General features: G+C 31.7%; 5 protein-coding genes across 5 annotated transcripts; 3 read left to right on the top strand and 2 right to left on the bottom strand.

The window, feature by feature from the left end:
- The first annotated feature begins 13,217 nt into the window (after positions 1-13,217).
- On the top strand, positions 13,218-14,223 carry LOC141679203 (uncharacterized). The gene is made up of 3 exons (XM_074485711.1): positions 13,218-13,233; positions 13,295-13,491; positions 13,603-14,223. The coding sequence occupies exons 1-3, from the start codon at positions 13,218-13,220 to the stop codon at positions 14,221-14,223; spliced, it is 834 nt and encodes a 277-aa protein (XP_074341812.1).
- Positions 14,224-29,943: 15,720 nt separating this feature from the next.
- On the bottom strand, positions 29,944-31,565 carry LOC141679089 (uncharacterized). Its single transcript, XM_074485576.1, has 3 exons — positions 31,275-31,565; positions 30,636-30,765; positions 29,944-30,541 (listed from the first exon to the last, which is right to left on the bottom strand). Exons 1-3 carry the CDS (start codon positions 31,405-31,407, stop codon positions 30,007-30,009), a joined length of 798 nt encoding a protein of 265 aa, XP_074341677.1. The 5' UTR covers positions 31,408-31,565; the 3' UTR covers positions 29,944-30,006.
- Positions 31,566-34,299: 2,734 nt separating this feature from the next.
- Positions 34,300-36,231, top strand: LOC141679202 (uncharacterized). Its single transcript, XM_074485710.1, has one exon. The coding sequence runs from the start codon at positions 34,300-34,302 to the stop codon at positions 36,229-36,231; it is 1,932 nt and encodes a 643-aa protein (XP_074341811.1).
- A 1,870-nt stretch (positions 36,232-38,101) lies between these two features.
- Positions 38,102-44,553, top strand: LOC141678611 (uncharacterized). Its single transcript, XM_074484955.1, has 7 exons — positions 38,102-38,403; positions 39,374-39,463; positions 41,174-41,526; positions 41,604-41,730; positions 41,826-42,164; positions 42,251-42,352; positions 43,926-44,553. Exons 5-7 carry the CDS (start codon positions 41,928-41,930, stop codon positions 44,400-44,402), a joined length of 816 nt encoding a protein of 271 aa, XP_074341056.1. The 5' UTR covers positions 38,102-38,403; positions 39,374-39,463; positions 41,174-41,526; positions 41,604-41,730; positions 41,826-41,927; the 3' UTR covers positions 44,403-44,553.
- Positions 44,554-54,126: 9,573 nt separating this feature from the next.
- On the bottom strand, positions 54,127-55,721 carry LOC141676557 (transcription factor MYB1-like). The gene is made up of 3 exons (XM_074482228.1): positions 55,512-55,721; positions 55,266-55,395; positions 54,127-54,979 (listed from the first exon to the last, which is right to left on the bottom strand). Exons 1-3 carry the CDS (start codon positions 55,642-55,644, stop codon positions 54,307-54,309), a joined length of 936 nt encoding a protein of 311 aa, XP_074338329.1. The 5' UTR covers positions 55,645-55,721; the 3' UTR covers positions 54,127-54,306.
- Positions 55,722-61,143: the final 5,422 nt, after the last annotated feature.

Genomic DNA, 61,143 nt, shown 5'->3' with positions numbered 1-61,143 from the left:
AATGTATATTCAACACATAACATTATAAGAAGTCATAAGATTAGACTTACATTTTCGTACAAAGTTGTTGTGATGGGTGAATTCAAGGATTGAAAGACATACCTCCAACTTTACCTTTTGAGGAATCCATAGTTATTTATTTACCCGTAGCCATAAGTGAATGCCAGTGCGTACCCATCAAATTATAGGTAAACACCAATGAATCTACAATCAAGAAGTGAATGTCAAAGAACTTGCATCCAGCAGGTGTATGCCAAATCGTCTCATGGTCTGCGTGTGAATGCCAAGAAACACACAACCAACAGGTGAATGCCTAGAAACCCACATCTAGATGATAAATGATAAGAAATTCATAGCCAACCATTGAATGCAAAGTATGAGAATTTGTTCAGCGGAGGAGGATAATGTTGATGCCCCTTGTCCGTAACTCCAATATTATAGGCATATGCTCTATAGATTTCCCAAGAGTAATTAGTCGGGCTATCCCAAAAGAGGGGTTTACGGATAATAGCTAAACCCTCATTTGGATCTGGCGGTCGTTCATCAAGGTAGCTGAAGCCCAATTCCCAAAGTTCTGGATGTCTCTTCATCCAGGATGTAGCTGAAAGAGTCAAATAGTTAAAGGCTGATATGAAGTATAAAAGTGATAGGGTTACCTCTATACTCGTTGACTATCTTCTTGATCATGTATTCAATTCCAATTCCTAGGTTCACATTGGAACCTAAACTTACATAATCCTTGTAAATTCTTATTCCCTGTGCAAGGTCCTTGCACTCCAATTCCAACCATATTTATACAAGATTTCACAGGATCTACACTAGCTCAGTTTCCCTGAGATTGACGTGCACCTGTGGAAAGGAATCCAACCCTATCCAGAGATTCATATTTCTATATGAATCTATCCAATGAAGTTCATATACCTACATGAACCTAAACCAGGAGTTATGTATCCATACAAACTCATCCATTAAATATATATTCTCTTGCATAAGTTAAATCTTACCACCCAAAGGGAATCAAATAGGTTAAATAATTGGGATCCGTCCCAAATTCATGTATAATCCAAACATTTCCGATATTCTTTTTAAGTGTAATCCACACTTGTTCGGGTTGTTCCCAATCTAGATTATCCATATACCTAGATTCCCTAGGGTCTTGAAATAAGCATATACCCTTAGGTTTTCCACCTAATCTTTTGGGCCCTTCTGGTTCGAAGGATTGAAGTAAATCAACTTCATCCCGGGTTTGATACATTTTCGGCTTTCCTAAGACTTATGTAAACCCTAGCCAAGTTAAAATTCCATATAGCCCCAGAATCCCGAGGGATTTCCAAATATATTCCACTATAATCCATATATTATCCATTCTAATTCATATATAAACCATATATGTTCTGATCAATGGCGTAAAAGCCAATCCATGAATGCCAAATCTAATCTGTGGCGTGTAAGTCAATTCCAAGAAATCCATGAAAGCCAATTTCATCCACAAAAGCATATCCAGAGAAATCCATGAAAGCTAAATCCAATCTATACATAATCCCTGTCCAAGATTCCTTGAATTCTTTAAAAATAAATTTCCATTGGGGGTTCTCACCCCATGCGATCAGTTCCCATTAGGGCTTTTATGAAAATTCCATTACCCCAATCCATTAACTGTTTGAAAATACCAATTTGCTTAAAAATCAATCACTTTCAAGACACCATCCTAGGTAGCATACAACATACCATCCACTACCCCCCGGTTCCTTATAGCTATTTAAATGCAAGAGGAACCTTATATATTCCACAAACGGGCTCGACTAGTTTTCGCTTCGAACCCCTAAGCTTACGTGAGCATGCTCATTGTAAGAAACAAGAGGTATCGTAGGAGAAGCGTCTACTATCTATACACCTTCCCATAAAACAAGACAAGATTTCCTTGATGATTTCATAAATATTATTGTATCTCTTCTGGGAGTCAAATGTTCGAACCTAGGAGGCCTATTACTGAGGGGAAAACTAGATATGTTGAACTCCTTGTCCTCATGTATGCAGGCCTCCATGATTTTACCAATAAAATATACCTTCATTAAATTTTTCCAATAAGAGATTTTGGGCCTCCACCGGGGTTTCAAAAAATTGGATTACCCCTAAGTAGAGAGGATATAGACTACCCCCGATTCTTCAAGATAGTTTCTCTGTGGTCGAAAGTTAAACCTTGTAAGGCTTCTCATTCTCGTAGAGGAGAAGCATATATAGGTATCCATGAGGCTGGCCATCACAGGATTCGGGTTAGCCTCAACTAGCTCATAGAACAGGCTAAATAGCTTTTACCAATACCCTGAAATAGACCTTCTACCGGGGTATCTTATATTTCTTCCATCCTCTACCGGGATATTTCAGATTTCTTCCATCCCCTACAGGGGTATTTCAGATTTTTTTTCATCCCCTACGGGGGTATTTCATATTTTTTTTCCATCCCCTACAGGGGTATTTCACATTTTTTCCATCCCCTACGGGGGTATTTCAGATTTACTTCTATCCCCCACCGGGGTATTTCAAATTTCTTCTATCCCCTACGAGAGTATTCCATTGTCCAGCTCATATTTATGGGCTCCTACAACTCTAGGTTCTGACCTATGATGTTGAAGTGGAATGTAGCAGAAGAACCCCCCGTGTTAGAGACCTAGCATTTGGCCAACAACTTCATTTTCATGGCCATAATAATGATCAGCATTGTTCCTGATAGAAGCTCTAATAAATTGAGCTAGTTTTCTTCCATGGGCTTCTGCTATAAGCCAACCTTAGAGGCTATCATGCACTTTCGGGCCAGGTGGAGATGTTCATATACCCTTTATACGAACCAATTCTGGGGGTTTCTCATGCCTTCAACCCCTTTCGACATGGGCAACCTCCACAACCATCTCATAAATCCTAAGATGACATTTTTATTATCTTTAGTACATGGGCTCTCATGGTTGTTGGGCTTTACCAGAAAATATAATAGCCTCGATATAGGCCTTATATGCTTTCATTTCCATATTATTCCAGCTTCAGTACTCCCTTGGGTCGGGGGTTTTGATTATATTTAAAACCATAGTTCATCCCCTTAAGAAAAAGTGATTTAGGAGTGTAGGACCCTTATTTCATCTCCCATAATAGGGTCTCTCATATTTAGTTGGAGCCTCTCCCTAGAATTCTTTGGAACCTCTACCCGGGGGTTTTCCTAGTCACACTCCTCCACCATGGAAAGCTTCTAGATTCTGAAACTTATCCTCCAGGAGCATGCCATCATGGAACCTCTATTTGGGTTCCTCAAAAAATTAAACCACTTTTCCATGGAAGCCTAGTTTTCGGGCTTATTATTATTAGAGAATTGGCCACCAATCAGGGAGTTCACAACCTCTTTTGCATTAGATTTTTTCTGCTTGTCATAAATAATATGTTCGCATCTCTTTTGTTGTTCAGGCTTACCTAATTACTCCGCTTATAGGCTGAAGTACGGGGTAAATTTGGGGTTTTCCAGTTTTTACCATACCCTTGGCTTGTTGAACCCCTGGTATAGTTGAATGCCAAGTCTAGTTGAACGCCTAGCCCAGGTAAACACATACTCCAATAGAAATCCCGAGCATATTTAAGAGGACTTTTGTAGGCCTTAACCTCTGCTTTTTAAACCCTTATTCGGTTGAACCCCTTATTCGGGTGAAGATGGAATTTGATGGGCCTTAAACCCTAAGAGATAGAACCTCCAAATTGAGATTCTCCATTTTTTACTATAAGATCCTCTTCACTAAATGCACAAATGTAATATTTTGGGGCATGTCAGATTTGGGACTTCCCTTGAATTTGCCCATGCCATGCTAAACCGAGAAATGTGTTTCCTCAATATCTCATGACTGCCCTTTTATTTAGATGTCTACATTGAATTCAGTAGTGATTGGAGCGTTGTAAGAACTTGAAACCACGTCAAAAATAGCCTTTCCATCTGCTCCCGTAGAGAAATAGATTCTAGGGGAAACTTTTCAATCCATTGATAGGCCTTCTCATCGAGGACCCAATAGCTTACACCTCGCATTGCCTTCCACCAGATGCACCCCCATCTACATGTTAAAGTGATAAAAATATTCTTCTGGATTAGAGACACCATAATATTTGGGGTAACGCTTATTTTGTAGAAGTTAGGCAATGTAGATTCATTTAAACCCTGGAAAAAGGGAATATGGGATTCCTCTATTACCCTGGAAAATGGGGATATGATAGTCCTTTCTGGCCGTAATATCACCCCTGATTCTATTATATTCCAAGGTTTCTCTAATTTTTTGATTATAAGGTGGTCCGACTTCTATGAAAAAGGCACATACCCCTCGTCGACATTTACCGAAGTCATTTTCCAACAAATATTTATTTTGGAGTTTCAGCGCATCTGTGAGAACCCGTATCGAGGTTTTCCATGTCCATGGTATACATATATTCCCCATTGTGATCCATCATGATGATTCCATGGCCTTCTACTTGGACAAAATATCCTAGCATATTCCCGTCTTCTGAGATAGGATTCTTATCTTTATCAATTCTAGGGTTGTAAACATCAATTATGGGGTAAACTAGATCATTGTCTTCCCCGATATTTTATTTACCAACATTTAGCTCGGGAACTGCCACAGACCAGGGTTTTTCGTATAGAGGGGAAACCTCTAATCGGGTTTTCACCATTTGTCTCATAGGCCTATTTGATTGTAGCCTCTCCATATGGTCTTTACATCTTTTCATTCTAGCCGAATTTCTTCCTCAAGCAGTAGAAACCATCCATATTTTGAAGTTTTTTCTCTCATTCTTCATTTCTCAGGTCAATCATCAGAAAAGCACATTTTCCGGAGGACTCTCTCCAGCCCTTCCTTCCTCATGTCTAGGGCTATGAGCAATTTCCGAGTTTCCCCGCAGCCACCGGTTGAGCCTTATTTCCAATCCTCTTCGAATGGAATCAACACCTGAAAACCATATTTAGGCCATAATATCCAGGACCTTTTTCATCAAAGCTAAAACACTTGTATACCGGAGCCATAGAATATGCAGTTGAGGCTATTTGCCTTTCACCTATTCCCCGATAAACCATGCTTTTAACCACCATTTTTTCATATATTTTTTTTTCGAATTTATTTTAATGGGAGATCGACTCTCCTGCATATCCACGTGATATCTTCCATATTATCTCCATTAATGGCCTCCTTGGGCTCGATTTCAAGGCCGCCTTTGTTGTTCTCTGGTGTACGTTCATCGCCAGAGCTTTTCCGCATCTTTCCCCTCAAAAGATCGCCAATCCCCTCCTTCTAACGCCAAAAATGTTGTGAGAGAAATTTGGTACAACATCCGGGGAGGTTATTGCTGGAATAACGGAAGAATCACAGAGATTTGGGCCAAAAATTGAGCGTATGGTGAAAAGCTAAATACGCCTAATCTACCGGAAGCGGGGGGTGTTTGTGGCTGCGGTTGGACTGAATTTGCAAGGATTCTGAGCGTGGTGGCGGAGTAATTCCTACTCAGTCGTGGGGGGTGCCCGGAATTGGTTTCGCGAGAGCTCCACCGTGTGTTTTGGTAGAGAAAACGGGTGTCCAACCTTTGCAAATGGCCTACATATTCTATATTTATAGGAATCAAGTCCATATGTAGTTCTATAGCCGTAGGACTCCTCCATGATGGGCTATCCACGTTTTTACTAAGCCCATAATAGCGTCCAAGCCTTATCCAACTAGGTTTAGACTTAATCCAAAGAGTCCTACTTCTAATATACCACCAATCCTTATTTATCTTTGATATTATTAATGTAATTATCCATGAGATATATGTATATTCCATACGTATATCATGTATATCCACGTTTTCCAAGTTGTAGTAACATGTTAGGATTCCAACTCTCTATTCCTTGCTGACCAGGAGTTGTGTCCTAGTAGAACACTGCCTCTGCAGGCTTCTCGCCATAATCAGGATAAGCCCGTGTAGGCCTCTCGCCATATTGGAAATAGCCCGACCTATTATAATTCCTGACTACCCCTGGGTCTTGGGATATTCTAAAAAGCATAAAGTATTGGCTAATCTGTAAGAGGCCGCTCTTATTACCCTGTTATGATAACCCTCATAACAGACTCTAACCATTGTCTCAATACCCCTATCATATCAGCCCACTTAGACCCATAATCCTTACATTGTCATCCAGAAAGCCTAATCCATTATGCCAATTCATATAATTCCTCTATGGGAGATAAATTCGGCTCAAGGCTGATTTTAGGCACAACAGTAAGTAACCCTCTTCAAAATTTATCTTGTAATTTCTTAAAATTGTGAAAGATAATATTTGAATATTTAGTCAAATTAATTAATTCAACAGAGAAAAATCAAAAGGTAAACAACTATTCTAAAACGGAGAAAGTATTCTAATATCTACTCCGTGCAATGTTTAACAGGCTAGCTTTGGTTTTACGTACCATTTGTCCAAAACCCTTTTACACACTAATTACTCTAATCCATATATATATTAATTATTAATTAAAATAATTAGTGATTAAAGACATGCATACGTAGTTGCCCAGTATTGGACCACGTTTCCCTGATTCGTTGTTATAGCTACTTAATCTTTCTTTGTTCGGTTAAATAATTTTAATTAATTTCTGTATAAATCCGAATGTGCTGCTTACTATTGTCATCAAACTCCTCCAAACTCATACTGTACATTTCATTGTCACTCACTCTCTTCCAAACTCCTCCAACATGCTTGTATTCACGGGTTGATCCAAAATTTAAATTCTGAAAAGATATTGACTATATTTTGTGAGTCACTTCTATATTTTTGAACTATTAAAAATATTTTAGTTCATTTGAATCACGTTCTACTTAGAAAAACCTAAATATGTTTATTTTATAGATTAATGAAACAATTCAAATCTCGCCTAAAATTTTAAGATGTTAGAATAAACCTCCATATCAACACTCTCAAGATTTTATCAATTTATATTAAGTTTTAACAGAGCTTTGAAAACTTCAAAATGTGAGACGAAAGCCTCATAGATCTTACAATATTTAACACAATTAATCATCCCAAATCTTTTAGATTATAAAATGATTTTAATTGTTTTTAAAAAAGGAAAAACTGTCATCCTCTTGAAATTTTGTTTCCTCTTCTAGAACTTCTGACTTCTCCGTTGCGGTGGTGGGAGAATATGTATGTTTTAATCTATTTTATGAGTGTCATACATGTGTAAGTTAGGAGTAATAATTCTAACTTAAATAGGTGATGCCTGAGTTGTAACGGACATATTGGGCTGTCTACTGTCTGGCCACTACTAACTAAATAAGTGGCTTATTGACTTATTAGTATAAGTCGAATTTACAACTTATAAACTGATAAGTTGAATGTTAATAATGACATACTTTTTCTCAACTTATTTTAATTTTTCATTTTTTTATTAATTTTTGTTTTGAAATTTTTGTTTTTAAATGTTAAATTAATTTAAGAGTCATGAATTAAGATAATGATATTTAAAAATTATTTATTTTAGTTCATTTAAGTTTAAAAAAATTCTAACTTGTAAGTATAATTAACCAAACACTTAACTAACTTATAAGTATTATTTACTTATCACTTTTAAGCCACTTATTAATTTTAATTTATAAATTACTTATTTTAAAATTTCTCAAACGGACACATTATTGCACGAGCATCTCCGAATTTCTAAGTTTCATTTATTTTTGACTAATATGGCTTATAACGGGTATCTATTCTCTATAATTCTCGGTTGAGTTAGAGTCGAACCCAGGACGTGGAACGACAGAGTATAGCTGTAGAATAATAACATATTTAGTTGTATTGGAAATTTTCGGGATATATAAATTATCACTAAATTCTTGAGATCAGGCGACAAAAATGCCATATATGAAGAACATTAACGTTGAGTAGAAGAGAGAAATAGAGAACTAATGTTCAAAAAGAGGCTCGTGAATGGATTAACATTTCTGAAAATCTCAATATATACAAGCCTAACATTTTTGAAATGCACATGATTAAAATCCATGTGCAATTGAAAAGGCGTTTAAGTATATAAAAGAAATGATTTTAACTACGTAGATTCTTAAAATTTAGAATAAATAATTTGACATCTATTTTAAGGTTCTAATTTAGTAAAATTTTATAATTTATTTTTTCAATTTTTTAAAATAAAAATTAAATATTCAATTTTTAATTAGAAATAAATTTTTTTTGAAATAATTAACATAATTATAATAGATAAGAATCTTAAACAGGTATTAAGAATTCATTCATCTAGACTGAGGGAGCAGGAAGTATGCACCAATCAGATTAGCTAAGTAATTGAATGACACAAACCTTCTTAGATTAAAAAATATATGTAGGAGTAATGTTTAAGAAATTAAATTGACCAATTGTCAATATTTAACCAGTATTAAGATTTTCTATTCACTGTGACACCTACTACTGATGGACAACCTTCTTCTGTATGCGATCTTGCTTTTAGCTCCCAAATAGTCAATCTTCTGCAGGACTGTGCACTTGTTGTCTTTTTAAATAATATATATAATAATACCATAATGAGAGGCTGCTAGGGTTGCACGCAGCAGAATCATATTTTGTAGGTACTATCTTATTTTAATAACCAAGTTTCATAAATATATCAGGCTGTCTGCAACTTAACCGGTTATAAACTTATAATATTGGTTTGACATTTTACTCTTACGAATATGCAGTGTTATAGATTTCGGAAATCGGAATTATTCGGTTGAGATACTGATTTACGATTTATCGGTCGATTTTTAAAAAATTGGATGATTTATCAGCGATTTATCGGGAATCGGTCAAACCGGATCAATATTTTTAACCGATTTTTGAGCGATTTATCGGCGATTTTTGAAAAATCGGCCGATTACAAAAGAAAAATCTCCCACCAATGTATTTTAATATCAAACTTTATAAATTTATGATGAACTACCGCAATTACTAAAGGAGTCATGGTGTATCTATATTAAAAATCCTTTATGCCCATTTAAAGGGTCGTTTGATAAATTTTATTTGAATAATTAAAATTTCTAAATGATATGAATAACTAAGAAATTTGAATTCTGAATGAATAATTTTACTTGACAAATAAATTTCTGCATTTTTCCTCTAATTATATCACTACAAGAAAATAAGTCTAAATACAACTGAATAAATACAATTGGGGTTAAATTCGCCCGCGTTCGGTTGAATTTAAGGACGAAGCTAAATTTAACTTAATTCGGTCATATATAAATATGGTCATATTTAGTAATTATATGCGATCACCATCGGTTGAATTTAGTCGTGCCCTTAAATTTAACCGAATGTTCTTAAATTTAGCCTTGTCACGTCAAAAATTTATTTGACACTCCAAAATACAACAAGTTTTCGTTGAAATTTGAATTTGGAAATGGCTGGAAATTCCCACACTTTTTAAAAAAATTGCTCCAAAAGTTGGGTTAGATATCCTGCTCTTTTTAAAATTAAATTTCAATGGAAATCGGTTGCATTTGTTGATACGACCTCATTCGGTGGTATTTAGTATTTTGAGAATTTTATTTTTTATAAATTATTTAAATGTTAGTGAATATTTAGAAAAATATTTATATATAAGAGAATATTTAGTAAAAAAATTCAAAAAATTAAATTGTACGGGTGAGATTTTCAAATTTTAGTGAAAAATTAAATTCAACCACTTTCGGTGGTATTTAGGGCGGCCGTATTTATTCAGTTGTATTTAGCAGGTCGAATTTAGGCTAAACGGACTTATTTTATAAATTCTATTTGCTCAAAAAAAGACCATCAAAATTTTGGTCGAACTTAGCTAAACACAACTACACGCTATCGAATTTAGTTAAAAATAACCGAACATTTACGATCATTTTTTAGTCTTATTTCTTGTAGTGATATAGCATTAATACATATATTCGTTATTATTGGATGAAAGGTTTTTATTTGACATTAGAGGTTTTAAATCACCATAACCTACATTTATCATAATTTAACAAAAAAAAGTAAATATTGTAATATGTAAAGGAGTACATTGCAAATTAAAAAGTTTATAACTATCGCAATGATTATTGTAATTATTACGAATAATTAAATTTATCATGTTTCAGTTACGAAAAATTACTATAATTATCATATGTCCTTTCATTTACAAAAGTATAGTTATATAGTTTAAAATGCTATAAAGCAAGTAAATAATTTTAGATATAGCGCATATGAACACAAGAGGGTGATAATATGATAATTCATATGCTCTTAATAGTTCAGCTGATATTTTCTTTCTTAATGATTAAAAGATATTTTGATCAATTAAGTTGATATTTTTTTACAGCCAAACAATCTTAATGTCTTAGAGATTCAAATTAGCCTTATTAAGAATATATTAAGATATAAATAAATGAGCCATAATTTACGTGGCTACATACTTAGGAATGGTGAAGTACATGAAAAAGAGAAAAATATTATTTTATTATAATGAAACTTGTTCTCGATTACTATAAAAAGCGAGTCGGTTTATATATCCACTAATTAAATAATAATAAATTATTGGAATAATAAAATTATCCAGTATTAATATTTTATATGTTACCAAACCTGTAAAATCCGTAATTTTATTTTTAATTTATTTATTAGAAATTAGATATTAATTCGTCTAGATAAATATTTTAAAATTAGAATATTTTGAAAACATTTTTGTGCAAGGTAGTTGATTTGTGAAAAGATTTGTTATATGTGAAAATAAGTGTAAGAATAATTTAGAAAATCGAAATATTTTTAGTTTAGGTAATTGTGTGTATCAAATATTTTATTAATTTACTTGGAGAGGTTGTAAATCTTTAGGAGGAAATATTATTATTTCCTAGTTGAGATTAGGATTTGGTGTGCTATATAAGGACCCCATTAGACTATAATAAGAACCCGTACATGGTCATTAATTCTTCAGACTCATTAAAGATTATAATTAAAGATTATATGTGATCTATATATTTCTGTTTGTTTATATATTTCTGTTACTATCTCTATGTGTGCCATGACCATTGTTTATTATATTTTAACATGCATGCTTTGCTTTTGTATGAATATATTCATCTTTATCCCGCGTAACGAAGTCAATTAAAGATTATAATTAAAGATTATATGTGATCCTCCTTTAATGAATCATGTGTGATTTATCTATATATGTCAACATGCCTACATTACTATTTTGAATATTTATAGTATTTAATTGGCCTCCTGTAATCTCATGCTCATCCTATTTGTTCGTGTATGCTGATATTGTCACTGTCTTAAATTACCACTGTTTTTAAATTGTTTTGCTTTTTTTTAACAAGGGGTAGGTAACTTGATAAATATTTATTTTCTTGCATGTTAAATTGCTAAATAAGAATACTAGGCTAAATAAGAATACTAGGTTGTGTGCTTCTTGGTTGTATAGTTATATTATTAATTTAGTATAAAATATGTTCTAATTACATGCATAATTATTTATGTAAATTAAAAGAATGATAAATGTGATTATTTATTTTATGTGATTAAAAGTAGATTTGTGATATTTAGACTTGATAATTATTTAAAAAGAAATTTTCAAGAATTAATATGCATTATGTTTTGATCATTAGTTAAATGTAAAATATTTTTTGTTTAAGTTAAAAGGATGAATGCATGCTAATAATTGAATACAACATGCTGCATGAGATTGATGTGAGGCTCGGTTGTGTTTTTAACCTAATATGCATGCCTCGTATTTATTTTAGTTAATTAGTTAACTAATATTGTATGTTAAAGTTTATCAGGTGGTATGTTTATACTTAATGTTAGGTTAGCCACATTGATAACAAGCTGAGCTTTTAAAGGCCCATTTGCTTTTACTTGGTTGTTTAAACTCTAAGTCCTGGGCCGATTATTTTAGTTAGATAACTGGGAGTATACTTTTAAGATTATAAATTTCGGGTCACTTGAATATAAATTGTGAAGTTAGTTTCTGTTTGGTAGTTTTGTTGTGTTAAGTGTGTAAGTTGATTAAGTATGTAAATTTTGGTCGTCTATTAATTAATTTCTAAGATTAAAGTTTGGTCTAGTCTTTATACATGTGGTCTGCTTGTGTTGTATGTTTATAGTGCATGAGTAAAATTTGTTTAGAAATTTAATAATTAATTATTTTCTGCTTGGTAAATTTTAGGATTTGTTCGTGTTATAATTTCGGATTTTAAGTGTCGACTGTGAGGTAAGTACTTTTTAACTTACTTTTATTTTCCTAAAAGTTTTGATACTCTGATTTTCGAATTTCGTATAAGATATAAGAATTCTGTTTCGAACTGTATAAGAAATAAGATACGAGAATCTTTTGAAACCCAGTCTCTACGTTTTCGAACCCGTTCGTAATTTACGCTATAGTTCCGGAACTAGCCTTAGATACCCTTATTATTATTAGGCGCACAAGTGTGCAACTTAGATACCTATTAAGTGCGCGTAATTATTGAACTTTAGATGCCGACCACTGGCAAAGTGTGGTATAAATAAAAAGAATAAGAATTAGATGCCGGCTACTGGCAAAGTGTGGCCGTAGACCAAGACTGTGGTACTTATAAGAATTATCGTTTCGTTCTGTTTTACTCTGTCCTTATCTGTTCTAAAATATGCTATGTTCTATTTTAAATTCTGAATTTTAAAAATATAAAACTTTGGGTGAGATTTATATTAGAATAAGGAATGAGAACTATGTGGAGATCTGTGCTGCTTTGTTTCGTACTATTTGAATTAGAATAGAGGATGTCTTTTTAAAAAATTAATTTGATTATCTGTTTAGACAATTAATATCGGATTTGTGGAGCTGCGTCTCTATTTTTATGATTTTGATTATTGAGTTTGACCGCTGCTTTGACTTTCATTATATATTTTGAATTATCGAGTAAGAATCTATTTTATTTTTAGTTTTCGATTTAGAACTAATAGTCCGGAAGTGCGGGCTGTTACAGTTGGTACCAAGAGCAGGCTGTTCTTCGGAGTGTATTAGGTATGGTACTAGTACATTCCCTAGGATGCGATCCTGTAGACTATCGTATAGGTCTTAAGAAATTATATTTGATTTAAATATTTATTTGTGTGATTATTTGATATGTTTGACTTTTGTGCTTTCTGATTATTGACTATAAGTTTAGAAATTGTTTTGTGGGTTTTAGAAAAGATGGACGGGGAGAATGGTAACAATCAGAAAATAAAGAAAATCAGAACAACAATGGCAACAGGGCAACAATGATGAAGGAGGAAACGTCTTTGACCAGCTGGCTGAAACTCTAGCTGTACTTGTAAATCAGCAACCAAAGCCTAACATCGTCTCTCAGTTCAAGCGTTTCAACCCGCCAACTTTTGATGGAGCTACAGACCCGGCTATTGTTGAGATGTGGATCCAAGAGATGGAAAAGGCCTTCGGACTTCTTGGGAGCAGTGAGCAACAGAATGTGACCTTAGCTGTGTACCAATTTCAAGAAAGCGCTTACGACTGGTGGGTCATGGAGAAGAGGAAGAATGAGACGACAAATATTGAAGAAAATCCTGAACCGTATACATAGGCAAAGTTCAAGAAGGCTTTGGAGGACAAGTACTTTCCTAGAACAGTTCATCTGCAGAAAGAGAGGAACTTCATTCGGCTTCAGCAAGGAGACAGAACCGTCATTGAATACGAAGCAGAATTTACAATACTTGCGAAGTACGCGTCGACCTTAGTGGCAGATGAGAGCAGTCGAGCACGAAGATTGGAAGAGGGACTTCGAAGCAACATCAGGAACTCTGTGGCGTCTTTTGAACTTCAGACATACGAGGCTGACCTCAACAAGGAATTAGTGATCGAGAGAGGCTTAGCAGAATCTGAAAAGGCGTCTGGCAGCTGGAATAAGAGGCGGTTCACTCAAACTGGTGGGCAATCTTTTCAAGGGGGACCACTCAAGAAACCACACGTGTACGATAACATCGGAGGTCAAGGTGATCGAGAAAGGTGTTCGAGGTGCGGCAAGAATCATCCTGACAAAGTCTGTCGTTGGAATACAGATGCTTGTTTTTATTGCGGAGAAGTAGGACACAAGATTTCGAATTGCCCGCACAATCCGCCACTGCCACCAAGGAAGGAAGCAGATAACAAGATGGACAAAGGACGTGTGTTTCAGCTGACAGGAAATGACAACTATCGCAATTAAGGTATGATTTCTTTTCTTTAGTGACTTATTTAATTTATTTATGTTATGTGAATTTGGGGACCAAATTCTTTTAAGGAGGGAAGAATATAAAATCCGTAATTTTTTTTTTAATTTATTTATTAGAAATTAGATATTAATTCGTCTAGATAAATAATTTAAAATTAGTATATTTTAAAAACATTTTTGTGCAAGGTAGTTGATTTGTGAAAAGATTTGTTATTTGTGAAAATAAGTGTAAGAATAATTTAGAAAATCGAAATCTTATAAAAGAGAATAGAGCAATCCAATTGTATTCAAACCCGAATCAAAATTAATAAGAAATTCAGTTAGCCCGAGAAGAAGAAACATCCATGTAATCCAATAACCAATGTAACTTTAAAACTAAAATAAATCAGCAACCATCAAAACTATATCCAATTCTAAAATTAAGCCCAATAACAAATTCAAACAAACTCCAAATAATCGAATTCAAGTCAACAAACTATAGTCAATCCTCAACCAAATAAAAAACTGTTTACAAATCTAATCAAATCCCGTGAATGGACAATGTTCCTAGAGTACCAAATAAACTTAACCAATGTGCCTAGAGCACCAAATAAACTAAATCAATCCCGCGAAAGACCAATGTGTCCAGGGCACTAAATAAACTAAAGAAATCCTTCGAATGGCCAAATAAACTAAACCAATCTCGCGAAGGGACAATAAGCCTAGAGCACTAAATAAACTAAAATAAAAAGAGAAGAAGGTATACAAATGTGCCTGAGGCTAGTCTTATCATAGATCACGAGAAAGATAGAAGGAAGATGAGAGAGAAACAAAGGAAAAAAATAATATCAACAAACCAGTATCATCATAGAGAGACAGAGCATGTGTATAAGAGTTCAAACCAAAATCAGTAGAAAAAATTTTCAACAAAAATTAATTTTGTTTACCACAAAAATCTATCCAATTCCAAGAAAAAAAGAACGGGAAAAAACAGCAATTGTGATTCCAACTCAAAATTACCCAAAAAATATAAATAACTGATTTGGGGAAGAAAAAAAATACTGATTTGAAGAAGAAGACAAGAAGAAATAATAATTTAAATAAATATTTTAAATCCAACATTTGTAAGTCATCACGATCGACTCTCCATCAACTTATCACAGATCGAACAAACATTGATAGATGTTGTGATTGCACAATTAGAGGCATTTTTTAAACTTATTCACTAATTTGACATCGTTGGAAAGGGATTCTTAATTTTCGCAAAGTACTGCTGGACTATTAGTTGTGTCTCATTATATTGTTTGTGCTAGATTGTTGAAATGTGCAACTAATGGTTGCATATCTTTCCTCTTGCAACTGTATATGTTATTTTCCTTAATCCTTACTCATCAATTTTGTTTTTTTCCAGGAATTTCCAGATGTTCCTCTCTTCCTAAGTTTGCACAATCTCTCTAATATAAGTTGTATCAAGAGATCCATGTTTTCTAATATAAGTTGTATCAAGAGAAGCTGTCTAATCTGGAGAGCATTATATCCTAAACTCGAAAGAATGTTATGGATTTTAAAATATTAGCTAGCGCGAAGAGATTTTTAATTTCAAAGGTGCGATACATAGTATCAAAAGCAAATTTTAGAATTCTATTATGGCCCGTTTGGATAGAGGTAATTCATTTGAAATGACGGATTGGATCAAATATCATGTTTGGATTGACCAGGAATTTGGATTTGGATTTGTCTCAAATCCTGACTATTTAAAACAAAGTTTACATCTGAGAATTTGAAATACCAATTTTTTTTTATATCATTTGAAATTACAATTATCTCAAATGCCATAGCTGTTTCTCGATCTACTCCATCATTCTCACCACTCTTAAATTTACGATCACTCAATCACGACGGGTTAAACACCGCCATGAACTCCGGCAATATACTCCGACGAGTGTAACAATATACTCAATACGATAAATTCTGTATGTATATAATCTATATATATATATATAAGAATGTAAGTATTTTGGGCGCATGTTTATAAAATATATATATATAGGAGCGTGATTGTTTTTTGTGAGAGAGAGATAGGCTTGGGTAGAGAGATTGAGAGAGAGAGAGAAAGGAGGAAGGGAGGCGGATTTTTCATGAAGATGGTTGTGAGTCGTGACTGTGAGTCTGGAGGCTGCGACAGAGGGTGTCGCTCACAGTGTGTTACTTTCATATTAATTTTGTTTTATTTTATTTTGTTTGATTTTTGAATAATTTCCAAATTAAGTATTTGAAATTCTATTACTTACCAAACAATATCATGAAATTCAAAATCCTGAATTTCAAATTTAGGAATTGAATTCCTGAATTTAAAATAAATAATGATATCCAAACGCTACATTATTGTACTTGACTATAATTTCTTCCTTTTATAACCTACGTCGTATATTCTAAAATCAATTCATATTAATTCAATAATCAAACAGAAGTAACTAACCATATTGAGGTCAATCAGCTTCTCATATTATATATAAATATTGATTTAGAATTTCATGTTACCTAATATCATATTTTGAAGAACAAGCCTTTCAATGGTCATGCATTTGTAAATAAAGCATAAAATCAGACTATATACTTTCAGCGGTTTAACTTTTGATGGCCTAATATTTGTTGCAAGATGTTTACACGTGTAGTCTTTAATAAATATTTTGACGCAAGAATAATATACAAGTGGATGTTTATGACTCTATGCTACCTAAATTATTACTCTCTCCGTCCAGAATTGTTTTTTCCATTTTAACTTTATGTACTGTTCATGATAATCGATTGACTACTAATTTATGTCTAATTTATAAGATCACACATATTCATGAGTGATTTTGTTAGATTCGTATTTATGGATACTTTAATACAATGAATTTTTTATATTTAATATTAATACGATAATAAAATATTAACAATCAAAAGTATGCATTAGCAAACGTGTCCAACACAAAGAGGAAACGTTTTTAGGGACGGAGTGAGTATTATCTTAATTATTGTTTTGCGATAGGATTCGGTAATACATACTAATCAGTGTTCCAGAAATCGCTAGGCGTGCCAGGGCGGTAAGGATACCTTCGAGAGATTAATCGGCACGTCGGAGATTAATCGGACTGATTAATCGGAACATTAATCGGAAGAATATAAATATTATTTTTAATTTTTATAATTATATAATGATCAATATGTCAAATATTTATTTAAAAAAAAAATTAAAATGATATTAAACAATATCTACACATTTGACATGCGTTATGTACTAATTATTGAGTTTACAATATTAACTATATTTTAATTCACACTTTTAAATTAATTATAATATGTTAATTTTATATTTTAAGTAAGAAAGTAAATATATTTGATTACTTGTTACTTATTACCAATACTTTATATTAGAAATTGACATTATATTGTGTGAAATTATGAAATTAATGAATTAAATTATTAAAAGGTAAAAAAATATTTTTTTTAATTATTTTCCGCCTAGGACTGATTTTTGACCGCATAGTCCGCCTAATCTGGATTTTGACCCGATTTTTTGAAAAAGCGCCTAAATCACCGCCTAAATCCGAGTCGGAGCGTTTTACTACCGCCTAGCGCCTAGACGGTCGCTTAAACCGATTTTTAGAACACTGATACTAATATACTACTAATTATACTAGAAGTAGGAGTGTGCTATTGATAAAGGCAAGTAGTTATTTTAATTAGTACCCAAATTAGAAACGGCAAGATAATTCTCCAAATCAAACTGGATTCTCCAACCAACCTCACCTAGACATGCACAAAAGGTCCATCGGATCGGGTTTTGATTGGGCCTTAAAAAGCCCTGGCTTTAACCGGGTCGAGCTTTTCGGGCTTTGACTTTGACCGGATCAGGTCGGACCGGGCTTTCCGAAAATGTCAGAGCCCGTTTGGACCCTCGAGGCCAGCCTAACCGGGCTTTTTTTCGGGCCGGATCGGATCGGGCCGGGCTTTTTTCTAATTTAAATCGGATCGAGTATTATTAGAAATTCCGAAGAATACATATGTTAGCAACTAGATTATCGTAAAAATATATTAGTTTACATGGAATATTTTATGAAAACATTATTTCGTTGAAAACTTTTAAGTTGGCAAAAAATAAATATGTTTATAGAATAATACGTTTTATCATTGTTATGATAACAATGATATCCAAATATATATAGTGTATTTATTATATCTTACTTCATTATTTATGCAACGAAATATATAAATAATATTATTATTCACAAATATGTATATATATACGTGTGTTTAAAGTATTATTTATATTTATAGTAAATGTGAATTTATAAATATATAAGAAAATGTATTAAAATAATCAGAATATAACCGGGTTTTTTCGGTCTTTTAACCCGTACGGGCCGAAGCTTTTAACATCAGGTGAGAGTCCCCCCTGATGTTTTCTTTTTAGTGGTCATGTCAAAGAAGTGTAGGTATTAGTTGCTCGAGTACTTAATTACAAACTATGTTGTTGTTAAATTATTTTTATATTTTTTACGTGTTTGATAGAAGTCATAAGTCAAGTTTTAAATTTTTTGCAGATTTAATGTTGACATCATATCATATTAGGAGGTTGTATAATGGTATATTTTTACTAAGAATTTAATATTTTTTTTTATAAATTAGGCTTTGAAGTAACATCTCAATATGAGTAGGCGTTATAGTTTTCAAATAATTTTTTCATTTTAGGGCAATGGATTACATTGACTGGAGCAATCCAGCCACAAGTTTGTTTAGGCTATTGAGTAGCGTTAGCTAATTGGTTTGGTCATTGTTATCTCTGCTAATAATCATTTTTGGCTTTTGTATCCGGATAAAAAACATCTACATCAACTTCTCGAGTAATATCGCTGTGCCACCTGATTCTTTATTTGCTTTTGCCTCATACTTGAAACGCACTTTAAGGCTATTATAAAATATAATTTTATAATTTTTTTTTCTGTATATAAGTTTAAACATTATATTTTTATTTAAAAGAAAAAAATATTTAAAATTATTTAGGGAATCATATTTTACGGAAGCCTTAATGTGTCTGCCGATCCCCCATCCCCAATGTAAACAACCCACCAGGACGGAGGAAGTATTGATTTTTGTAATTTTATTAATGACCACATGGATGAGGTGGAAGGAAAGGAGAAATCGTTTAATTATGACAAGAGTTTTGAAGTCAGTAATATTGTACAACTATTAACTATTAAGGATAAACTAGTTATTTGAATTAAAGTGATACCTTGTGAGATGTCACTGGTGACTGCTCCTGATGTTCATAAATATAATGTTTTATTTGCTTAATTTATTAATTTCTACATAATCTAACATGTTGATCTTGCACATATTAACATTATAAATGTTTCACTAAATTGATAATTCTTCTAGAGAGGCAGAAGCAGCGAAAGCAGTCTAATCGTGAATCTGCAAGCAGGTCGAGGATGAGAAAACATGTACCATATATGTGCATACATTTTATTATTATCGAAAATTTAGATAGCTTAATTAGTTGAGGGAATTTGAAAAGATATTATTTCATTTTTATAAAATTTTCTTATTCATACCTAGGCGGAACAACTTGCAATTAAGTCCGAAATTACTACTAACAGTAGCATTTGGGCAATGAAACAGTGGTGAATTTTGTACATAAAAATCAAGAATCTATTTTTTACTTAATTTTTAGTTTTCTTTTGACAAAACTAAAAGTGCAGTTATTTGAACATTGAGAAGACATTTTTATATGGTAGGGGTTACCGATATAAGTGGTTTTTGAGTATCTTCAATAGTCTCTTAACTTGGTTTTTAACTTGCAACTTGAGGAGGAAAATGATTTCTTTTGTTTTAAGGACCTCTTAATGGCTCTTAATCGCCACTTGATCTCTAAATTTGGTCCATTCGTTCGTAGATCGAGCGGTTGAAATCAAATCATTCTCTTCATCTTCCACATCAATTCCTTCCATAATTTCTAGCTCTTGTTCTACCTCTTACAAATATGTTATTTCTTCCATATTTTCTTCCCTTAAAAAGTTATGAAAAATGAAATAAACATTAATGATACGAATTTGAATTTTTTTGAAAAGAAGCTTGCATATTTAAGTGTACTCCAACGTTTCTTTAACAACCCAAATACCCTTTCAATCGAATTTCGAGCGGATGAGTGCCTCAAAGTTAAAAAATTTCATATAATTTGTTGGAGTGTTCCCTCGCCACAAATTCAAATGGTATCTAGTTTTCTTATAAGGAGTTAAAAAAACCTTCACAATTAGTATATCCCAAATCCACGATAAAGTACTTATTTGCACACATTATGTAATTATTAGCTTTATACTTTTAAGTTTCCAAAACTAACTACTAAAATTCTAATATGATAACTTTTACTTCTAGGCACTCTTAAACCATTAGGTCTTCGAAGAGCATCACGAAGAACCCGAGGATCTGATGCAGATCCTTCCCAACCAAGCAACACATATGTGAAACGAAGATTTGGACCATATGTGGCCAGAACATTATTGCTAGTATCCCCCTTCCTATCTCGATATCTTGCTCGATCGTTAATAGGGACTGTCATTTTGATGTGTGTCCCATCAAGAGCTCCTACAACACCCTACACATATTCTATATGTCAATGACGGTACCCATAAGAATTCAACACACAAGTGTATCATAAATATACCACAAACCACTTCCATTTATTGTCATGTGCATAATTAGTAGTATGATCCACTCTCTTGATATAATAATCTCCAAGTTTTAAAACAGATTCGAGTACTACATTAAATTGACGGCTCACGGTTTCTCCGGAACGTGCAATGAGAGCTTGTACTGTTCTAATTTTCAAAGCATGTGCAAGAACATGAAGAAATTGGCCACAACTTCTTTCACTGTGACATTCCTAGTAGTAACTAGTCCCCCTTTAGATTGTAAAAGATGACACAATTTGTCAGAACAACCTATGTCAAGACGTAGTTGCTCTCGGCACTTCGTTTCATTTTTTAAAGTGTTCATCCATGTACCTCTAAATTAAGAGTGTTCACACTCATTCCACGTCACCTCCTTCACCCTATACATTTGACCATATGATGTTGTCGCTACTACTACAATAAAACTTGCAACTATTGTAACCAACTTCATATCTTCATTAATATCCCTCAAACATTTTCGTAAATCTCGAGAACTCACTTCATCGGACATTGTACTATACTGATTATTTTACACGTATTGTTAATAACGACTAAATTACTATAAAACAAGTATGCACACACATATATAACAAATACGAAAAACAACAACAAAAACTCAAGACAAATGAAATATCTTTAATTCGAACATGTATTGTTCTCTATTATAATGTTCAAATCTCCAAATTAAATTAAAGACAATGATGTTCATATCTTTAATTCAAAAAATTCAGACCAATAATTAGAATATTCAAATATCAAATATCAAATATCAAATATGAACAATAAAAATCAAGATAGAGGTGCTAATGTCCGCGTAGAGAGTACATAGAGCTAATATAACATAGAGTTGATTGACATATATACACACATATACAAGGAGAAAAACAGGGAGAGAGAGTGAACGGGGAAGGGAGAGGGGGGAAGGGAGGGAGAGAGGGAGAGAGGGAGAGAGGGAGAGAGAGAGAGAATCGCACCTTTGCTCTGAGCAAAATCAATAAAATCGGAGAGAGAGGGATGGATACTGGATGTTTATGCGTGTGTATAGACGAGAGAAGGGAGGTAAGTGATTTGGTCACGACCTAAGATAATGTTTTGTCATTTGAAATTACGTAATTGAAATTACGTGGTTTGGGTTGTAATTTGAAATTCTAATATTTGGGCCTTTTTTTGTTTACTTGGATTTGGTCAAATCCAAATCCAAATTCTAAAAAGTTCCCAAACAAGATATTTGGCCAAATTCGGAATTTAAAATGAATTCCAAGTTACCAGACAGGCCATAAGAGCATCTCCAACAAGCTCTTAAGTGTAAAAATAAAGATTATTGTCAAAATTGGAGCTACAAGAGACTTTTAGAGCAAGTCCAACAACTCCCTTATATGAGCTCTTAAGTTCAATTATAAGGATTTTGTCAAAAAATGTCACTCCAACAGTGTCTTAGTGCTTCAAGTCACTAAGACATGAGATTAATTATTTATCTTTAAGGAACTTCTAGTGCTCCCTTATAACACTTTTATTAATAAAAAATTCACTTTTCTCTCTACTTTTTACCTTTCTCTCTTTTTCTTTCATTTTTTGTCCATATCTTTTCAAATTTATTAATATAATAATAATAAGGAAGGAGTATTGGGATCATTGTTGGAGTTAAAATATAAAATCATATCCTAAAATTACTAAGAGCCAATATTTTATATTATTTATAAAGAAGTTACTAGTATACTGTTGGACTTGCTGTTAGAGGCTCTTTAAAACCTTAAGAGTCTCCTCTTTCTCCTCTATTTTAAGAGCCAACCACTTGCTCTTAACCTATATTTTATTATAAAATAATTCAACCACCCACTTTTTCTCCCCACTTTGTATTGTACTCCTATTAAATAAAGATATTTTAATATTAAAATATTATTTAAAGAGTGAATATAAAGAGTGTTGTTGAAGGTGAATACACATTAAGTTATTTAGAGTCACTATTATATAATATATTTGAAGAGTGGCCTAAGAGACTATTGAAGATACTCTAAGAGTTTTTTCTCTTTTCTCACTTTTAAGAGCTTATTTTCCTCTTTTAAATAATTTTAAATTATATATATATGAAAATAATTTTTTTCTCTCTACTATCTTTTGTCCTATATGAAATCAAATTCAATTTAGTAATAAAAAATTAATTAAGAGTTCATATAAAGATTATTGTTGGAATATAACAGATATTAACTCACTAAGAGTCAATATCATATATCATATTTAGAATAGAGATAAGGAGTTCTTATGGAGATGCTCCAACCCTCCTTTCTAACCTCGGGATACATAACTTTATCAGGAAAAAATATCACCCTTGAATTAAAACATTAATTATAAAGGAAGTTTTTTACATATGATACTTATTTATGCTCCCTAGTTTTTTTTTATATGAATACTTATTTATGCTCCCTTGCTCCTCTGGCTGAACTATTGTTGTGAAAGGTTAAAATGAGCTCTAATATGGAGGTGGTTGCACTTTTAATTTCACCACCAGTAAATTAATTTTATTCATTTAAAATGTTAGCGACAGGAGTAATCAAGTTTCAATTATTCCGAACTTCACCACTGAAAATTCATTTACTCTGTATAAGTACATTTGTCTTGGAGAAAGTGCAGCAGATTGTGGGGATAATTAAAACTTGAGCCCTTAACCCCGGTTACTCTACACTTATGCAGCAACTCTTTTCTAATCTCACATGTACCTGTTTATACCAGTTACCAGGTAAATAATAACATGTAATATAAAGAAACTATGCAATCTTTAGAATTTTTCGTGTTATTTTGAGAGGCTAGTATAATGTAGAGTAGTCTTTAGATTTATAAAAATTTCAAGATTTATTTACAATAAAATTTAAAATTGTGTAATATAAAATTATTCAATAAAATGTATAGTTATACTTAAAAAAATTATTTGTAAATTATAGTAAATTTTATTCTAACCTTTTATGTTATATTTGTATTATTAATGGTAATCATGTTTAAATTATTTTTTTTTATAACTCAATTCACGCATAAAAAGTGTTAATCATATTAACATTTTTGAATACATATTTTGAATAGGAAATGGGACAGGGAGTAATATATTATAAAACAAAACTCTTTTTTCCAATTCAGCCCAAATAACAATTTTCTTTCGAAAGAACATATATTATATTATATTAATATAATAATTATTTAAAAAAAATTATACTAACAATTCACACTAATTCTTTAATTATTAATAATAAATTTGATTAAAAAAATAAATTAAAACTCGAATCATACGAAACGGGTAAAAACTCCTGGTTACTATATATGAACTTGTAAGGGAATAAATGAACTTAATTTCTACTAAATCTTGTACGATTTCTCAGAAGTTGGGGGGCAAATGATAGGGGATAAAATAAACCCTGATTTTATAATTAATAATGCATTAATTATACTCGGTTTGGGCTGCAAATAAAGCTTATTTAAAGGGGTCCAAAACCTTGAATATTAATTAATTTCGTAATTAATTAATATGGGTAAAAATAACTGACAAATAAAATCCAAATAAGGGTACAATTGCTTGGAGATTGGCCTCCAAGAAACCTCATGGACAAGGAATCAATTTCCTGTATTCTAGAACTCCAAAGTTCACTCTAAGTCTGAAACTTGTCCACCAAGTCTGCTATCCCTAATCTAATTTAAGGCATCTCATGCCTATATAAGGGTCTCACCCTACAAATCAAGAACTATGTTTTTGACTTGATTCTTACCACACAGCAAGGTAGGTAGGCATCTTGTGAAGGCAGATTGAGTCACGAAACACGAGAGCAGTCAAATAAGAGTCTTGAAGCTCACGAAACCTGACATTAAATACACCCTAATTTTTTACCCATAACAATTATATTATTGTTGTATAATATAACGTGTAGCATTGTGTAACTATAATTAAAGAATTATAATAATATCTGTCAGGTTAAAGAAAAAGGGTGAAAAATGAATTATATCCTTATTATATACTATGCGGATCTTATCCAAATTTTTTGTAGTTATGGTTTATGTACTACCAATTTAATATGAACCGTTAAATCTTTAAACAAATTAATTGTAGTTATTGAATCTAAAATAAAGAAATATTTTATAACCAATAATAAGTAAGAATTTTAATTTAAATTGAATTTCCTACTCTTTCAATGATTTAAACCAAAAAAGTAGGTATCACAAGCGGAATAGAATTACAATAAAAAATTCATCATAAATTTTTGTTCTTCAAATTTTAGATAACATTTTTTGGACAAAATTTTTTAACCGTCACTGAATTAAACAGTACTTCATGAGCTTCCCGTGAGCTGTAAATTCGTCAAAATCTGATTTATAGAACTCAAGATAAAGCCGAAATAAAATCAAATGAAACTAGGTAAATTTCCAATTAATGAACATTGTTAAATAAAAAATAAAATGTGCATTACACGCTGAAACATTAAAAATTTGGTACTCGGTTAGTCGGTACCGTATTTGGGATTTATAGCGCTTGGGTTATATAATACACGAAATTATTTTTGTATCTGTGTTATTCTTGATACTTTTTTGCAAAACTTAAATAGAGACAATTTGTTTGCCAGTGTAATGACATTGAAATAAGATAAAATAATATATGTTTTTCGTCATCATTAAATGGTCAATGTAAAAATAAATTTAAAATAAACTAAATATTATTAGTTGAATTTAGTTGGTGTAATGGATTTAAACCTAAAATAAAATAATAATTATTATTGATTCGGCTAAAGTATAATATATTGAAGTGGTAATTCATCAATCGGAATCAGGCTAAAATCAAATAATTTATACTCTTCATACAGGTTAAAAAACTATAAAACTAATTCACGATAAAACATAATTAAAAATAAAATAAAATTTCACTAGTTAAAATAAAATAAAATATTCATCCGAGTTAAACAAAAATATATTTTTATCCGGCTTTAAAAAAATTAAAATCAATCAAATATTATTAATTGAATTTGATCAGTATAATATATCTCGTGATAAAAAAATTAAAATAAAAGTAAATGCGATTCCTCTATTATTGACCGAGATAAAGCTTATTGTTTAAATTAAAAAATTATATTTTAGTAGACATGCGTACAAATAACAATGATAATATACATCTCAATTAGTAATATTATTCTTTTTTAAATTTAAATTTTTTAAATAAAAAATATCAAATTATAGGTTTGTTATATAATATGCATAAGGAGGATTTTATTTAAATTTTCTTTACTTATAGTTCGTATACTACCAATTTAATAAACACTGTTAATTTTTTTGTAAATATATGTGTTATGTATAATTTTTATCAACTCATGGCATATAAAAAATTATCGACATACATCACACGGTTAAGCTAGCTAGTACTGTTAAGCTAGTAGTGATACATTTGAATCTAATCAAGAATTTTTGGATGTCGGCATACCTTTCTGGTCAGAAATTAATGGAGGGGGCAAACCATTAATATCACAACTTTAATTTCTGGGACCTTGTATATGTCAAGTTGGCTGAATTTATTTATCTAGCCAGCAGCGAAGAGCCGCAGTAATCCACACGCATTATTTATATAACTTTGGACCAGCCGGTGCGGCATGTGGTCCGCAAGGCATTCTTTAAAGATAACTAGTATATAAGGGGTAATAACCAAATTTGGAAAAAATGACAAAAATAGCTAATTTTTGAAAAAATTAACCAAAATAGTCATTCTGAAAAAAGTTGTCAATTTTAGCCGATTGAATACTCCACTATCAGTTGGGTATCCCATATCTCACTCATAGTTGGGTATCTCATATAAAGTGAATACTCCACAGGGGTATTCCATAAGCTAAATTTCACCAATTTTTCAGAAATTGGTCATTTTTGTTAATTTTGTGTAAAAATATGCTAAATTTGTCCTTCACCCCGAAATTTGGAGATGAAATTTAAAGATAACTATTATATAACGCGAAGCATGATTGTTTTTATCATTACATATTATAAATTCTAATTTTAATACCTTATACATGTTAAAGAAAGGATTTGAACCTTATATCTTTAAAATAATGCTAATTTTTAAGAATAAATCGAACAGTTCTCATCGATTTGATCTGGGATTGAGTGATCAATGATCAATAACCAAATTTTTAATATTTTATATTTAATATAATAGTATAGATGGGGTGAGTTCAATCTTTTGTTAAGATATAAATGGTGAAGGACAGGAACATACGTTAGACCCTTCCTTCTGAATCTAGAGCGTTTGAACTCTAGTTTATTTTGTTTATTTTCATTCATTCCAACAAATTAAATATCGAGTACATGTTGTGGAAATAGTTATAATTAATATCGAATTTAAACAGGCCATATAGATGCATAATTTATATTCCCTTTGTTTCTATTATATGTCCATTTTGTTTCGAAATTTGGAGATGAAATTTAAAGATAACTACTATATACGCGAAGCATGATTGTTTTTATTATTATATATTGTAAATTATAATTTTAATACCTTATACCTGTTAAAGAAAGGATTTGAACCTTATATCTTTTAAATAATGCTAATTTTTAAGAATAAATCTAACGGTTCTTGTCGATTTGATCTGATAGTTCTGGATTGAGTGATTAATAACCAATAACCAAATTTTTAATATTTTATATTTAATATAATAGTATAGATGGTGTGAGTGCAATTTTTGTTAAGATATAAATGGTGAAGGACAGGGACATAGGTTAAACCCTTCCTTCTGAAAATAGAGCCTTTGAACTCTAGTTTATGTTGTTTATTTTCATTCATTCCAACAAATTAAATATCGAGTACATGTTCTGGAAATAGTTATAATTAATATCGAATTTAAACAGGTCATATAGATGCATAATTTATATTCCCTCCGCTTCTATATGTCCATTTTGACTTTTGACCATTCGATCAAACTTTGAACAAAATTTACAACTATTATATAATTGATGAAAATAAAAAAAAAATATATCATTGAAAAGTATATTTAGTCTATTTTAAAATGTAACTTTTAAATTCGAAAAATAATTAATCAAGATTTTTTAATATTAAGTACAAAATTGTTTAATTTAAGATCAACTCCAAAAGTAAATTAACATTCTCCTCATAAAAAATATTATTATATTCACTCCTAGTCATTTAAGATCTGAAATTATTATTTTTTTTCCAACAAGGCTCCTTAGTATTACTCTTTATCTATCAATTTATCTATATTATATTACATGTCAATCTAAAAATGTAGGCATTTGAATATAAATTTAATATAAAGCTGAAAAAGGAGACCGGAGAGTCTCCTCACTAGTGAAGAGGGATTTAACCACTCCTAGCATTTTAAAGAGGGATAATGAGTCTATTAAAGATGATTCTTATTTCAATTTCCTCAAATTTAAACTAAAGGAGGTCATTGAAAAGGCTCTTAGATTGCTCTAACTCTTACAAAATGAACATATAAATAGGGACGAAAAGAGTAGTATACATTCATATATAGAATGAAGTTTTATGAAGACTGCTAATAAATTAGAGACGAAGACACCATCCCAGGTTTTTGGATTCAAATAAATGAACAATGTAGATTAACCTTAAACACATGCTTATAACTGTAATAACTCATTTTTCACCATTATAATCACTAAAACAAAACAAAAAAACACAATCATATATCAGTTTTCATTTGTTCTGCCAAAAAAAATTGTTGTGCACTAGAAACACAATGTCCTGTACAACTTTGTACATGCATAAAAAAATTGTTGTGCACTATAAAAGAATCTTTGTTACGCTAGTGTCATAATTTTTTATTTTCATTTTAATGATTTTTAGGTTAGCACAAATAAAGTCATCATTTTTGATTAAAAAAAGTCATTATTGTTATTTATATTTTAGTAATCTAGTGCAAGATCACTAAAAATCATTTAAAAAAATTATGCATAAGATTAAAAAGAATTGAAATTACTTTTACGTTGCAATGTATAATTTTTTAAAAAGATTAAAAACTAAAAGAACAATAACAATATAAGCATCATAAAAATATAAAATGGAATCTCTACAATATTATTAACTTACGTTTTACGTTTTATGTAGTTTAACTCAATCTTAAATATAAAATAGAAATTATAAATATGATATAAGTTGTAAAAAAATGAATGATGACAATTTCATGTGTCATGCACTATTTATTTCTTTGTTTTAGTTAGGCACTTTTCAATATAATTATGATATAATTAAATATTTTTTTATATTTAACAAGTAGTATTTTTTTTTACTGTATTCAAATAAAAAAAATCATATTTTTTTATTCCATTCTAGCTGTGTACTAGTATAAAAGAATATCCCACACAATCAGTTAATATCATGATGCAGGTAGTACTCTATAGCCTCATTACGAGTAAGAATATCCAACACAATCAGTTAATATCATGCTCTTACTACTAGTGCTCTATGACCTTTAAGAATAATTTGGATGACCAGCTTAATGTTCTGCATTATAAGAATTCAAAGTGTCTTGCATTTTAATAATTCAAAGAAAAAAATTAATATATTTACATGTGTAAATGCATAATTTGTCCTCGGTATGTTTTTTTAAATGAGTACAGAATTGAGATAGTGTGCATGACCTTTTTTAATTTCCAAATGGTACTTAATATACTTACAGTAGATTGTTTTTGTTAGTTTATTTGAAAGTTTGGTGTAAAATAGATTTACATAACAAGATTCAAGGACTCCAAGTAAAGTTGGTCTCCACTGAACCTAACTCTTCATATTTAAACCATTAAATTGTTAATAAACAAATATATATATCTGCAATAATAAAATATTGTACAGCTGCTAATCATGCCTCAAAAATATGAAGTTTGGAACTGCAAAATTTTGAATTTTTTTTATAATTTAGAAGATTTTATATATCTATTATGTCAACACCGATCAGAAAATAACATTAGTTTATGGAAATTATACTTTGTAGAGTTTTTGTACCAGGATTAGTGAGAAGCATGCATTTATATAGCGGGATGAAGGAACAGTAATAGTATTCAGCGACTGATAATGAAAGCATTTTTGTACACTTTCGAAACACTAGACTAACCAATCTCCGATACAGTCTGCAAAGTTAAGGTTATCAGTGTCAAAATACAAATTTTGCTCATCTACCCTCCAAAACTCTTCCATCTCATAATCCCTATACTCAGTGCCTAATAAACCCGAGAAATCAAAATCAAGAAGCTCCTTTAAGTAAATGTCACTCGAGTCAACATCAGGCACAAGGTCTGGAACTGGTTGATTAATATTTTCATCCTTCAGAGTTGATGTTTTTTCGACTAGTGGCTCCATGCTAGTATCTGAACTACTTTCGTTTGGATCAACTGGTAACTGATTACTGCAGTTTAAAGCCTTAACATTTGATACATTGGACTCCACATTTTGCTGAGTTGATTCAGCTTTCTCAAGATTTTTCTTGATCTTTATATTGTTGCATTGTTTAGCTGGGGCTTTCGAAGAAGAAGCAGGAGATTTGTGATTACCACAAGCCTTTTTCTTTAAAGTTGTGTTCCAGTAATTCTTAATTTCATTATCTGTTCGTCCAGGGAGCCTACCAGCTATTAGAGACCATCTGTCAGAAACAGTTCAACGCTAAATTCTTTGTTCAGTCCCCTAAAAATTACTATAAAGGAACAAGAGTATAATGTTAACATATATTGACCTACCTGTTACCGAGGAGCTTGTGAAGGCGAATGATGAGGTCTTCTTCATCATTGGAGATGTTACCTCTCTTAATATCGGGTCTCAAATAATTCAACCATCTCAATCTGCAACTCTTCCCGCATCTCTTTAATCCTGCATCCATTTTAGGTTTTTGTAATTCTGCATAAAATATATATGTAGAGAGAGACAGTAGCGGAACTAGAATTTCAAATTGACTCATTATTTATGATAATTAAAGTCTAAATTACTTTAAATATGCTATTTTGGGTTTTTTATTCTGCATAAAATATACTTCCTCTGTCCCAAAAAATATTTCATATTTTGACTTTGTACACTATTCATGATACGTGATTTACTACTAATTTACATCTAACCTATAAGTTCACGAGTGATTTTGTTGGATTCGTATTTATGAGTACTTTAATACAATGAAATTTTTATATTTAATACTAATACGAAATTAAAGATATTGAAAATTAAAAATATATATTGGCAAACATGTACAGTATAAATAAAAAACGTATTTAGGGAAGGAGGAGTATATATGAACAGAGACATATTAGGGGAACTACAGCAACCATTTCTTGGCTGCCCTTCATTAGACGAAACTTTATTGTTATGGAAGTGGCCAGCTATAATACCTGCAGTTTTGGGAAGATTGCGCCATCGGCCTTCACCGTGAAGAAGAATGTAATCGGTAAGAATTTTATCTTCAGCCGCCGTCCATGCTCCGGTTTTCATCCCAACTTTTGAGCAGCAAGGTTTCCTTCCCATTTTGCTAGCTCCTTCAAACTAGTAAGAATAAGAAGTACAACAACTATATATTCATAGATTTATAAATAGATATCCTTCTGAATGTGTGTACATGATAAGTACACGTATTATATATGTCCAACATACACACACCCATAATTGTATAAGTCGTGAATCATGTGTGTGTGATTGCTTAGAATATTGTGTGGTGAGTATATAATATGTTCAATCGAACCGCCGCACGTTTTAATTCCAATATAAAATGCTTCCATTACAGGAATTCAAATGCACGGACAAATTAACAGCCGTCCACAACTTTTGTAGACGTTGACAAATTGTTGGTACAGGTGGTGCAGTGATTAAGTTTTTGCTCTTCAAAAAATTAACGGTTCAACTTTCGTGAGCGCTCGTAATTTAGCAAAAAACCTCTTTAACGCTACCATAAATGATAGAATAATCAATAATATGTTGACAAGTTAACATCTGAGAACAATTTTTGAGCCTTTAACATTTCTCTATTTTATATTATATAACTATATAAGTATAGTTTGCATGCATAAAGCATGGGACGACATCTCATTAAGTAAAATATTATTTTATTCATCGGTTATCTAGCCGCAGCTATAACTAATTGAAATATTAAGTATCGATACCTACTAAGATCTCTTCCAGGATTTTGTTAGTATAGAATTATTACGTGTTCTTATTAACGATCTGGACTACAAATTAGTTGACATTAATTTTGGATCTAATTAAATGCCTGAGTTCAGTTCTTTAAAACTTGTAAGTTTTTTATTTGAGATACTTTAGACATTCTTTTGAACCATCTTACTCCACCCTTTTGAAAGTCAGATCAGCATAAAATTTTTATGCCTAAACAATAATCACTGATATATATGGCCAACTTTAAGTAGAGTAAAAACTACTACCTCCATCCAAATTTATTTGTCATGTTTAATTTTTTGTGATTAAATTGACCCAACTTTGACCGTAAATTAAATATCAATCTTTCATTATTTTAAAAAACGTAAAAATGCATATTAAAATAGATTCCATGTACTTTATAATGATATAACTTTTATGAATTTTCTTGATGGTATACTATATGAAATTTTTGGTCAAAATTGGGTCATTTTGATCATAAAAAATCAAAGGGACGGAGGAAGTATATATTTATTTTAAAATAAAACATGGATAATTCTTGAATTTAGTGCTGCTCAAAGTGTTAAAGAGGCTCTCGCTTGTTGTCTTGAGTTTAGGATATTCGATTCTTGCTTCATCTCAAATTTTTGTATATATGGCATGCAATGATCCACAAACATTTTTTAGATGCAACGCAGTGGAACCATCAGAAGTTATTCAGTACTCAGTCACCCGTTAACAAATAAAATCTTGGTTATTCTAAGTTATGACACTGGCGTTATAAATCATGTGGCCATAATAATTTTTATGAGGACTGGGAAATCACAGGTTGTCTCCTATCTTCATACATATACATGTGTTTGTAAACAGTAAATACACCTCCCACATCCCGGTTCTGAGATAATTTAATGAACACATAATTTTGGACAGCAAGACTCTTATGTTACACTTTCTTTACATTTTGTTATAATCTATGATAGCTCATTTATGTGTTGAAATTATTAATGGGACTCCATCTTTTTCTAATATAATTAACTTTATTTTCATGTCCCTGATATATTATGTGAATATTGAGGTGTCAGGAAGGCTAACATAATCTCTCATCAGCACATCATATTAAGAAAATAGTAAATCTAAAATCTTAAATTACTATATGAAGACCTTTTTCAGCACTTTAAATTTTATATTCTAACACTAATCACTACTAGAAAATGGGGTTAAATTCAACCGAACATAAACTCAACCGTATATGGTTGAATTTGAATTCAACGTTGTTAGACGTTTGACCTGCGCTCAAATTCAACCGTCACTAAATTCAACCGACTAAATTCAACCGGTTTTAAATTCAACCAGAACCCGTTGAATTTAGTGTTCCCAACTTTTCACCGGGCGGGAAATCCCCCCCCCCCAAAGTTAAATTCAACCAAATAAATTCAACTGCTTTATAGTCAACCAAAATCGGTTGAATTTAGAACAACCAATTTTTGGGTGAGCGGGAAAGTTCCCACCAAAAATAAATTCAACCGGATAAAATCAACGGAAATCTTATTCAACGATTTCCGGTTGAATTTAGTATGAACAATTTTTTTGTTCGCGGGAAAGTTCCCACCAAAATGAATAAATTCAGCGGATTTTAAGTTCAACCGTATCTGGTTGGATATACCTGATGTTCGTTTTCAACCGTATCTGGTTCAATATACCCGATGTTCGTTTTCAACCGTTTCCTGTTGTATTTGGGTAACACATTTAGAAACCCTGGTGTCAGTATCCTTTCTTTCCAGTGGCCCCCTTTTTCTTCTTTCACCATTTTTCCTATCTCCTTTAATTTCTTAATCTTCAATTTTAAAAGCATTCATGCCCAAGTAAGTATTCTTTCACATTTTTCATACATATACTTGTAATTCTTGTATTCATATATGTCAATTGTGTTAATATAGTTAATTTTTTTATATGTCAATTGTGTTAATATTGTCAATTGTGGCTAAATTAGTGTGATTATTACTTGTTTTTAGTATGTTAAAATAATCAGAAGACATTGAGTTATATAATGATTGTATTAATCATACTAATGAAATATTAATTTAATTAAGTTATTTATTGATGTTAGTTCTTATCTATAATAACTAATTAATCAAAATATGATAATTGTAGATGACATCCGATCGAAGTTGGATGCATCGTAGGTTTGATGCAAGGAATAATATAACCGAGGAGTACAAACATGGTGTACAAAATTTCATCAATTTTTCTATGAAAGGGGAAGTTGATTCAATGGGGAGGATAAGATGCCCATATAATGAGTGTGGAAATACATGGCGTAAATTACCCGATAATGTAACTTATGATTTGTATCGACATGGCATTATGGAGTCATATACTAAATGGGTTTTTCATGGCGAAAAGCGTAGGTCCGGGGTTGAAGCCGAGACTAGTTTGGGTAATAATGATCCTAGAGATGATGATATGTATGATGTACGTGAAATGCTTCAAGACTTTGCGGATGCACATGGAAATTTCGGGAATGGTGAGGAGGAACCGAATGCAACAGCAAAATTTTTTTATGAGATGTTAGACGGTGCTTCTAAACCTCTTTATCCAAATTGTCCAAGTTCTACCACTTTGTCATTCGTAAATAGGTTGTTATATTTCAAGAATAAGCATGGTTGTAGTAACAAGGGCTTTGATGAGTTACTTGAACTTATTGGGTCAGTATTTCCGGAGAAACACAATCTACCTGAGACATATTATGATGTGAAAAAGATGATAAGTGGTTTGAATATGGGATATGAAAAGATTGATGCTTGCGAGAATGATTGCATGTTATTTTACAAGAAAAATAGTAAAAAGACATGTTGTGACATATGTCACAAAGGTCGATATAAGGACCGAAAGGATAACCAAAAGAAGCTGATTCCAAGAATAATTTTGCGATACTTTCCACTTATACCGAAACTACAACGTTTGTACATGTCTAAGAAAACTGCTAATTGTATGACGTGGCACCATGATAGGGTCATAGTTGATGGTCAGTTATCTCACCCGGCAGTTGGAGATGAATGGAAAACATTTGATGCTAGATTTTCGAGATTTACAAAAGAGGCACGAAATATCAGACTTGGCCTTTCTAGTGATGGATTTGACCCATTTCGTGATCCACTTGCCAGGGATTATACCGTATGGCCCGTTGTGGTGGTTGTTTACAACCTTCCACCATCTATGTGCATGAAAGCTCCATATATGTTCATGCCTCTCATTGTTCCCGGTCCTAATGATCCTACAAAAGACCTACATATTTACCTCCAACCGTTAATTGATGAATTGAAGCTATTATGGCATAGAGGAGTGGAAACATATGATAGGTCATCACGTACAAATTTTCAGATGAGGGCTGTACTAATGTGGACTATTAGCGACTTTCCAGCACTTGTGATGTTAAGTGGATGGTCGACTAAGGGTAAGTTATCTTGTCATGTATGTAGTGGTGATATCAAAGGCTTTCAACTGAGGAATGGTGGTAAGCCTTCTTTCTTTGGCACTGCTCGATATTTTTTGGAATCGGGTAATCAATTGAGGAGTAGCACAAAGTTTGGAAAGAAAGAGGTATGTTCTGTCACAGCTCGATATTCAGGTGGAAGGGCAAAGATTGTATGTGATCTTATACAATTTCCTCCTCCAGGAAAGTTAACAAAAAGAAGACCTCGGGACTATGGTGTTACTCATAATTGGACTCAATATTCTCCATTTTTTGAGCTCCCGTATTGGGAGACACTTGATCTTCGTCACAATATTGATGTCATGTATACTGAAAAGAATGTTTTTGAAAACATTTTCTACACGATATTAGCTGACAGGAACAAGACCAAAGATAACTTAAAATCAAGGTATGATTGTGAGGAACTAGGTATTCGACGTGAGTTGTCGGTTCAAGATGGAGACATAATGCCACATGCTCCATATGCGCTCTTGAGGGAACAAATTGATAATTTGTTTGAGTGGATTTCAACACTTAAACTTCCGGATGGTTACATTTCAAATATATCTAGGTGTGTGAATTTCGAAAAACATACTATTCGTGGTATGAAATCGCATGATTGTCATATTTTCATGCAAAAATTATTGCCTATTGTTTGCCGTGACTTATTACCGAGGCAAGTGGCTGATGCCATTATTGAATTGTCTAACTTCTTCCAAGATTTGTGCTGATCTACCTTGAAATACTCCGATTTGTTAAAAATGGAGAAAGATATTATGAGGATAATGTCTAAGTTTGAAACCATCTTTACTCCCGGTTTATTTGACCCGATGGAGCACTTGTCACTACATTTGGCCACCGAGTGTAAGTTGGGTGGCCCTGTTACATATCGATGGATGTACCCTTTTGAAATATTTTTACATGGATTGAAGATGAAAGTTAGAAACAAAGCACATCCGGAGGGGTCAATGGTTGAACGCTATATCGAGGAGGAATGTGTGCACTTTTGTTCTCTATATTTTAAATCCAAAGTTGAAACAATACACAATCGATTGCGTCGTTACGAGGCACCTAAAACGTGTAATGATCCTAACTTGTTAGAAGTTTACACGTATCCGGCGAAACCCATTATAAGAAAAGGGCATAGAATCTTGACGGCCGATGAAGATAGACTCATCAAATATTACGTTATTATCAACACACCGGAGGTTGCAAAGTACTTGGGGTAAGGTCTTTAACAAATCTATGGTATTTTTTACTTTGATTTATTTTATTATAATGATTGTTATTTGTTTTTAGTGAATTTAACAAGTTGGTACATAGAAAATACCCAGAGTTTGATGATGCAGCAAAAGAAAATTTTCAAAAAGATCGATTCATAAATTGGTTTGAAAGAAGGGTATGTGTCTAAACACATACATATAAATGTTTCTTATTGTCCTCAAATATTATAATTGTAATGCACTTATAAATATATATAAATTTTTAGGTAGCGGATGATCCACAACCTAAAAATGTTTTTAAGGATTTAATAAAAGGTCCGATGCGAGATGTGGATATTTATAATGGTTGCCACTGTAATGGTTACAAATTTGGTTGTGCAAATTTTAGTGAACGCACTTCACCAAATTCGGGTGTGCTTGTCATTGGTAAGAAATATACGGTACTTAATTATTTCGTATCTATTGTTCTCTCTTTCGTTATATTAATGCATTGCTTGTACCTAAGAAATTTACTCATTTATATGTAGGATCTTCATATAAGGGGAGTTTTGAAAATAATTATGGTCGACTCGAAAAAATACTTGAGTTTCATTACCGTAATGGGCATAAAGTTATATTATTTAAATGTCACTGGTTTGATCATACAAAGCATGTCAAGGTGGATAGAAATAGGATGACAACGGTGGATGTTCGATCAACATTAAATGTGGAAGATGTGTTCATGTTAGCTAGTCAAGCTCATCAAATGTATTATGCGAGGCATATTTCAAATCCAAGATCACCATGGTACACCATTTTAACAACAAAGAGTCGTTTTGTTAATGAAGAAGTGAAATCTAAAAGGAACTTTACATCAAGTGAAGATGCCTTGCAAAATGAGGTTTCAAATACTTCATCATCTCGTGTCGAGCCCGTGATGATTCATGATCCTTCAAATTTTTTTATTGATTTGAGATTTGTTGAAAATGACAATTATACGGATGAGTACAACCAAGAACAAAATCAAGATGAAGACATGATTATTGATGAAGAAAGTGAAAGCGAGGAAGATGACATGGCTTAACTTAAAATTTTAGTGATTTTACAAAAAAATGTTTAAGTTGAAAATTATTGTAATGGCCGTGTTTAATTTTTCAATTGTAATATTGATTTGTATTAGACATCAAATTTTTAATGTTAGATAAATATATATTAACCTTCAACTTATTATTGTTGCAAAAGCAGGGCTCGAGTTCCAGTAGCTACTAGAGGAGGTAAGAAGTGGTGTATTAAATCAACCGATTTTAATTGAATTTAAATCCTAAAATCAACCATTTTTAATTGCATTTACCCGTGTCATTTACTTGGCTCATATCTTCACAGCTGAAATAAAATATTATCTTTCTCACAAACCCTTTCGCGTCTAACTCTCACTGGAAGCCGCCTCCAAAATCGAGAATGACACACCCACAACACACCAACCCCTCCGCCGGAGTCAAATCTCTCCTCCCCAAAAACACCCCCTCCACCTCCCAAGTCCTCGCCGTCGTCACTCTCAGCGGAACCCTACTTTTCCTCACCGGAATAACCCTAATCGGAACCCTAATAGGCCTTGCTGCTCTCACTATTGCGCTTGCTGTCATTGGATTTCTCGGATTCAGGGCTTTTGGGATGACGGGGCTTTCATCGCTTTCTCCACAGGTATTAATCATACTAATGAAGCGAACAAGTACCAGAGTTAACTTCTGGTATTTGGATGTATTTTTTTGATATCAAGTGATAAAATAAGGAACTTGATTGATTATGAATTTGGTGGACATTATGTCAAAAATTTATTTGAGTATTTTATTTAAGTATAAAGATATGTTGTTGCAATTGAGTCGGAGATGTTTGTCTCTATATTATTTACTTGATAAATTGAGGTCAGTGTTTGGGTTAGGTTATGAATGTGGCTCTTACATAAAGTATTGGATTTGTGTTTTTGATGGATGGATTGTGTGCAGTTAGACTTTGTTTTTGTTATGACTCGGATTTATTCTCTCTGACATGTTTGATTTTGCTTTAAAGTGTTAGAAACAAATATTTTACTAATTTAAAAACTTCAGGACTAGGAAGTCTTGCAGTTTATAATGATTTTGTGTTGTAAGTTTACTCATTCATCATTGGTGCAAGCCAACTTTTACTGCGACCCGTTTTTATCTGTATACCTATTTATCTTTTATTAATTCATGCTATGAGTTTGTAAGATTGTTATATGCTGCTACGCCTCGTATATAATGCACTTACTAGGCCTATTGTTGGTTGTCTATTTATGATATGCTCATATAATGCTCTTCGGCTATTTAGATTAACATTGAAAATAGGTTGCATGTCAAGGAGGCTTGAACATATATTTCCAGAGTAATAAATTCGATATTATCAACCACCTTGTGTTCCTCGACAAATTTAAAAGCAGTCAAGTTGTGTATTGTGTGTTGGTCCTCAACTTGATCCTCAATAGTGATTTCCATATCTTCAACTTTTTTAAGCTCGTCAATAGTGATATAGTAGTGCAAAGAAATTAATGTTTTAACTTATTATATGCTCATTTACCTTATTCTTGGAATGCAATTTATGGTTTCATTTAATTTAGAGGCTTGAACTTATTTTTCATTTAATTTTATGTCACTAGCCTGGGAAGGGAAAACAACTTTTGGCTGGGATAATATTGGTTTATTGTTTCATCACATTTGTTGAAGCGCGTGAAATTGCTACAAACAAAGTAAGTTCATCTCCTTTTAAGATGATTGAATTCTGTTTCCGTTTACTGTCCTTAATTATTTTATATTTTGTGTCCCTGAAAATCTTTTAGTAATTAATAATTTTCTGCTAATTTACGAGTACACTAGAGTACAGGGGTACTTGCGATATACATCTGTCGTATACGCACACATGTACTATGTTACTGTACAGTCTATATTTTGTTTTGTTAAGTAATCCAATGATTGAAATGAAATTAATTATTTAGTTTAGCGATTTCGTCAATTTTATGAATACGGTTACTTTGTAAATATTTGTCACTAATGGCACCTAATAATTTATATATGTTTATGTATTGAACAAGCATGTCTGTTAGAGTTGATTTGAGCTCTTCTGTTTTGCTAAGGAATCTAAAGTCACATGTCAAGTTGATTTTTTAATATTGTATATCTCTGATATCTTTGCTTTATTTTAGCTCACTTCCAACAAAGAAGAGAGCATTTGAATAGATCATAATAAGGCAAACCAATCTTTAGCAAACTGTGAAAATAGCTCAATGTCAGTAGTTGTTTTAGTTTGTGTGAAAGAAAAATCTCAGGTGAGTATTAATATTAAGCGTCATATATATGATCTAGAAATGAATGGATAAGCATAAGAAGATTCATGATCTGCTAAAATTACAAATATCGCTCACTAGAAGATATATATATTGCGCTCACACACAAAACAAAATAATTTAATTAACATAATTAAATGGTAAATGACCTTAACTAGTCACTTCCTCTTCCCAAGCGTCCATCGGTCCATGAATACTCAACCAAGATTAGTAATTAGCAGATAATTAAGAGTTAGATGATGGCTTACACTAGTAAGAATTACTAAATGGCAGGGCAATTCTCCTTTGCCAAAATCATTATATTCTATACATACGTTGGTATAGCTTGATTAACTGTTTGCCAAAGGAGAATCAACCAGTCATTCATCCCTACCGCATGAACTACTTTCGTATTGAATCATTAAATCTTTTTGCTGCATTTTGGATGTTCTATTGAGATCATGCATTTATACTTGGTACAATTCAGATATATTTTTGAATATTCTGAGAAGGAACTGGTATATACCTAGCACAATTCTTCTTTCCAATTGATATGCTTTTTAGTTTTTGCAATTCTCTTCGTATATTGCAGAAATGGTCCCCTTTTTATTCAAACACTCTTGAGTCATGTAAATATACTATATTCATGAGGCTGGGAAGGTAAAATGTAGGCACATTACTATATTCATTAGACTTGAGTACATTAATAATTTGAATATAAACATCTTACCTAAACCTTAAAAGAAGATCAGTGAAGGATAATAAAAGAAGATCACTACTGTAATTTGTAACATCGGATTTATCATTACAGGATTTACTTATAGGCTTCAGTATTAAAAAACAACCAACACACAGATTAAGGTAATCTTTAATTACTTTTGCTACCCAACTATAATGTCCCATTCTTTCAAATATATTATTTACGAGTACACTATTATATTTACTGCTGATCTGTTAGTAATTTCTGTTAAAATTGTTATGAGTAACACGATTTGAAATTATAAATTGAACTTCAAAAGAAATAGTCTTCCATATATTAATATTTCCACTTATTTAATTGTAGATGTTTATTTATTTGACTTTACAAAATCATACTTGCTTAGATTTTACATTTATATAATTGTACAAATTTTGCAGGAGACATTTAAGAGTTGTTGGCTGCTTGTTCTATTTATTATTCTCATGGCAGTGGGGGGTAGTGGTAATGGGAGTGCACTGAGTAGGGTCACCAGTAACAGAGGAAGAGGTGGAAGAGGTAGAAATGATACTAGGGGCCAGGGCCAGGGTAGGGGTAATGGAGAAGTTGATCTTGAGGAAGAAATTGATGCACAAGGCAGTGATGAAGAACAGGAAGATGATGATGCTGGATAGAGTGACGGTGTTCTCATATTTGGGAGAGCTCAACGCAGCATTTGTGATGGTGATTACCAAAAGAAGCCACAACTTGGACAACCGAAACTTGGAGTTGTAACCTTTATAAATGGAAAAAAGTAAACATTTTTTTATAGCTTTGTTATTTTTCAACAAATTATAATATGTTACTTACACAACTTTTTTCATTTAACAGTATTAAAGAGGCTCGTTACAAGAAAACAATTAGAGTGATAGTAAGGAATAACTGGGAGTTTGAAATAGCAAAAGAAAAAGGACGCACACGAGAGGATTTTTTAAATAAGTGTATCCAGGAGTTCAAGGTATGCTGCTTATAAATTTTCTGAACTTTTCAATTAATATGACATTTTTATATTAATACTCGCTTGTAAAGAATTCTAAAACTTTTTTCCCGAAGGAATACTACGAATATCAGCGAGAATATAAAGTTGATAAAATCAAAGAACTCAAAGGGGATGCTATCGTGAGAAATCATTTGAAGGTGAATTTGAAATGTTATATGAATACTTGGAAGACTGATGTAGCTAATAGGGTTAAAGAGGCACATGCCAGGGGAGATAAAAGTGCAACCCGGCGTACTTGCCCCCTACTACTTATCAGAACCTGCATGGGAGGTTTATGTGACTATTGGGAGACTGAGACATTCTCCAAGTTGTCGGAAAATGGAAAGGAAAATGTCAAGAAGTCAGATATTAAGCACTCCAGTGGAGCGAAGCCTTTTGACCAACGTTATGAGGCAAGATTTTCTCAAGAACTTTCTATTTGATTTTACAAAAGTATCTTTTATCTATACATGTTCATTTTTTTATATCTCTTTTGTAGGAACTGGAGAAAAAATTGGAAAAGCCTCCCACCCTTTTGGAAAAATTTGATGTTTCGTACAAAAAGAAAGGAAAAGTGGAAGAAATACGGCAAAAGTTTAAAGTAAGTTGTTCTTTCTATCATCATCATGTTATTTTAGATTTTTAAATGACACAGATATAGATTGCGGCTAATAATTTATTAATTTTTCCATATATAATGAGACTCGTAAAAGAGATGAAAGCAATTAAATCTTTTGGCTACATGTTCACCATATATCTTATGTGCTATAAGTTAAGTTCTAGGAGTTGAATTTAGTCGATTAACGAGTCTTCGTTTAACATTCACTTTTGGCAGATAACTTGAGCTTTAGGCTAAGTGGATACCTAATTTAAACAGTGTGTTCTCCGATGTTTCATGGAGAGAGATTGCTTTCTCAGCACTGTTTACTTGTTTCTGTGTTTCAGATAAAACCTGAAATTCACGACACAGTCAGATTAGAATAGAAAACTTGCAGCCATGATAGAGTGCCTATCATATGTAAGCAATTCGGAACCATAATAAAAGTAACCAAAAAGTAACTAGAGCAGATTAATCCTGTAACTTCACGACACTTTCAAAATAAAATTCAAAACTTACAGCCATGATGGAGTGCCTATCAAATGTAAGCAATTTGGCACCATAAAAATTAGCAAGCGCCTTTGCCAACGTTTCCTGGTATATCTCAGATCCTAGACACATAGCAAAAAGCGTAAAGCTACTAAATAAACATACAATTAGTTCAGCGTAATTTCAGCAAAAGGATGAGCCAGGTATGACATACATGCAGACCCAGAAAGCAGAATTCTTGGGTTCATTCTAGCATCTACAGAAATACATTTGGGCTGTTCTCTATGCTTCAGGTGTATATAAGAAGCTGTCGTAAGCAGTTTCTTTGTTTGTTCGCTGCCAGGGAATAGAGACAACAATTATGTTGTGAAATTTAATATGGCTCATTACTCATGCAAGTAGCGAAATATTATAAGTATTAATATTTACAAAGTGATAGTGATATTTGGATATAAAGGAGACAAATTTTTGTTTAGTAGACCAATTAATCTCACTGATATAAAGAGAATCCGTACCTTAAATAATAAGGAAAATCATTAAACAAATATCACTGATATTTGTTTAGTTTTGAATTTTAAATTTAGAAGTAATGGCAGCAACAATGAATTTTTACACTAGCAGCCCAAACTTCTCTAGTACTTCTTATTTACCATCTACCTCAATTTTTTTTTCTAAATACTACCTCTGTGCCGCTGCTATAAGCCCTGTTTTTGTTGACATTGTACAATCTGGGAATTGTGGGCATAAATACTACCTCTATCTTTTTAAATACATCAGCTATATTTTTGCCTCTCAATTGATAATTTGTAACTTGTGGCATGTGAAATTATTAAATCCATTCACTTATACATTCACTTCCATTGTTAAAATTATCAGGGTCAAGAACTGAGTCTGCAGATTAATATATTATGAAATTTTACTTTTTTGTGTTTTTTTGCTTTCTTGATTTTTATCGATATATCATCATCCGCGTCTATTTACATGTTTAAGCATAATGTAGCTTAAAATTTCAATTTTTCTCATTTGCATTAACGGAATATTGTGTTAAATAATTGAGTCGTATATCCTTGGTTCTTATGTAATTTAGGAGGTCGTGGAGCGTGCAACGGAAGAGGGGAATTCTCAGGATGCACCACTATCTCTAGCCAACCAAAGGAAACGTGATGTTGAACTATTGCTGGAGGTTTGTCCACCAAAGAAAGGAAAAGTTAAAATGTTCCCGCGCCATACCCTCAAGGAGCTTGTTGGAATTGATGAAGTTTCCAAATATACCATTTCTCAATCTTCTCTGGTCTGCATCCCAGAGCGCATTCCAAAGTCTGCATATTCTATTATTAGGAAGGTCCTGACAGATGTGACTAATATGGTTGAAGCAATAGAGGAGATCGAGGTTACACGTGCTAAACTTGACGAAGAGGTGCAGAAATTGGTTGCTCGTGCCTATCCAAACAGAGATAATGTGGCTTCTAAAATTTTATGGGAAGAGTACATTCAAATAGCATCATACATGACTTCTCCACTTTGTGAGCGTTATAAAAAGATTATTATAGAGGTAATAATATAAATTATTATTCTTATTATTATGCTATCTAGACCTGACTATTTTTCCTATTAATCTCATTTATCTCATACTATCTACCTGGCTGTTTTTCCATTTGTGTTGTACCAAAGTTTGCAAAATTGATGTGAAATGATATAATGCATGGTACTTTGATTGCAAAGTTAGGAATTATCAATTAGCAGAATAAAGTTAATACTTTTATTCTCTACGTTTAGGAACACATGTTATACTAGTTTATATTCTCATTCAGTAGCTGCTTTTCGAAATTTCTAGGATAAAACCAGACAACATTATACTAAATGCAATCTTGATTGTCATCCTCTCTACATTTAGGAACAAGTTACTAGTCCATTATTTCTTTTAGCAGGTTATTTACCAATATCTAAACAAATAGTGGATAATTCATGCCTGATTTTGGTATCATTATTGTGGAAAATTCCAGGAATGGAAGTTAAAGTTGTGAACTCATATGGTTCAAGTTCTTATTGTGTTCAACAAGTGCACTTTTTACAGGTTCTTGCGTTTCTTGGATTACCTTTCTGGGCCATATTTTAAACTACCTTATATTAACTTCTTTCCTATAGCTATGATTTTATACAATAATTAGATATATTAGGTTGATTTATACAATAATTAGATGTATTGTAGGTTTTGGGAAACTCTTGACATAAAGACCTAAAATACAAGGGCTAGTCCGCCGTTTCAGGACTGTTTTACAATACTCTTCAATTTGTTTGATCATTCTCTGAATTTATTTAAAAACTTAGTACAAGTAACTCTTAAGTAATTTTGTTAAATGATCAAAAAGTTGTTTGTATATTATTTTGGCGGTGTAGCACTACAAGAAATTTATAATCAGACAACACTTGACAGACAATGGTTAAAAAAAAACCGCCGTCCTAAAAAATCATACAACGGTGAATTGATTTTACAGAAAAAACAGTTGTGTGAGCTCCAGAACAAACAACGGATATCCATCTTTTTTAAACTGTTGTACAAGTTGTATCCTCTCATCGAGTCAGACAACGGTTTTTTAAATATAGTGTTGTTGTAGATCTTTAACACAACGATTACAAACCGTTGTTACTATGTTAACGTATAGGGATAGAAGACAACAGTTTTGACATTACACTGTATAATTTAGACAACGGTTTTTCAGAAAGGTTGTCCTCTAAACCATCAAACAACGGAATAAAACAGTTGTCTGAGGAATTTCAGTGGGTACCACGTATTGAGGTGGCAACACGTGATAGGTGGTAAATCATTCACAAGGATTGATGAGGTGGCGAAATGAGAGCCCTTCATTGATATGAGATTTGATATGGGCCGTTAGATCGAAAAATATATGATATTCTTATACAACGGTTTTATGTTAAAATAAAAGTGTTGTCTTAGTTGGTCTCATACAAGCTTTTAGATATTACGTTGTGTAATTCACACAACAGTTTTTAGAAGGGTTGTCTTAGATAACTTCATACAACGGAATAAAACAGTTGTCTGAAATAATTTTTTTATAATTTCAATGGGCACCACCTGATGAGCTGGCACCCGATGATAGATTGAAAAAAGCTAATATGCTTACACAACGGTTTTATAATAAAAAAAGCGTTGTCTTAGTTTATCTTTACACATTGGTGTTTCAAGGAAACCATTGTAAAAGTATTATTGTATAAAATGAGATTCCTGGTTAACAAGTTAAATTTTTAAATAATTTTTTCGACGATCCAACCGTACGGATGTTAAGATTTATCAATTTTAGTCATATAAAAAAATTATTAAAAATTTTGAAATTCATCTTGCATGTCAGGATTAGAAAAATCCAGTTAATGTACCCCTCCCGACAACGAGACTCGTTCCTGACTGACAAGATTAATTTTTTTAAAATGATTTTTTCGACGATCTAACCATACAAATGTTAAGATATATCAATTTTAGTCATATGAAAAAAATATTAAAAAATTTGAAATTCATCTTGCATGTCAGGTTTAGAAAAATCCAGTTAATGTACCTCTCCCGACAACGAGACTCGTTCCCGATTGACAAGATTAATTTTTAAAATGATTTTTTCGACGATCCAACCGTACGGATTTTAAGATATATCAATTTTAGTCATATGAAAAAATTATTAAAAAAATTGAAATTCATCTTGCATGTCAGGATTAGAAAAATCCAGTTAATGTACCCCTCCAGACAACGAGACTCGTTCCCGATTGACAAGATTAATTTTTAAAATGATTTTTTCGACGATCCAACCGTACAGATGTTAAGATATATCAAGTTTAGTCATATAAAAAAATTATTAAAATATTTAAAATTCATCTTGCATGTCAGGATTAGAAAAATCCAGTTAATGTACCCCTCCAGACAATGAGACTCGTTCCCGATTGACAAGAATAATTTTTAAAATAATTTTTTCGACGATCCAACCGTACGGATGTTAAGATATATCAATTTTAGTCATATGAAAAAATTATTCAAAAATTTGAAATTGATCTTGCATGTCAGGTTTAGAAAAATCCAGTTAATGTAACCTTCCTGACAACGAAAATCGTTCCCGATTGACAAGATTAATTTTTAAAATGATTTTTTCGACGATCCAACCGTACGGATGTTAAAATATATCAATTTTAGTCATATGAACAATATATTAAAAAATTTGAAATTCATCTTGCATATCAGGTTTAGAAAAATCCAGTTAATGTACCCCTCCCAACAACGAGACTCGTTCCCGATTGACAAGATTAATTTTTAAAATGGTTTTTTGGACGATCCAACCGTACGGATGTTAAGATATATCAATTTTAGTCATATGAAAAAATTATTAAAAAATTTGAAATTCATCTTGCATGTCAGGATTATAAAAATCTAGTTAATGTACCCCTCCCGACAACGACACTCGTTCCCGATTGACAAGATTAATTTTTAAAATGATTTTTTGGATGGTCCAACCGTGTGGATGTTACGATATATCAATTTTAGTCATATGAAAAAATTATTAAAAATTTTGAAATTCATCTTGCATGTGAGGATTAGAAAAATCCAGTTAATGTACCCCTCCCGACAACGAGACTCGTTCCCGATTGACAAGATTAATTTTTAAAATGATTTTTTCGACGATCCAACCGTACGGATGTTAAGATATATCAATTTTAGTCATATGAAAAAATTATTCAAAAATTTGAAATTCATCTTGCATGTCAGGTTTAGAAAAATCCAGTTAATGTAACCCTCCCGACAACGAGACTCGTTCCCGATTGACGAGATTAATTTTTAAAATGATTTTTTCGACGATCCAACCGTACGGATGTTAAAATATATCAATTTTGGTCATATGAAGAAAATATTAAAAAATTTAAAATTCATCTTGCATATCAGGTTTAGAAAAATCCAGTTAATGTACCCCTCCTGACAACGAGACTCGTTCCCGATTGACAAGATTAATTTTTAAAATGATTTTTTGGATGATCCAACCGTACGGATGTTAAGATATATCAATTTTAGTCATATGAAAAAATTATTAAAAAATTTAAAATTCATCTTGCATGTCAGGATTAGAAAAATCCGGTTAATGTACCCCTCCCGACAACGAGACTCGTTCCCGATTGACAAGATTAATTTTTAAAATGATTTTTTCGACGATCCAACCGTACGGATGTTAAGATATATCAATTTTAGTCATATGAAAAAATTATTAAAATATTTGAAATTCATCTTGCATGTCAAGATTAGAAAAATCCAGTTAATGTACCCCTCCAAACAACGAGACTCGTTCCCGATTGACAAGATTAATTTTTAAAATTATTTTTTCGATGATCCAACCGTACGGATGTTAAGATATATCAATTTTATTCATATGAAAAAATTATTCAAAAATTTGAAATTCATCTTGCATGTCAGGTTTAGAAAAATCCAGTTAATGTAACCTTCCCGACAACGAGACTCGTTCCCGATTGACAAGATTAATTTTTAAAATGATTTTTTCGACGATCCAACCGTACGGATGTTAAGATATATCAATTTTAGTCCTATGAAAAAATTATTAACAAATTTGAAATTGATCTTGCATGTCACGATTAGAAAAATCTAGTAAAAGTACCCCTCCCAACAACGAGACAAGTTATAAAAAATATTCAAAATATTTTCTTGCATGATTATAAAAAAATTGAATAAAAGTGCAAATCCAAAAATTAAGATTATTTCTCACTTAAAGATTTAATTTTATGAAGAATTTTTTCGATGATCTTGGAGAATGCTAATATTATTACTTTCAATATTGTTAAAAATAATTTAAAATATCATTTTTTATAAAAATTGAATAAAAGTACAAATCCAAAAATTAAGATTATTTCTCGATTAAAGAAATAATTACATGAAGATTTTTATCCGATGATCTTGTAGAATGTTAATGTTATTACATTTAATACTGTAAAAAATAATTTTCAATTTTCAATTTTTATACTGAAAATTATTTGATGTTATTATTATTTAAATGCAGCTACTTGTAAATTTGATACTATTTTTTTACTAAATCATGACTGAGATTTGGTTCCCTCCACCGGCCAATATTTCATTTCCCCCTTCTCAGATTTTGGTTTCCCCCCTTCTTTCTCAATCCCTAAACATCATACCCGCCGCTATCCAATCTCTCTTCTCAATGTCTTCCCTTCTCTCCTTCTCTCTCCTTCTTTCCGTCTCTCCCCCTCTATCTCCCTCTCTCTCAATCTTACAACCAGAACCAATACACTTCATACACACCCACATCGATGTATGTGTACTTTTCTTCAATTCGGGGCTGTTTTCTATTTTCCATTCTTCCATTTGTAATTGGGTTTCAATTTATGTTTGGGCGTAAAGTTATGCAGGTTATGCATTTTGGGGTGTAGTAGAAGGACGAAATGGACACTACTGATTGCCATAACCCGGTATGTTCATCACTATTATCTTAAACCTCTGTTTCAGTTATCCAGAGTAATTTGTGACTTAAATCCAGAGTAATTTTTATTTCAAATAGCCAATTTATGTGAATTACAAGAAGCTTGGCATCTGTAGTAGTACTACATACATACTACTTTATTTTAAGCAGTGGCGGAGCCAGGAGGTTTACCTCCTGGGGGCACCATACAAGCATCAAGTTATAAATTTTAAAGCAATTATGAAATTAAATGTAATAGTTTAAAAAAAATTCAGATGTGCTCTCCAATTATTTCAATATCCTTGTGTACACATGTGCCAAATTTGTACATGAAGCTTGTTGATACAATGATATATACACCGGCAGAAAAGCACGCGTATGGTTTGGATTTAAGGTGAGGCATAGTTACATGAATGTGGTGCATATTCTACAGAAGTTTAAGAACGCGTATGAACTTTGTTGTTTAAGACTGGTCTGAGTCCTTTAATTGATGTCTAATTGAAACAGTGCTGCCTGCTTTTTTGTCTTTATCAGTAATGTATTTTTTGTTAGTTACTCTTTATATGCCTATATTTGCTTTTGTATAAGGATGTCAGACAAGTTGAGGCCTTTTGTTGAGATATGAATGCACTTCATAAGTATTATTTTTAGTCATTTATCATAATAGAAAGCATAAGATATTGTTGAATGCTCCCCAAAAATTTTGAATGCTCCCCACAAATGCAAAGTTACAGAGTGATGATACGGTAGTTTACTACTTGAAGAGTTAAGTTTTGTCATAGATTTTATCTGATTTGCGAGTTTAATCTTGTGTTTTTGCAGTTTCCCCAAACAGTAAGTCTTGGGCCTGGTTTGAGGCTTCCGAGGGTTCCATTTCATCCACTGGTCAGGCACCTAAGCTGTTCTGAGTCCTTTGACTTTGCCTCACAGTATTGTATTACTGAATTGCCGAACTGAAATTACATAATGCACTACATCCACATCCACTATCAGCATTTTATTTTTGTGGTTTAACTTGTATGTAATGTTTTAATTTAACTATTAATATACACAGCGTCACATCCATATATATTACTGCATTATTTCCTGTTAACCTTCTGCACAATAAATCAGGTTTTACTTGCTGCAACTCTATTCAAGTATCAGAACATGTGAAGCTCCATGTGAAATCCCTTGGATGCAATTGCAGTGGCAATTGTGCATATTCCAAGACCTGTTCTTGTTCTACGCTTAATGGTTCTAACTTGCCGTATGTACATCGTGATGGAGGAAGGTGAGAAGGAAATTAGACTATATTGGTTAAGTATTTTCCAAAATTAAATTTTTTTATCAGTTGTGAGTACTTTTTTCTCTGTATATAACTTATGCATGCAAGAATACAGTCGGGTATTTCTGTTTTCATTGGTATAGCCACTAACGTGTATGCATGTATGAAACTGAGATATTTCTTAGTCTTAGAGATTAACTTATAAAAACATTAAGGAAGTCGATTCAAGAATCGACTATTGAGATGACATTTTTCACTTGAACTTCAGTTTATGTCTGCCATTATTTGATTGAGAATAATGTGAGTGGTGATTGTTTGGAGGCTGTAACTATCTTTTTGGTTTTAATAGTTTCAAATAACTGCTACTTAAGTTGTATCCTTGCCTCAAATTTATGTGAGCTACAAAAGAGTGTATTTATATGCTAAACAACTTTAAGATGATACCTGTGAAGTTGCTACAAAGTCAAAAGCCATTAAGCTTTTTAGATATAATTTTTTTTGTAATGTGTTTTCTTTTAGATTTTTATGCCAAGTTTGTGCCTTGCAGATTGATTGAGCCTAAGGTAGTCGTATATGAATGTGGACCAAACTGCGGTTGTGGACCTGGATGTGTGAACTGGATATCTCAGAGAGGAAGTAGTAGGATACATTACCAGTAGCTCTTGAATCTACTCCAATAACGTGCATTCTGACTGGTTGTAATGGTGTCGTTTCATCTGGTGAAACAGTTGGAATAGTTCTTGTAGAGATAGATTCTTGTAATTCCGGCTGGTTTAGTAATAGATTTTAAGTTATAGTTGTAATTTTTGTAGAGAACCTTTGTATTATAAATTTATTTTTAATTATGAAATAACAATTAAATTATTGTAATATCATTTTATTTTAAAATTGATTTATTTTAAATAATGAGATTAATTTTATAAACAGTTGTGTGAAACCCACTTAAAAAATGATGAAAACCGTTGTATGTCGTTGCACATATTTTTTTTAAACAAAAAGTTGTTGTCTTTTTATATTCTTTGCAATGGTTTAATTTTTTTACACCATTGTCTTTTAAACAAAAAATATTCATGAAAATGGTTTTAACCAAGTTAAAAAAAGTTTGTAAACCGTTGTTTATGAAAATATTGAATAAGTTAACAATAATGGTTTTTCTACAAAACCATTGTTGTTAAGTTTAGATAGACAATAATTTAATAAAAAAACAGTTGTTTAAAAAAGTTTCAACAATGGTTTGTTTATAATAACCGTTGTGTCTTCCATGTTAACACAAGTACTCTAACATGTTGTTTAATCACTCTTTTTACAAGGGTAAATACAACCATTGTCTGATGTTCAATCACACGAGTGTGATAGACAACAGAAAACATACTTGTCACACAACGGCAAAAAAACATTGTATGATTGCAAATATGTTGTAGTGTAGTCTAATCAGATTTTTATTCTTAACCACATGATACACACTCAGATCATATGGAGGTGGACGAAGATGACAATGATGTTCATATAGACGACTTGGAATATCGCTTCCCACTTTAGCTGAAGATCCTAGATTATGATTATTTTGTCTACGAACTTTTAAAATTTTGCATGTGTTAGTTTGGTCTCAAACTTTAAAATTTGGCTATGTTTTACGATCTTAAGTTACATATTTTGTATTAGGCATGAAGACATTTAACTAATGCTTGTTTATGTATGAATTTTAGTTTGGATTCTCTGATTTGCTTTTTTATTTTTTATTAATAGTTATATATCTATAGAATTGTACGGGAGGCAGCTTATTGGGAAATTATTTTACAATATTGTATTTTAAAATTCAACTGTTAATGGTTGAAACTAAATACCAATTGTCCATTAAGTTCAACAAGAGATGGTTGTATTTAACAGACATAATCAGAATTAATCAACCACTTCCGGTTATTTATGAAATCTATATTCAACAAAATTTGGTTGAAATTAATATACAAACAATGGACTAGCTTACGAATCAACCAGAACCGGTTGGGTTTCAAAAAAATAAATTCAATTTTTTCGGTTGTTTTTAGTAATTTTGGCGGGAATTTATTTTTTGGTGAAATTCAAATTCAAAATTTAATTTTTTTTTGAAATGTGTAAAGTTAATTTCAACGGAAAGTGGTTGAAAATAGTATCAACAAACTCAACCGAAAGTGGTTGAATATAATCATAAATTCAACCGGAATGCTAATTTCAACGGTTTTATTTACAACCGGCTAGCTGCGAGGATCCGGTTGGTCATGTGCTAAATTCAACCGAATATTGTCGGTTGAATTTAGCCGCTTTTATTGTAGTGAATCTTCAATAATATACCAAAAGCTAACAAATAATTTTTATAGTGATATGATTTTACCCCCCTATGTAAGATGCCAAAACTTCTACACAAGTGTGTAATCAATTTGCGAAAAAAAAATTATGCACCAAAATCAGCACTGGTTAGATGATTAAACGATAATTATATATGCTGTATGATAATTATGCATGCTATTGAACTTTGTTAAATGCTTGTTGCTGATTGTATCCATTTTATTATATATGATGGAGATATAAAGACTAGGTCTTGAGCTAGTCGACAAAGAGATCATACTATGAATAAAAAATAGGTATAAACAATAATTATGTATACTTTATTAACTAAGAAGGGAAACTAGTAGAATCATCAAGATACATAATTACATATATTAAGGGAGAGAAATTAAATGTAGTTGCATAATTTTTTTAATTATTTTTTATTTTAAATAAAAATATAATGTTCAAATATTTATAAAAAAATATTAAAAAATAAATTACGAAAATATATTTTATAATTACCTTAAAATACGTGTTAAGTATGTGAAAAACTGTAAAAAAAATGAGAGTGACGAATATAATATTTTTTATCAAAAATATAGCCTATTTAATCAACAGGGAAACCCATGATATCTAGTTCCGATCTGTTATATAATTATTTATTTCATGCAGATGCAAAACGTGATTTTATTTAAACATTAGTTAACGAATTTGGAGCCAGCTAGCTAAAGGTCATATATATTATTTTTATGACATGACGCTGTCAAATATAAATATACTAACAATTAGGTGATGAATCAAGATCTATGAATTTCTTTATTTAAATTCATACATGACACCGAATCGAAATTTTGTTTTATATGCAAGTAGATTCCAAGCTCACTACTTTGACGTACGTTTACTTTTAGGAAAAAAGTTACTAGGTAGTTTAATTTATTAATTAGAATTAGTGAATTACCCATGATTCTTGATCATGGCTCAGGCACTAGTTAGGTTTGTTTGAGCCATTTCAATGGTCGGTACTAAGAGAGGTGTTATAGGTCATGATCTAACAGATTTGTTAGCACTTCACATGTAATTTGGTGATAAATGAGTCAGACACTAGATGATAACTTGAATGTTCAAAAATTAATATCATCCCATGTGTGTCAACTTTATTTGTGAACTTAATGATCAATAATCTAATATTACAATTTCATTATAGTGTTTTGTGAAAAAAAATGTCAAAAATAATGGAAAAGAAAAAAATATAAAAAATAATATTATTGACTAAACGACAAAGCTGATAAAGTGACTTAAAATATCACTTAAAAGACTTAAAATATCAAAGAGACAAATGTCATGATCTTTTATTTCAACTATCAGACCAGCTTTAAATAATCAAAATGAAGTGAAAACAACTACTACTAGCTAAATACAGAGCATCAAAGCAGCCAATCTCCTAGGCAATCGGATACAGAAGCGAAATGTATGTCAGTAGGAGAACCTAGATTTGGTTCCATGATGATGTTTTCTACATTCCAAAATTCCTCCAACATTTCCGTCAAAGATTTCTCATTTGAAGACGAAGGTGACGTACTTTTAATCTCATTATTGTCTTCATGATTGTAAAAATCAGAGCCAAATAAACCAGAGAAACCTGGGCTAAGAATTACGTTGTCACTGGAGCCGATGTCAGGCTCGAGCTGACTGACATTGTTTGGCTCGTTTAGAGGTTCATTATTATTCACGGAAACAGTTTCTCTACTCCCATTAGGGGTAAGGTTTTGGTTCATCTTATCTTTGTCAGATCCCGTTATTTTTTGTACAAGTTCATAATTAGTAGCAAGATCATCTGGTTTTGGACTAGTGATCAATATCTGGGTGCATTGTGCGGATGGAGTTTGAGGCAGTTTGGAATCGACATTGGCATGACTCGACTGGCTCTTTCTCTTGTCCTTCTTCTTCATGTTAGTTCGTTTAGTAGGGATCTTTGAAGGAGAAGGGGCAGAGGTAGTGTTATAATTACCATGAGCCTTTTTCCTCAAACTTGTGTTCCAATAGTTCTTGATTTCATTATCTGTTCGGCCTGGTAGCCTACCAGCAATTAGAGACCATCTGTCACAACAAGTTTAACGATAATAAGTTTATTATTCATACACAACAATCAGTGGAACTGAGGGTTGTTTAGGGGTCTTTCTAGTATGTGTCTAACCACTAACTTCAATAAGCTTGACTAGTTTTAATTGGTAGAATTTTTGTAAATCCACGGATCCATCATTATTTATGAGTAGAAAATCAATAAAAATTTAACAACTTATAAGCTTCTAATGCCCATGAACGATGAGTACACACAGGGAAAACCGTATTTTTAGTTACTGCTCATCCAGACACTTAAGCATACCTGTTGCCGAGCAGCTTGTGAAGGCGAATGATGAGGTCTTCTTCATCATCAGAAATGTTACCTCTCTTAATATCCGGTCTCAAATAATTCAACCATCTCAGCCTGCAACTCTTTCCGCATCTCTTCAAACCTGCAGACATGATCATTTTCTTATAATCTACTTGCATTACGCAAATATATACCACTACAACAAAACAGGCCATACAAACCCTATACAAAAGAACAAACATAAACATGGACATATACCTGCTCTTTTGGGGAGATTACGCCATCGGCCTTCACCATGGAGTTGAACATAATCAGTTAAAATCTTGTCTTCATCTGAAGTCCAAACTCCTTTGTTCAACCCTACCTTTGAACAACAAGGGCTCCTCCCCATCCTCAACTTCTACTATTTAATTCCCTACTCAATCTTTTTTCTTCAGTACAACTTGCTCTCTTAATGATTCTGATCTAACTACTCCTTCATCCCTGCTTTATATACACATGCATATAGTGAGTGCGATGAATAGAGTGGTTGACTAAAATACACCATGTGAATCAAGACAAAACTTGAATATTTTAATTAATACTGCATGTGTTAATAGGTTATTGTCAGTTTGTCACGAATTAAAAAAAATAAAATAAAATTATACTTCCCTTTCAAACTAAGTTTTTACTTTTAACTTTTATTGGTTTGACAGAATTTTAACCTCGATTTTACATGTATCATGTAATTGATTAAAAAGTTTCAAATTATATTACTAAAATGTGCAAGTACGTACCTCTTTGAAATCTATATATCTTGTAATTACTTAGAAATTGTAAATAGTGTTTAGTCAAATTTCAATCCATTCAACAGAGAAAACTAAAAAGTAACCAACTGTTTCAAAACGCTGCTAAAGTATTATAAGAAATATAAGTAATGCTGGTGTACAAAATTAGTCTGGGAATTTTGTGATCTAGTCTTTTTCTAAAAATATTTACTCTTCTTTACCCTGGCTAGCTAAGAGTTCATCATTTGTCCAAAACCCTGTTAACACACTAACTACATTATTCCAGAGCATTAATTATCAAATATAATTACAATTATTGATTAAATTTATAAAAAAAAGGTACGTAATTGCTACGTATGGGACCACGGTTCCCTGACTCGTCCTTATATACTACTCCCTCCGTCCCGTTAAATGTTTGCTCTTTTTATTTTTGGTACTGTTCACGGTAATCGATTGACTACTAATTTACGTCTAATCTATCATATCAAACATAGTCATGAGTGATCTCGTTGGATTCGTATTTATCAATACTTTAATACAGTGAAATTTTTATATTTAATACTAATATGAATTTAAAGATATTAATAATCAAAAATATGCATTGACAAACGTGTTCAACACAAATAGGAAACGTTTTTAGGGACGGAAAGAATATATATATTATCATTTAACTAATTGCATGTAGATCCGAATGGGCTGCAACTTAGGACTCATTTGTTTATTAAAGCTGAATGAAACATATCTTAACGCTTCATATCATTCAGGTTATTTGGCATGCAAATTTTACTTACTCAAAAGACACAGAATTGCTCAGATACAATATGTTAACTAAACCCATTCATGCGTAAAATCTGGGAATCTAATAGTAACTTGATTTTTTTACACTCTTTTCTAAGTGATTTTAGCTCATAGTTAAATAATTTTTATTTTATTTTAAATAAAAATATATAACTTAAATTTTTATTTACAAAAAATAATAATTAAGAATGATAATATTTAGTACACATACAATGTATTTTGAGATTTGTGCATAAAAATTAAGATGCATTTTGATGAATAAATAATTTTTTCCGATTTTAAAATAATATATTAATAAAAAAATTGGCAAATAAAAAAAATGTTATTTTAAGAATCGTCATTTATCGAAATTTAATGTATCATCTAACATCTTGATATATATATATATATTTTTATTGATAATACATATTTTTTTTTCTTTTTTTTTATCGTAGATAATCCGCAGCCGCTACCTTCGGCTGCGCATTGGGTAAATCCTACGGGTTCACGCAATAACCTGCAAATCACGTGAAATCATAAATTCTCCTCTAATGGGATTCGAACATGTGATCAAGAGGATAGTTATCCTCTCTTTAATCAACTGAGTCAACCCTTTCAGGCATTCAATAAATCGAACATTCAATAAATCAATATTCTTAAATTTTGTATTTTTTTAAACTTGTTGTTTAGAAAAATTATTTGCAAAATTTTTATTCAGAAATTATAAAAAGATTATACACCAAACAATATTATTCGTTTAGCATTCATAATTTTGATTTATTCAAATCATTTAAAATATTAATTATTCAGATTTGCCAAATGGCCCCTTACGAAATGTTTATACAGAGTACATTTCATTGTGACTCACCCTCTTACAAACTTCATTTTTCTTTTGGCAAGTAAATTCAAGCATAAAGGAGTACATAATTTTAATCTCTATCCCGAAAAAGGAAAGACTTCAACCATTGTTACAACCACTAACAAATTGTGACATTTAATATTTTTGTTGAATAAGTGGAAGCATATTATTATGTCGACTTCTTTCTAATAATTAATGTGTATTTTTAAGTGTAGGTATGAGAGCAGTAATACAGATTTGAATCACGTCCTACAAGTAAGAAATTAACGTATATACATAAATATAATTAATCATTAAATTTTATAAATTTGGCTCATTTTAATTAATTTATAGTTGAACTCCTACAGAGACAAAGTCTACACAAATAAAGATGAATCAAATTTATAAATTAAAATACTTAACATCTGTACAAAAATGAGCACACAACACAAATCTACTTAAATTCGTATCAGAAAAATAAAAAGTTTTATATTCAACATCAATATTCTTATGACATATTACATTTCTAACAATAGTCGGAAAACCTAGAGTGATACTTTAAGGAAAAATGAACACGAACAAACAAAAATGAATTATACATATATTTGAATTGAATAAAATTGAATTTGAATATTGATATTAGAATTGAAGCTGAATGTGAATAACATGTAAAAAATTATTATTAATTAGATAAAAATCAATTGAAAAATACACGTCATATTTTTATGTGTACTTACCATAGAAAAATCGTTATTGCAGTAATAAGAGAAAAAAAATTTGAAATTTTGTTTCCCCTTCTAGAACTTCTGACTTCTCCGTTCAGGCGGTGGGGGAGTGTATTTATGAGTATCTATATTATGTCTACAAGTTGGAGTATAATATATCCAGCTAATTACACAGGTGATGCCTCAGTTGTAACGACATATTATAATTGCCTGAGCATCTCTAAATTTCCATGTTCAATTAATTGCAAGTATATTTGTACAATAACATGTATTTATGTGTATAGAAAATTATCTGAGGGAATTTTCATGATGTGAAAGTGTATTTGATGTGAAATAGTAATAATATTTTCGGGTTTTAAAAAAATATCCAAATTATAAAAATTATTTTCAAAAATATGTTGTCACTTTATATCCACCATTCATAACCTTATACTCCCTCTGTTTTTTTTATTTGTCGCTTTGACTTTTGCACACATTTCAATGTGCTTTGACCGCATAGTTAAAATTATCATTTACAAAATTTTCTTTTTGTAAATAAAAGTAGACAACTTATATTTTAATTCACAGAAAGAAAATTTTTAAAATCATATTTCTAACTAATCGGTCAAATCACATTGAAGTACGTGCAAAAGTCAAAACGACAAATAAAAAAAATAGAGGGAGTATGTAATATAAAATATAATATTTGCAATCTGCAATTACGAGTAATTTCATTCTCATATACAATTTTGAACGATTTTTTGTAAATAAGCGATTTTTTTTATAAACTCCAAAATATTTTTATAATATGTATATATAATATCGTATAATTACTAAAATACCCTGGAGTTAATATGAAATTTTTTTTACTCCAAAAATGTATATATGAGTTAACCTCAAAAACATCAATTATGTATATTCTATGCGTTTTTGTAAATTCCCTAATAATGAGATATAGGAAAATTATTTCGATACTCATTCCCACCCCCCCCATTTTTTACATAATTTTTATATTATAAAAATTTACTATTTTAAAAAATTTATGAAATGTAAAGAAATGAGATGTACGTTCTTGTTATGGATAAAAATGTGGATGTATTTATTACGCGTATTTAATGCTAAGATTTGGTAGCTTCGAGCTTTAATAATTGATGCACTTGTGTTCGAGACTAATTCGGTCCTCTCAAAATGCCTATGTATCTCCGTATAGTAGAGAATTAAGCCAAAACATAGTTGTTGGTGATACTTGCCCTCAGGGCTATGGCGTCAAGGGCTCACCAAGTGCGTGGTGACTTTTATGTCCTTCCAGGACTAAGTCTATATCGTCGTTCTAGGTAATAGCCTCGTGGCTTGTAGGATACCATTTTGGCTTTGTGACGTGTGGAGCTCTTGTCCAAAGCGCTCTGCTGAAGTTGAAGGAGTAAGACCCTTTATATAGATGTTGGAGTCCTAGAAAGCAGGATTTAGTTTCCTTCTGAATTTAGGTTGCTTAAAGGCTACTTCTTGTAGAAGTAGTTACTTATTTGAATAAATTTATTGGGCTGTTTAATTAGCCCCTTATTAATTACGAAATTGATAAATAATTAGGATTTTGGGCCTCTCGGCTTTTACCTTGGAACAAATTAGGTCTAATTAATCCAACATTAACTCCACAATTAGGGTTATTTTTAATTTGCCCCCAACTTCTGGGAAACACACTCGATGTTTCGTAAAAGTTAAGTTATCTCTTACCCTATCAGGGATATCATTTTTAGCATAAAGTGTGGAGTGATCTACACATTTACAACGATTTGCCTTATCCGGGACTTCAGGATATTTTCTGAAATTTTAATAATTTTCCCTATTCATTTTTGTACCTATTCCCATTTTTAGAAATTTTCTGGTATTTTTTCCTTAATTTTTGAGGATTATCTCGCACTCACAGGTATTTTTCCTAAATATTATGATATTTTTCCGTACCTCTGGATAATTTTTTTAGTATTTTAGGAATTTTTCTGTACCTCCGGGTATTTTTCCTCATTTTTTAGGAACTTTTATGTACCTCCTGGAAATTTTTCTAATATTTTAGGAATTTTTCCGTACCTTCGGGTATTTTTCTAATATTTTAGGAATTTTTCTGTACCTCTGGGTAATTTTTCTAATAATTTAGAAATTTTTCTGTACCTCTGGGTAATTTTCGTAATTTTTCTATTATTTTAGGAATTTTTATGTACCTCTGGTAATTTTCGTTTAGGAACTAATCTGCGCTTTTATAAATTGGAGGGACTGATTTGTCAGCTTTTAAACTTTAGTGACATGTTCGTAAACTCCGCAAAACATGAGGTACCAAATTGCATTTTGGCAATACTACTATCACCATTTTTGACAGTCTCGTCGAACTGAATTCGAGCAGCTGTCAGTCTCCCGGGTCGAGCAGAATTTTGGGCGAATATTTTTTTTCTCTTCTTTTTTAAATATTATTAATAAATAATAATATGTAATTATTCAATTTTCTTTTTTGAATAATATTGGCCCCAAAATCAGGAGTGTCCAACCTGGATAAAATTTCAATCGTGTAAAATTCGACCCAAATTTTAATATTATTGTCTCTAATAATATTTTTTTCCTTATATTTATTATATGAATAATAAATATATTTTTTGTAGAGGGGTCTTATGTAACATGATTGAAGGATTCTGACCCGTGTAGACCAGGACTTTGCACCCTTCAGACCAGGAATTCCTACCCTTTTGACGTGAATTCTTGGTAGAATTTCGACCAGGATGCATTCTGGTCGAATTCGATGAGGATTCTCGTCGGATTAT

Source organism: Apium graveolens, chromosome 8, assembly GCF_009905375.1.
Source record: "Apium graveolens cultivar Ventura chromosome 8, ASM990537v1, whole genome shotgun sequence".
Lineage (NCBI taxonomy): Eukaryota > Viridiplantae > Streptophyta > Magnoliopsida > Apiales > Apiaceae > Apium > Apium graveolens.
Note: the sequence above shows the minus strand (reverse complement) of the source record. Positions and strands in the feature narration are given on the sequence as shown.

Bases quoted from the DNA above. Each gene is read 5' to 3' on its own strand.
- LOC141679202 (XM_074485710.1), top strand. From the start codon at position 34,300: ATGGGGAGGATAAGATGCCCATATAATGAGTGTGGAAATACATGGCGT.
- LOC141679203 (XM_074485711.1), top strand. The intron at 13,492-13,602 runs GTGACCTTAGCT...CCGTATACATAG, and splicing joins GGAGCAGTGAGCAACAGAAT to GCAAAGTTCAAGAAGGCTTT.
- LOC141678611 (XM_074484955.1), top strand. From the start codon at position 41,928: ATGAATACTTGGAAGACTGATGTAGCTAATAGGGTTAAAGAGGCACAT. The intron at 42,165-42,250 runs GCAAGATTTTCT...TCTCTTTTGTAG, and splicing joins CTTTTGACCAACGTTATGAG to GAACTGGAGAAAAAATTGGA. The intron at 42,353-43,925 runs GTAAGTTGTTCT...TATGTAATTTAG, and splicing joins AAATACGGCAAAAGTTTAAA to GAGGTCGTGGAGCGTGCAAC.
- LOC141679089 (XM_074485576.1), bottom strand. From the start codon at position 31,407: ATGGGAAGGAAACCTTGCTGCTCAAAAGTTGGGATGAAAACCGGAGCA. The intron at 30,766-31,274 runs GTATTATAGCTG...AAATGGATGCAG, and splicing joins CAATCTTCCCAAAACTGCAG to GATTAAAGAGATGCGGGAAG. The intron at 30,542-30,635 runs GTAGGTCAATAT...TGTTTCTGACAG, and splicing joins CACAAGCTCCTCGGTAACAG to ATGGTCTCTAATAGCTGGTA.
- LOC141676557 (XM_074482228.1), bottom strand. From the start codon at position 55,644: ATGGGGAGGAGCCCTTGTTGTTCAAAGGTAGGGTTGAACAAAGGAGTT. The intron at 55,396-55,511 runs GTATATGTCCAT...TCATGTCTGCAG, and splicing joins TAATCTCCCCAAAAGAGCAG to GTTTGAAGAGATGCGGAAAG. The intron at 54,980-55,265 runs GTATGCTTAAGT...TTGTTGTGACAG, and splicing joins CACAAGCTGCTCGGCAACAG to ATGGTCTCTAATTGCTGGTA.